The 72,089-nt window shown below is 45.1% G+C and overlaps 2 protein-coding genes across 2 annotated transcripts; one reads left to right on the top strand and one right to left on the bottom strand.

Annotated features, from left to right (window-relative positions):
- Positions 1-41,563: 41,563 nt before the first annotated feature.
- Positions 41,564-49,808, top strand: LOC123128866 (chaperone protein DnaJ). The gene is made up of 11 exons (XM_044548975.1): positions 41,564-41,967; positions 43,312-43,380; positions 44,671-44,763; positions 44,933-45,063; positions 45,730-45,925; positions 46,633-46,808; positions 47,399-47,528; positions 48,489-48,649; positions 48,754-48,833; positions 49,003-49,102; positions 49,405-49,808. The coding sequence occupies exons 1-11, from the start codon at positions 41,683-41,685 to the stop codon at positions 49,448-49,450; spliced, it is 1,467 nt and encodes a 488-aa protein (XP_044404910.1). The 5' UTR covers positions 41,564-41,682; the 3' UTR covers positions 49,451-49,808.
- Positions 49,809-49,864: 56 nt separating this feature from the next.
- LOC123128867 (uncharacterized) lies at positions 49,865-50,768 on the bottom strand. Its single transcript, XM_044548976.1, has 2 exons — positions 50,439-50,768; positions 49,865-50,257 (listed from the first exon to the last, which is right to left on the bottom strand). Exons 1-2 carry the CDS (start codon positions 50,631-50,633, stop codon positions 50,066-50,068), a joined length of 387 nt encoding a protein of 128 aa, XP_044404911.1. The 5' UTR covers positions 50,634-50,768; the 3' UTR covers positions 49,865-50,065.
- Positions 50,769-72,089: the final 21,321 nt, after the last annotated feature.

Below are 72,089 nucleotides of genomic sequence, written 5' to 3'. Positions count from 1 at the left end.
TATGAAAATTAATAAAACAAGTTTATTTTTAATAAGAAAATTCAGGTATATGAGATTATTTGAACTAGTTGAATTAATATAACTAGTTTATTTTTAGTAAATGCTTAGTTGAACTAGTTGAATTAGTACAACTAGTTTATTTTTAGTAAGAAAATTTAGGTATATGAGATTTGATGATCTAATTAAAATATTACTATATATAGCTAGTTTATATATTTTAGTAAGAAAATTAATAGAACTAGTTTATTTTTAGTAAATTCTTAGTTGAACTAGTTGAATTAATAGAACTAGTTTATTTTTAGTAAGAAAATTTAGATATGTGAGATTTGATTATCTAATTAAAATATTACTATATAGAACTAGCTACTTTATTTTAGTAAGAAAATTAATAGAACAAGTTTATTTTTATTAAATGCTTAGTTGAATTAGTTGAATTAATAGAACTAGTTGAACTAATAGAAGTAGTTGAATTAGTTGAATTAATAGAACTAATAAGTGTTTAATGTTTCACCTATATGAACATAGGAAATGTCGTCTGACGACGAAAAAAATTTCATTAAGTACGAATATTGTGAAGACCAGCACGGCCTGTGCGACAGAGATTTCCTTGTTGATGATAGTCGCTTCAGCATCAAGCTGGATGAGACCTTCGAAGTGGATACAGTAAGTCACAACGACAAGTATTTTTTCGTAATTAAGCATGACTTATATATGCTTCATTTGCTTCAACTTATAATTTTGAATTTTCACTATTCTACTAGCGCATCCCCTGCCATGCAAGAATTTTTGTCTTGGATAAGATAGGTTTCAGTGCTATGGAAACTATGGAGGCAAAGAGAGTTTACCTGAAGACCGAGCATGGTTATACTTTCAACGTCAAATTATACAATGCAGAAACGTACACCTATTTTGAATGCAAAATTTGGCAAGCACTATGCAAGGCTTATGCATTTGAGCCTGATATGGTTATCACCTTTGATATTCGTCCGTAAGATGATATTGAAGGTAATAGAGACATCTGGGTCGATGTGCAGACGCCTCCAGTTCTACCATTATGTGAGTTTCTCAACCATATTTATGTCTTTGATATTGTTTATTCAAAAATAGTTGACAACTAATTTCTATTGACAGCTTATTTCCATTCAAGCAAACATGTCCGGCGCTTGGTAGACATGACATACTACTATCCCGGAGTTGAACTAAACTGCGAGAAGATAAGTCATTATGTTTCATGGCTTGAGGATCTTCATACTGTTAAGACAAATTTTCTTCCTGCACTTAGAAATGTTAGTACTTCAAAATGTGCAACCAATAGTGATCGTATTGAACTACGGTCACATCTATTTACGAAAGATGGTAAGATTTTTACTATTTGTCCTGAGTGCATCTTTTGCATTCATTATTTTTTGCTAAACTTTCATTGCTAAGTATATTAATTACCATACGATGTTCTTCAACAGGGACTCCCGATGACAGTTGTGCCTTAGTGGATCGAGACTAAAGGTCACATGTCAATGGTTAGCTTACGGCGAAGATATCCTACATTGCACATGAGTGCATTCAAGATTTCTAAAAGCGATGAATGCTTAATAGTGAAAGATTGGAGGAAAATTGTTAACGATCCCAGAGAAGTACTAGGGGGTAGCAATGAGAAGCGCATCCCACGATTAGGAGACAGGTTCATCTGCATGCTTCAGTATGATGAATCAGGAGAGCTATACATGTTCTATACTATTTTACCTGAGAGAGAGCAGCAGGAGTGATTTAGCTAGTTCATGCTAGCTCTTAGTACTTTTGTCCTCTCATGTCCGTGTTCTTCGTCCTGAACTTAATCTCAAAGGGTGATTTGCTTTTGTGGTGTTATGAACGCTTATAATATGATGACCATGTTGAACTCAATGATATCTTTGCTTCTGGTACAAGTGAATGTTTTTTCTTTAAGCTAGTGTTGGTGCTGATTAGATAGCGGTAATGACTATGATGATTAAATAGTGGTAATGACGACTATGCTGATTTTTAGCTAGCTAGTTTACTGTTGTTGATGATATGATGCAAGAGTTTTTATATTAATATGATCATGATGATGATGATGATGAGTTATTATATCATTTATGAAAGAAACCGCAGATTAGTTTCAGCTAGATGGATCCTAGCTAAGTGATCAAGTATATCATATTATACTTGATCGCTAGGTGATCAAGTATAATATGGATATGGCATATACTTGATCACTTAGCTCGGATCCACATGCATCCAGTCGAAACTAATCTGCGGTACTTTCACCTAATGATTTAACAACTAAAATAATCACTAAATTAAATTGAAAACACAAAATTAAAGGAAAAATAAAAAATAATACCAAAACACCCCCAAACATTTAGTACCGGTTGGTGTTACCAACCGGTACTAATGTGCTGCACGCACCCGGGCCTGGCTCGTGCCACGTGGTGGCACTTTAGCGCCGGTTCGTGATGAACCGGTACTAAAGGGGGGATCTTTAGTCCCCCAATCTTTAGTGCCGGTTGTTGAACCGGCACTAAAGGCCCTTACGAACCGGCGCTAAAGCCCGGTTCTGCACTAGTGCCCAAAGCCTCACTTTTCGCCGGATTTAGAGAAAATTGACGCCGGCAGTCCCACCCCAAACCCAACCCCCTGGGGAGCAGCTTGGCGTGCCGGCAATGCCTTTTTCTTGCGGTTGGCCCACCGTCGGCCTCCCACAACCTCTCTCCTCTCTTTTCCTCTCTCCTATCCCCTGCCCCTCTCTCTCGAGCGCGGAGCGGCACTGGAGGAGTCCGGCGTCCAGCTCGGGCACGCGTGGTCGGCGTCCGGCATGCTCGAGGCGAAGGCCAGCCCCGAACCCTCTCCAGCGCCTCGTAGACATTCGGGGAGGCGGCCGGCAAGCCAACGGCAGGGCGAGCTCGGTGAGGACGAGCGGGGCCGCGTCCGAGGCGACGCGGCACGAGGCCGGGTAGCGGGAGGTGCGCGGGACCCGGCGATGAAGGACCGGGGCGCAGCCGGCCCGGGATGAGGCGGGTGCGTCGGCGGAGCCTCCTGCCGACCACGGAGCAGCAGCTGGCTCTGGAGCAGGGCCGGACGCAGGCGCAAGTGGAGCGAGACTGCGTGGCTGGGCACCGGGGGCTCAGGCGAAGGCCGGGCCAGTGCGAAGACGGCCGAGGCGCGGGCGGAGCCGGCCGGCGCAAGAGCGGAGGCCGAGCGGGGCGGCACAGACCTTCGCGGAGTCAGGGTTGATGCGGGCGCAGGACAAAGCGACCGCAGCGAAGCGGGCGCGCCGACGTCGAGGATGCAGGGCGCGCGATGGAGGAGTGAAGCGAGCGATCGGAGCATGCTCGAGGTGACCGGCCGACACAGACGACCGCCGTCTGGCTACCGGATGGCAGCGTTCGCGTGGACGCCTGATAATCCCCAAGTGCAAGGAATCATCGTAGCACTTTCCAAAGGTGGAAGTAATAAGTATGGAGTGTCGAACCCACAAGGAGCTAAAGGTAAGATCAATATTCTCTCAAGCCCTATCTGCCACTGATACGACTCTACGTACACCGAACGTTTGCTTCCAACTAGCAACGAGAAATAAAACTATGTTCTGGGTATGAAGAGGATAACTTTGTATGATATCGGAGAGCTAAATATAAAAGTAGGTGTTGTTATCATAAAGTTAGAATATATTACTAAATATTATAAATAGCGAGTGTGGAATAATGGTGGATCCGTGTGCGGAATTGTCCTAGGCAATTGTTAACAAGACCGGTGATCACTATTGCAGTTTCACATGAGGGAGAGGCATAAGCTAACATACTTTCTCTACTTGGATCATATGCACTTATGATTAGAACTCTAGCAAGCATCCGCAACTACTAAAGATCATTAAGGTAAAACCCAACCATAGCATTAAAGCATCAAGTCCTCTTTATTCCCAAACGCAACAATCCCTCTTACTCGGGTTTATGCTTCTATCAGTCAAGCAACCCACTATAAGCGAATCATGAACGTATTGCAACACCCTACAGCGGGAATCCCCCACGCTTGCGCAACACGGAAGGCACCATACGACAGCACCAAAGTAAAACATACAACTCATACCAATCTAGATCATGAATCAACCCAAAGACAAAAGATATCTACTCAAAACATCATAGGATGGCAACACATCATTGGATCATAATATGTGGCATAAAGCACCATGTTCAAGTAGGGATTACAGCGGGGTGCGGGAGAGTGGACCACGTAAAATAGATGAGGATGGTGATGATGATGGTGATGTTGATGAAGACGATCACCGCGGCGATGATTCCCCTCTCGATGGCACTCCGGTGCCACCAAGAGAGAGAAGGAGAGATTCTCCCCCTTGTGCTTCCTCCTCCATGGCCTCCACCCTCTGGTCCTTGGCCTTCATGGTGATGATGGCCCCTCCGGGATACTCCTCCATGGCCACCGGTGATGATGGCCCCCTCCGGCAGGGTGCCAGAGAGGGCCTAGATTGATTTCTCGTGGCTACAGAGGCTTGCGGCGGCGGAACTCCTGATCTTGGTTAATTTTCTGAGGTTTCTGTATTTATAGGAATTTTTGGCGTCGGTCTCACGTCAAGGAGGTGCCCGAGCTGTCCACGAGGCAGGCCCACTCGCCCTGGGGGGGTGGGCGCTCCCCCACCCTCGTGGGCAGCTCGGGACTCTTCTGGCCCAACTCCGATACTCCGTGGTCTTCTTTTGGTCCATAAAAAATCATCAAAAATTGGCTCATCAATTGGACTCCATTTGGTATTCCTTTTCTGCAAAACTCAAAAACAAGGAGAAAACAGAAACTGACACTGGGCTCTAGGTTAATAGGTTGGTCCCAAAAATCATATAAAATATCATATATATGAAGGAAATATGCCCTAGAGGCAATAATAAAGTTATTATTTATTTCCTTATATCATGATAAATGTTTATTATTCATGCTAGAATTGTATTAATCGGAAACATAATACATGTGTGAATACATAGACAAACAGAGTGTCACTAGTATGCCTCTACTAGACTAGCTCGTTAATCAAAGATGGTTATGTTTCCTAACCATGGACAAAGAGTTATTATTTGATTAACGGAATCACATCATTAGGTGAATGATCTGATTGACATGACCCATTCCATTAGCTTAGCACCCGATCGTTTAGTATGTTGCTATTGCTTTCTTCATGACTTATACATGTTCCTATGACTATGAGATTATGCAACTCCCGTTTACCGGAGGAACACTTTGTGTGCTACCAAACGTCACAACGTAACTGGGTGATTATAAAGGTGCTCTACAGGTGTCTCCAAAGGTACATGTTGGGTTGGCGTATTTCGAGATTAGGATTTGTCACTCCGATTGTCGAAGAGGTATCTCTGGGCCCTCTCGGTAATGCACATCACATAAGCCTTGCAAGCATTGCAACTAATGAGTTAGTTGTGAGATGATGTATTACGGAACGAGTAAAGAGACTTGCTGGTAACGAGATTGAACTAGGTATTGAGATACCGACGATCGAATCTCGGGCAAGTAACATACCGATGACAAAGGGAACAACGTATGATGTTATGCGGTCTGACCGATAAAAGATCTTCGTAGAATATGTAGGAGCCAATATGAGCATCCAGGTTCCGCTATTGGTTATTGACCGGAGACATGTCTCGGTCATGTCTACATTGTTCTCGAACCCGTAGGGTCCGCACGCTTAAGGTTTCGATGATAGTTATATTATGAGTTTATGCATTTTGATGTACCGAAATTTGTTCGGAGTCCCAGATGTGATCACGGACATGACGAGGAGTCTCGAAATGGTCGAGACATAAAGATTGATATATTGTAAGCCTATATTTGGATATCGGAAGTGTTCCGGGTGAAATCGGGATTTTACCGGAGTACCGGGAGGTTACCGGAACCCCCCGGAGGTATATGGGCCTTAGTGGAAGAGAGGAGAGGTGGCCAGGGCTGGGCCGCGCGCCCCTCTCCCCTTAGTACGAATAGGACAAGGAGAGGGGGCCGGCGCCCCCCTTCCTTCTCTCTCTCCTCTTTCCCCTCCTCCCGAATCCTATTCCAACTAGGAAAGGGGGGAATCCTACTCCCGGAGGGAGTAGGACTCCTCCTGGCGCGCCCTCTCCTGCACGGCCGCACCCCCCCTTTGATCCTTTATATACGGAGGCAGGGAGCACCCCTAGAGACACAAGTTGATCCACGTGATCATATTCTTAGCCGTGTGCGGTGCCCCCTTCCAACATAGTCCTCGATAATATTGTAGCGGTGCTTAGGCGAAGCCCTGCGACGGTAGTACATCAAGATCATCACCATGCCATCGTGCTGACGGAACTCTTCCCTGACACTTTGCTGGACCGGAGTCCGGGGATCGTCATCGAGCTGAACGTGTGCTAGAACTCGGAGGTGCTGTAGTTTCGGTGCTTGATCGGTCTTGCCGTGAAGACGTACGACTACATCAACCACGTTGTGCTAACGCTTCCGTTGTCGATCTACAAGGGTACGTAGATTACACTCTCCCCTCTCGTTGCTATGCATCACCATGATCTTGCGTGTGCGTAGGAATTTTTTTGAAATTACTACATTACCCAACAGTGGCATCCGAGCCTTGGTTTTATGTGTTGATGTTATTTGCACGAGTAGAACACAAGTGAGTTGTGGGCGATATAAGTCATACTGCTTACCAGCATGTCATACTTTGGTTCGGCGGTATTGTTGGACGAAGCGGCCCAGACCGACATTACGCGTACGCTTACGCGAGACCGGTTCTCCCGACGTGCTTTGCACAAAGGTGGCTAGCGTGTGACAGTTTCTCCAACTTTAGTTGAACTGAGTGTGGCTACGCCCGGTCCTTGCGAAGGTTAAAACAGCACCAACTTGACAAACTATCGTTGTGGTTTTGATGCGTAGGTAAGATTGGTTCTTGCTTAAGCCCGTAGCAGCCACGTAAAACTTGCAACAACAAAGTAGAGGACGTCTAACTTGTTTTTGCAGGGCATGTTGTGATGTGATATGGTCAAGACATGATGCTAAATTTTATTGTATGAGATGATCATGTTTTGTAACCGAGTTATCGGCAACTGGCAGGAGCCATATGGTTGTCGCTTTATTGTATGCAATGCAATCGCGCTGTAATGCTTTACTTTATCACTAAGCGGTAGCGATAGTCGTGGAAGCATAAGATTGGCGAGACGACAACGATGCTACGATGGAGATCAAGGTGTCGCGCCGGTGACGATGGTGATCATGACGGTGCTTCGAAGATGGAGATCACAAGCACAAGATGATGATGGCCATATCATATCACTTATATTGATTGCATGTGATGTTTATCTTTTATGCATCTTATCTTGCTTTGATTGACGGTAGCATTATAAGATGATCTCTCACTAATTATCAAGAAGTGTTCTCCCTGAGTATGCACCGTTGCGAAAGTTCTTCGTGCTGAGACACCACGTGATGATCGGGTGTGATAGGCTCTACGTTCAAATACAACGGGTGCAAAACAGTTGCACACGCGGAATACTCAGGTTATACTTGACGAGCCAAGCATATACAGATATGGCCTCGGAACACGGAGACCGAAAGGTCGAGCGTGAATCATATAGTAGATATGATCAACATAGTGATGTTCACCAATGAAGCTACTCCATCTCACGTGATGATCGGACATGGTTTAGATGATTTGGATCACGTAATCACTTAGAGGATTAGAGGGATGTCTATCTAAGTGGGAGTTCTTTAAGTAATATGATTAATTGAACCTAAATTTATCATGAACTTAGTACCTGATAGTATCTTGCTTATTCATGTTTGATTGTAGATAGATGGCCCGTGCTGTTGTTCCGTTGAATTTTAATGCGTTCCTTGAGAAAGCAAAGTTGAAAGATGATGGTAGCAATTACACGGACTGGGTCCGTAACTTGAGGATTATCCTCATTGCTGCACAGAAGAATTACGTCCTGGAAGCACCGCTGGGTGCCAGGCCTGCTGCTGGAGCAACACCAGATGTTATGAACGTCTGGCAGAGCAAAGCTGATGACTACTCAATAGTTCAGTGTGCCATGTTTTACGGCTTAGAATCGGGACTTCAACGACGTTTTGAACGTCATGGAGCATATGAGATGTTCCAGGAGTTGAAGTTAATATTTCAAGCAAATGCCCGGATTGAGAGATATGAAGTCTCCAATAAATTCTATAGCTGCAAGATGGAGGAGAACAGTTCTGTTAGTGAGCATATACTCAAAATGTCTGGGTATAATAATCACTTGATTCAATTGGGAGTTAATCTTCCAGATGATTGCGTCATTGACAGAATTCTCCAATCACTGCCACCAAGCTACAAGAGCTTCGTGATGAACTATAATATGCAAGGGATGAATAAGACTATTCCCGAGCTCTTCGCAATGCTGAAAGCTGCGGAGGTAGAAATCAAGAAGGAGCATCAAGTGTTGATGGTCAACAAGACCACTAGTTTCAAGAAAAAGGGCAAAGGGAAGAAGAAGGGGAACTTCAAAAAGAACAGCAAGCAAGTTGCTGCTCAAGAGAAGAAACCCAAACCTGGACCTAAGCCTGAAACTGAGTGCTTCTACTGCAAGCAGACTGGTCACTGGAAGCGGAACTGCCTCAAGTATTTGGCGGATAAGAAGGATGGCAAGGTGAACAAAGGTATATGTGATATACATGTTATTGATGTGTACCTTACTAATGCTCGCAGTAGCACCTGGGTATTTGATACTGGTTCTGTTGCTAATATTTGCAACTCGAAACAGGGACTACGGATTAAGCGAAGATTGGCTAAGGACGAGGTGACGATGCGCGTGGGAAATGGTTCCAAAGTCGATGTGATCGCAGTCGGCACGCTACCTCTACATCTACCTTCGGGATTAATATTAGACCTAAATAATTGTTATTTGGTGCCAGCGTTAAGCATGAACATTATATCTGGATCTTGTTTGATGCGAGACGGTTATTCATTTAAATCAGAGAATAATGGTTGTTCTATTTACATGAGTAATATCTTTTATGGTCATGCACCCTTAAAGAGTGGTCTATTCTTATTAAATCTCGATAGTAGTGACACACATATTCATAGTGTTGAAACCAAAAGATGCAGAGTTGATAATGATAGTGCAACTTATTTGTGGCACTGCCGTTTAGGTCATATCGGTATAAAGCGCATGAAGAAACTCCATACTGATGGGCTTTTGGAACCACTTGATTATGAATCACTTGGTACTTGCGAACCGTGCCTTATGGGTAAGATGACAAAAACACCGTTCTCCGGTACTATGGAGAGAGCAACAGATTTGTTAGAAATCATACATACAGATGTATGTGGTCCGATGAATACTGAGGCTCGTGGCGGATATCGTTATTTTCTCACCTTCACAGATGACTTAAGCAGATATGGGTATATCTACTTAATGAAACACAAGTCTGAAACGTTTGAAAATTTCAAAGAATTTCAGAGTGAAGTTGAAAATCATCGTAACAAGAAAATAAAATTCCTACGATCTGATCGTGGAGGAGAATATTTGAGTTACGAGTTTGGTGTACATTTGAAACAATGTGGAATAGTTTCGCAACTCACGCCACCCGGAACACCACAGCGTAATGGTGTGTCCAAACGTCGTAATCGTACTTTACTAGATATGGTACGATCTATGATGTCTCTTACTGATTTACCGCTATCGTTTTGGGGATACGCTCTAGAGACGGACGCATTCACGTTAAATAGGGCACCATCAAAATCCGTTGAGACGACGCCTTATGAACTGTGGTTTGGCAAGAAACCAAAGTTGTCGTTTCTGAAAGTTTGGGGCTGCGTTGCTTATGTGAAAAAGTTTCAACCTGATAAGCTCAAACCCAAATCGGAAAAATTGTGTCTTCATAGGGTATCCAAAGGAAACTATTGGATACACCTTCTATCACAGATCCGAAGGCAAGACTTTTGTTGCTAAATTCGGAAACTTTCTGGAGAAGGAGTTTCTCTCGAAAGAAGTGAGTGGGAGGAAAGTAGAACTTGACGAGGTAACTGTACCTACTCCCTTATTGGAAAGTAGCACACCACAGAAACCTGTTTCTGTGACACCTACACCAATTAGTGAGGAAGCTAATGATGATGATCATGAAACTTCAGAACAAGATACTATTGAACCTCGTAGATCAACCAGAGTAAGATCCGCACCAGAGTGGTACGGTAACCCTGTTCTGGAAGTCATGCTACTAGATCATGATGAACCTACGAACTATGAAGAAGCGATGGTGAGCCCAGATTCCGCAAAATGGCTTGAAGCCATGAAATCTGAGATGGGATCCATGTATGAGAACAAAGTATGGACTTTGGTTGACTTGCCCAATGATCGGCAAGCAATTGAGAATAAATGGATCTTCAAGAAGAAGACGGACGCTGACGGTAATATTACTGTCTACAAAGCTCGACTTGTCGCAAAAGGTTTTCGGCAAGTTCAAGGGATTGACTACGATGAGACCTTCTCACCCGTAGCGATGCTTAAGTCTGTCCGAATCATGTTAGCAATTGCCGCATTTTATGATTATGAAATTTGGCAGATGGATGTCAAAACTGCATTCCTGAATGGATTTCTGGAAGAAGAGTTGTATATGATGCAACCAGAAGGTTTTGTCGATCCAAAGGGAGCTAACAAAGTGTGCAAGCTCCAGCGATCCATTTATGGACTGGTGCAAGCCTCTCGGAGTTGGAATAAATGCTTTGATAGTGTGATCAAAGCATTTGGTTTTATACAGACTTTTGGAGAAGCCTGTATTTACAAGAAAGTGAGTGGGAGCTCTGTAGCATTTCTGATATTATATGTGGATGACATATTACTAATTGGAAATGATATAGAATTTCTGGATAGCATAAAGGGATACTTGAATAAGAGTTTTTCAATGAAAGACCTCGGTGAAGCTGCTTACATATTAGGCATTAAGATCTATAGAGATAGATCAAGACGCTTAATTGGACTTTCACAAAGCACATACCTTGACAAAGTTTTGAAGAAGTTCAAAATGGATCAAGCAAAGAAAGGGTTCTTGCCTGTGTTACAAGGTGTGAAGTTGAGTCAGACTCAATGCCCGACCACTGCAGAAGATAGAGAGAAAATGAAAGATGTTCCCTATGCTTCAGCCATAGGCTCTATCATGTATGCAATGCTGTGTACCAGACCTGATGTGTGCCTTGCTATAAGTCTAGCAGGGAGGTACCAAAGTAATCCAGGAGTGGATCACTGGACAGCGGTCAAGAACATCCTGAAATACCTGAAAAGGACTAAGGATATGTTTCTCGTTTATGGAGGTGACAAAGAGCTAATCGTAAGTGGTTACGTCGATGCGAGCTTTGACACTGATCCGGACGATTCTAAATCGCAAACCGGATACGTATTTACATTAAACGGTGGAGCTGTCAGTTGGTGCAGTTCTAAACAAAGCGTCGTGGCGGGATCTACGTGTGAAGCGGAATACATAGCTGCTTCGGAAGCAGCAAATGAAGGAGTCTGGATGAAGGAGTTCATATCCGATCTAGGTGTCATACCTAGTGCATCGGGTCCAATGAAAATCTTTTGTGACAATACTGGTGCAATTGCCTTGGCAAAGGAATCCAGATTTCACAAGAGAACCAAGCACATCAAGAGACGCTTCAATTCCATCCGGGATCTAGTCCAGGTGGGAGACATAGAGATTTGCAAGATACATACGGATCTGAATGTAGCAGATCCGTTGACTAAGCCTCTTCCACGAGCAAAACATGATCAGCACCAAGGCTCCATGGGTGTTAGAATCATTACTGTATAATCTAGATTATTGACTCTAGTGCAAGTGGGAGACTGAAGGAAATATGCCCTAGAGGCAATAATAAAGTTATTATTTATTTCCTTATATCATGATAAATGTTTATTATTCATGCTAGAATTGTATTAACCGGAAACATAATACATGTGTGAATACATAGACAAACAGAGTGTCACTAGTATGCCTCTACTAGACTAGCTCGTTAATCAAAGATGGTTATGTTTCCTAACCATGGACAAAGAGTTGTTATTTGATTAACGGGATCACATCATTAGGTGAATGATCTGATTGACATGACCCATTCCATTAGCTTAGCACCCGATCGTTTAGTATGTTGCTATTGCTTTCTTCATGACTTATACATGTTCCTATGACTATGAGATTATGCAACTCCCGTTTACCGGAGGAACACTTTGTGTGCTACCAAACGTCACAACGTAACTGGGTGATTATAAAGGTGCTCTACAGGTGTCTCCAAAGGTACATGTTGGGTTGGCGTATTTCGAGATTAGGATTTGTCACTCCGATTGTCGGAGAGGTATCTCTGGGCCCTCTCGGTAATGCACATCACATAAGCCTTGCAAGCATTGCAACTAATGAGTTAGTTGTGAGATGATGTATTACGGAACGAGTAAAGAGACTTGCCGGTAACGAGATTGAACTAGGTATTGAGATACCGACGATCGAATCTCGGGCAAGTAACATACCGATGACAAAGGGAACAACGTATGTTGTTATGCGGTCTGACCGATAAAAGATCTTCGTAGAATATGTAGGAGCCAATATGAGCATCCAGGTTCCGCTATTGGTTATTGACCGGAGACATGTCTCGGTCATGTCTACATTGTTCTCGAACCCGTAGGGTCCGCACGCTTAAGGTTTCGATGATAGTTATATTATGAGTTCATGCATTTTGATGTACCGAAGTTTGTTCGGAGTCCCGGATGTGATCACGGACATGACGAGGAGTCTCGAAATGGTCAAGACATAAATATTGATATATTTGAAGCCTATATTTGGATATCGGAAGTGTTCCGGGTGAAATCGGGATTTTACCGGAGTACCGGGAGGTTACCGGAACCCCCCGGGAGGTATATGGGCCTTAGTGGGCCTTAGTGGAAGAGAGGAGAGGTGGCCAGGGCTGGGACGCGTGCCCCTCCCCCCTAGTCTGAATAGGACAAGGAAAGGGGGCCGGCGCCCCCCTTCCTTCTCTCTCTCCTCTTTCCCCTCCTCCCGAATCCTATTCCAACTAGGAAAGGGGGGAATCCTACTCCCGGAGGGAGTAGGACTCCTCCTGGCGTGCCCTCTCCTGGCCGGCCGCACCCCCCTTTGATCCTTTATATACGGAGGCAGGGAGCACCCCTAGAGACACAAGTTGATCCATGTGATCATATTCTTAGCCGTGTGTGGTGCCCCCTTCCACCATAGTCCTCGATAATATTGTAGCGGTGCTTAGGCGAAGCCCTGCGACGGTAGTACATCAAGATCTTCACCATGCCGTCGTGCTGACGGAACTCTTCCCCGACACTTTGCTGGATCGGAGTCCGGGGATCATCATCGAGCTGAACGTGTGCTAGAACTCGGAGGTGCCGTAGTTTCGGTGCTTGATCGGTCGGGCCGTGAAGACGTACGACTACATCAACCACGTTGTGCTAACGCTTCCGTTGTCGATCTACAAGGGTACGTAGATTACGCTCTCCCCTCTCGTTGCTATGCATCACCATGATCTTGCGTGTGCGTAGGAATTTTTTTGAAATTACTATGTTACCCAACAATATATGCATATAAAACATCCTAGAAGGATAGTATAATAGCATGAATACTTCATAAATTATAGATACGTCGGAGACGTATCAGCATCCCCAAGCTTAATTCCTGGTCGTCCTCGAGAAGGTAAATGATAAAAGAAATAATTTATGAAGTGTGAATGCTGGCAAGTGCATAAGTTTGATCAATGATAATTCCAATCACTTTTTCTAGCATCATTACATGTCATAATAGTAGCTCATCTCATAAAACTTCTCGTGATAAAGTAACAAGCTAATCACATGTTAAAGTACAGATCATAAACTTTCTTGAAAACTAACAAACAATATTCTCAGTCATCAAACAATTGCAATTCATCTTATTTTCAGGAAGAGTCTATGTCAGAGCTTTGATTTAGCAAACTCCACATACTCAACTATCATTTATTTTTTCACAATTGCTAACACTCACGCAATACTTGTGGTTATGGAGTTTCAATCGGACACAGATAAAGATAGGGGCTTATAGTTTCGCCTCCCAACCTTTTACCTCAAGGGTAATGTCAACAATAATAGCTCATGCTAACTTATATATATATCAGGATCTTTCCAACACCCTGTGCTTGCCAAAGGATACAACAACAACAACAACAACAACAACAACAAAGCCTTTAGTCCCAAACAAGTTGGGGTAGGCTAGAGGTGAAACCCATAAGATCTCGCAACCAACTCATGGCTCTGGCACATGGATAGCAAGCTTCCACGCACCCCTGTCCATAGCTAGCTCTTTGGTGATACTCCAATCCTTCAGGTCTCTCTTAACGGACTCCTCCCATGTCAAATTCGGTCTACCCCGCCCTCTCTTGACATTCTCCGCACGCTTTAGCCGTCCACTATGCACCTCTGGAGGCCTGCGCTGAATATGCACAAACCATCTCAGACGATGTTGGACAAGCTTCTCTTGAATTGGTGCTACCCCAACTCTATCTTGTATATCATCATTCCGGACTCGATCCTTCCTCATGTGGCCACACATCCATCTCAACATACGCATCTCCGCCACACCTAACTGTTGAACATGTCGCCTTTTAGTCGGCCAACACTCAGCGCCATACAACATTGCGGGTCGAACCGCCGTCCTGTAGAACTTGCCTTTTAGCTTTTGTGGCACTCTCTTGTCACAGAGAATGCCAGAAGCTTGGCGCCACTTCATCCATCCGGCTTTGATTCGATGGTTCACATCTTCATCAATATAAAATGTAAAAAAGGAAAGGTGAAAATCACCATGACTCTTGCATAAGGTAAAAGATAATAATAAAAGATAGGCCCTTTGCAGAGGGAAGCAGAGATTGCCATGCGCTTTCAGGGTTGGATGCACAAAATCTTAATGTGAAAGAATGTCACTTTATATTGCCCCTTGTGATATGAACCTTTATTATGCAGTCCGTCACTTTTATTTCTTCCACATCAAAAGATCGTATAAAGCTTATTTCCTCCACACCAATCAATCATACATATTTAGAGAACAATTTTTATTTTTTGCACCGATGACAACTTACTTGAAGGATCTTACTCAATCCATAGGTAGATATGGTGGACTCTCATGGCAAAACTGGTTTAAGGGTTTTGGGAAGCACTAGTAGTATCTCTACTTGGTGCAAAGAATTTGGCTAGCATGAGGGGGAAAGGCAAGCTCAACATGTTGGATGATCCATGACAATATACTCTATTTCAGATATAAGAAAACATAACTGATAACCCACAAGTATAGGGGATCGCAACAGTTTTGGAGGGTAGAGTATTCAACCCAAATTTATCGATTCGACACAAGGGGAGCCAAAGAATATTCTCAAGTATTAGCAGCCGAGTTGTCAATTCAACCACACCTGCAAACTTAGTATCTGCAGCAAAGTGTTTAGTAGCACAGTAATATGATAGTGGTGGTAACGGTAGCAAAAGAGTAGTGCAAGCAATGGTAAATATTTTGGGTATTTTGTAGTGATTGTGACAATAGCAACGGGAAAGTAAATAAGCGTAAACCAGTATATGGAAAGCTCGTAGGCATCGGATCAGTGATGGATAATTATGCCGGATGCGGTTCATCATGTAACAGTCATACATAGGGTGACACAGAACTAGCTCCAATTCATCAATGTAATGTAGGCATGTATTCCGAATATAGTCATACGTGCTTATGGAAAAGAACTTGCATGACATCTTTTGTCCTACCCTCCCGTGGCAGTAGGGTCCTAATGGAAACTAAGGGATATCAAGGCCTCCTTTTAATAGAGAACCAGAACAAAGCATTAGCACATAGTGAATACATGAACTCCTCAAACTATGGTCATCACCGGGAGTGGTCCCGATATTGTCACTTCGGGGTTGCCGGATCATAACACATAGTAGGTGACTATAGACTTGCAAGATAGGATCAAGAACTCACATATATTCATGAAAACATAATAGGTTCAGATCTGAAATCATGGCACTCGGGCCCTAGTGACAAGCATTAAGCATAGCAAAGTCATAGCAACATCAATCTCAGAACATAGTGGATACTAGGGATCAAACCCTAACAAAACTAACTCGATTACATGATAAATCTCATCCAACCCATCACCGTCCAGCAAGCCTACGATGGAATTACTCACGCACGGCGGTGAGCATCATGAAATTGGTGATGGAGGATGGTTGATGATGATGACAGCGACGAATCCCCCTCTCCAGAGCCCCGAACAGGCTCCAGATCAGCCCTCCCGAGAGGTTTTAGGGCTTGGCGGCGGCTCCGTATCGTAAAACGCGATGATTTCTTCTCCTCTATTTTTTTCTCCTCGAAAGCAAATATATAGAGTTGGAGTTGGCGCCGGAAAGTCTCCAAGGGGCCCACGAGGTAGGGGGGCGCGCCCCCCACCCTCGTGGACAGGGTGTGGGCCCCCTGGACTTCATCTTTGGCGAGGATTTTTTATTATTTATTGTAAGGTATTCCGTGGAGTTTCAGGTCATTCCAAGAACTTTTGTTTTCTGCACATAAAACAACATCATGGCAATTCTGCTGAAAACAACGTTAGTCCGGGTTAGTTCCATTCAAATCATACAAGTTAGAGTCCAAAACAAGAGCAAAAGTGTTTGGAAAAGTAGATACGACGGAGACGTATCAACTCCCCCAAGCTTAAACCCTTGCTTGTCCTCAAGCAATTCAGTTGACAAACTGAAAGAAATAAAGAAAAACTTTTACAAACTCTGTTTGCTCTTGTTGTTGTAAATGTGTCAAGCCAGCATTCAAGTTTTCAGCAAAGATTATAACTAACCACATTTGTAATAATTCTCAGGTCTCATAATTACTCATATCAATAGCATGATCAACTAGCGAGCCATAATAATAAATCTCGGATGACAAGACTTTCTCAAAACAATCATAATATGATATAACAAAATGGTATCTCGCTAGCCCTTTCTGAGACCGCAAAACATAAATGCAGAGCACCTTTAAAGATCAAGGACTGACTAGACATTGTAATTCAACGTAAAAGAGATCCAATCATAGTCACACCCAATATAAATTAATAGTGATGAATGCAAATGACAGTTGTGCTCTCCAGCTAGTGCTTTTTAATAAGAGGGTGATGACTCAACATAAAAGTAAATGGATAGGCCCTTCGCAGAGGGAAGCAGGGATTTGTAGAGGTGCCAGAGCTCGGTTTTGAAATAGAGATAGATAATATTTTGAGCGGTATACTTTCATTGTCAACATAACAACTAAGAGATGGCGATATCTTCCATGTCACACACATTATAGGCGGTTCCCAAACAGAATGGTAAAGTCTATACTCCCCTCCACCAACAAGCATCAATCCATGGCTTGCTCGAAACAACGAGTGCCTCCAACATACATCAGGTCCTAGGGGGAGTTTTGTTTTGCAATTAGTTTTGATTTAGTTTACATAAAGCATGGGACTGGGCATCCCGGTGACCAGTCATTTTCTCGTGAGTGAGGAGCCGAGTCCACTCCTCTTGAGAATAACCCGCCTAACATGGAAGATAAGGGCAGCCTTGGTTGATACATGAGCTATTCGAGCATACAAAACAGAATGTTTATTTGAAGGTTTAGAGTTTGGCACATACAAATTTACTTGGAACGGCAGGTAGATACCGCATATAGGAAGGTATAGTGGACTCATTTGGAATAACTTTGGGGTTTAAGGGATTGGATGCACAAGCAGTATTCCCGCTTAGTGCAGGTGAAGGCTAGCAAAAGACTGGGAAGCGACCAACTAGAGAGCGACAACAGCCATGTACATGCATTAAAATTAATAAACATTGGATGCAAGCATGAGTAGGATATAATCCACCATGAACATAAATATCGTGAAGGCTATATTGATTTGTTTCAACTACATGCGTGAACATGTGCCAAGTCAAGTCACTCAAATCATTCAAAGGAGGATACCACCCCATCATACCACATTATAACCATCTTAATAGCATGTTGGCACGCAAGATAAACCATTATAACTCATAGCTAATCAAGCATTGCCCAAGCAACTATGATCTCTAATTGTCATTGCAAACATGTTTATTCATAACAAGCTAAATCAAGAACGATGAACTCATCATATTTACAAAAAACAAAAGAGGTCGAGTTCATACCAGCTTTTCTCATCTCAGTCAGTCCATCATATATCATCATAATTGCCTTTCACTTGCACGACCGAACAGTGTGAATAATAATAAGAGTGCACGTGCATTGGACTAAGCTGGAATCTGCGAGCATTCAATAAACAGGAGAAGACAAAGCAATATGGGCTCTTGGTTAAATCAACAATAATGCATATAAGAGCCACTTCAACAATTTAATCATGGTCTTCTCCTATCGACCCCCAAAGAAAAGAAAAGAAAAGAAATAAAAACTATTTACACGGGAAAGCTCCCAACAAGCAGAAGAAGAACGAGAAATATTTTTGGGTTTTCATTTTAATTATTACTACAGCAGAAAAGTAAACTACTACTAATTTTTTTTGTTTTTCTTAAGGTTTAACAAACACACAAGAAGAAAGCAGGAAAAAGATAATAAACTAGCATGGATATTACAGTGAAAGAGTATGAGCACCGACATCTAGCAATGAGTGTGTGTGAACATAAATGTAATGTCGGCGAGAAATACGTACTCCCCCAAGCTTAGGATTTTGGCCTAAGTTGGTCTATTGCCAGGGATAGCCTGGCGGATACCCGTAGGTGTAGCTGGGGTCGTACTACGATGAAGAATAGCTAGGATCATACTGTGATGTAGCGACTATCGCCTCCTGAGCTGCAGCGTGGAGTCGAGTTGCCTCTGCTCTCCTCTCGTACTCATCTGCCTCCTCTCTGGTAATAGTATACCTTCCGTTTGCCTGGTAATCAAAGAAGGCAGGAGCGGGGAGAGTAATACGGACAACAGGCCATTTATCAAAGATTAGTCGATATAAGAGAGGTGATTCAGGCCTCTCGACAAACTGGTGCGAAGCCATAGAGTTATAATCTAAATATGCAGGAGGCAACTCCGTATCACCCTCACGAATGTCTATCTCAAGAAAATTAGCTAAGCGGGTTGCATAAATTCCTCCAAAGAAATCTCCATTATATCTATTATGATGCAACCTACGAGCTACAATGACTCCCATATGATAAGATTGGTCTCCTAACACAGTATTCCTGAGAATGCTAAGGTCAGGGACACACATGTGACATGCTTCATCCTTAGCATTTATGCATCTACCTATGAAGAGAGCAAAATAATGTATAGCAGGAAAGTGAATGCTCCCTATGGTAGCTTGCGTTATATCTCTAGATTCCCCTATAGTTATACTAGCAAGAAAGTTTCTAAATTCAGATTTAGGGGGATCCCTAATACTACCCCATTGTGGAAGTTTGCAAGCAAAAGTGAAATCCTCTAAGTCCATGGTATAATATTTGTCATAAAGATCAAACATGACTGAAGGAGAATTACGCGAAGATGAATACTCAAACCTCCTCACAAATGAGCTTGTGAGATCATGATATTGGGGGCATTTGTCTGCCTCAAAGTCCTCAAGACCGGCATTACGCAAGTATGCTTTAAATTCTTCTTTAATTCCCGCACGATCCATAAAATTTTATGACGGCCATTCGCAAGGCCGCACTAGAGCGTCTCTTGGTGGTTCCTCGTCGGCATCACGCATAGCAAGCCTGGGTCCTTGCTTCTTAGATGAACCACCTTGGAACATCTTCCTAAGCATATTGTTTTTCTCTGAACAATTTCTAAAAAAATTAGTAACTTCAAACAAAAGTGAACCAACTTCAATAAAACTGATAGCAACTACTCCTACAAGTGCCTAGAACCTATATCAAGCATTAGAACTACTTGGAACCATATAAATTTGACATGCAAGCTCAAGAACATGGTCACCTATGCAGCATAAATTTGCAAAGAATAAAGCACTAGAACAAAAACTAATTGGACCAATTGAGGAGTCACATACCAAGGAACAATCTCCCCAAGCAGTTTCGCGAGAAGTGCTTTGAGCAATGAGATCGAAAATCATAGCAAAGGTGGCTGGAACTCGTGCTTGAGTTGATTTTTCGGGTTTGTGTGAGGAAGAAGAAGAGGATGGGTGCAGGAATAAGTGGAGGAGGGCCACCATGGGCACATGAGGCAGGGGGCGCGCCCAGGGGGGTAGAGCGCGCCCTCCACCCTCGTGACCAGGTGGCAACTCCCCCCGCGGTGATTTTTGCACTAAAAATCGTCAAATATTCCCGAAAAAATCATATTAAATTGGCATGGCATTCTGAGGACTTTTATTTTCGGGATATTTTTATATTGCACGGATAAATCCGGAGACAGGCAGAAAAATACAATTTTTACTTTATTTCAACTAATTAACAGAAAGTATAAAGAGGGTACATAAGGTTGTGCTTCTAGTTTCATCCGTCTCATGCTCATCAAAAGGAATCCACTAACAAGGTTGATCAAGTCTTGTTAACAAACTCATTCCGATAATCATGGAACCGGAGAAATTTCGAATAACACTAAGTTACCTCAACGGGGATATGCACATCCCCTATAATAAGTATATCATATTTCTTCTTGACAGTAGGAAGAGGACATTCAAAACCTCCAAATATAATCGATGGAATTTTTCTAATAGAGTTGATACTATGGACTTGAGGTTGTTTCCTCGGAAAGTGTACCGTATGCTCATTAGCATTAACATGAAAAGTGACATTGCCTTTGTTGCAATCAATAACAGCCCCTGCAATATTAAGAAAAGGTCTTCCAAAAATAATAGACATACTATCATCCTCCGGAATATCAAGAATAACAAAGTCCGTTAAGATAGTAACGTTTGCAACCACAACAGGCACATCCTCACAAATACCGACATGTATAGCAGTTGATTTATCAGCCATTTGCAAAGATATTTCAGTAGGTGTCAACTTATTCAAGTCAAGTCGACGATATAAAGAGAGAGGCATAACACTAACACCGGCTCCAAGATCACATAAAGCAGTTTTAACATAATTTCTTTTAATGGAGCATGGTATAGTAGGTACTCCTGGATCTCCAAGTTTCTTTGGTATTCCACCCTTAAAAGTATAATTAGCCAGCATGGTGGAAATTTCAGCTTCCGGTATCTTTCTTTTATTAGTAATGATATCCTTCATATATTTAGCATAAGGATTAGTTTTGAGCACATCAGTCAATCGCATAGGCAAAAAGATAGGTCTAATCATTTCAGCAAAGCGCTCAAAATCCTCATCATCCTTTTTCTTGGATGGTTTGGGAGGAAAAGGCATGGGTCTCTCAACCCATGGTTCTCTTTCTTTACCATGTTTCCTAGCAACAAAGTCTCTCTTATAATAACGTTGATTCTTTGATTGTGGGTTATCAAGATCAACAGCACGTTCAACTTCTACATCATTATCATTACTAGGTTGAGCATCATCATGAACATCATCATTAATATTTTCACTAGGTTCATGTTCATTACCAGATTGTGTTTCAGCATCAGACATAGAGATATCATTTGGATTATCAGGTGGTTCAGCAATAGGTACACTAGAAGTTTGCACAGTTCTATCATTTTTCTTTTTCTTCCTTTTAGAAGAAGTAGGTGCATCAATATTATTTCTCTGAGAATCTTGCTCAATTCTCTTAGGGTGGCCTTCAGGATACAAAGGTTCCTGAGTCATTCTACCAGTTCTAGTAGCCACTCTAACAGCATACTCATTTTTCTTACTATTCATTTCATCAAGCAATTCTTTTTGAGCTTTTAGTACCTGTTCCATTTGAGTGGTAACCATAGAAGCATGTTTGCTAACAAGTTTAAGTTCACCTCTAATATTAGCCATATAATTACCCAAGCGTTTAATCATATAAGCATCTTGTTTTAATTGTCTAGCAAAATAAGCATTGAAGTCTTCTTGCTTAAACATAAAGTTATCAAACTCATCCAAGCACTGACTAGCAATCTTAGTAGGAGGGATTTCAGCTTTATCATATCTATAGAGAGAATTTACCTTTACTACCTGTGTCGGGTTATCGGGATCAGGAGGTTCTTCAATAAATAAAGGATTGAGATCATATGTTTCCTCAACAAGCGGTAAATTAAGACCATGTATTTCTTCAATAGGAGGTAAATTCTTAACATCTTCAACTTTAATACCTTTTTCTTTCATAGATTTCTTTGCCTCTTGCATATCTTCGGGACTGAGAAATAGAACACCTCTCTTCTTTGGAGTTGGTTTAGGAATAGGCTCAGTAATTGGTGCAGGAGCTGGCTCAGGGGCTGGCTCAGGAGGTGCCCAATTATTTTCATTTGTCAACATATTATTCAATAAAATTTCAGCTTCATCCGGTGTTCTTTCCCTGAAAAGAGAACTAGCACAACTATCTAGGTAATCTCTGGAAGCATCGGTTAGTCCATTATAAAAGATATCAAGTATTTCATTTTTCTTAAGAGGATGATCAGGCAAAGCATTAAGTAACTTGAGAAGCCTCCCCCAAGCTTGTGGGAGACTCTCTTCTTTAATTTGCACACAGTTGTATATTTCCTTCAAAGCAGCTTGTTTCTTATGAGCAGGGAAATATTTAGCAGAGAAGTAATAAATCATATCCTGGGGACTACGCACACAACCAGGATCAAGAGAATTAAACCATATCTTAGCATCACCCTTAATTGAGAACGGAAATATTTTAAGGATATAAAAGTAACGGGATCTCTCATCATTAGGAAACAGGGTGGCTATATCATTTAATTTAGTAAGATGTGAGTTTTAGATTCATAACCATGAAAAGGATCAGATTCAACCAAAGTAATTATATCAGGATCAACAGAGAATTCATAATCCTTATCGGGAACACAAATAGGTGAAGTAGCGAAAGCAGGGTCAGGTTTCATTTTATCTTTAAGAGATTGTTTGTTCCATTTAGCTAATAACTCTTGAGCTTGTATCTATCTTTGCAAGCTAAAATAGCGGCAGAAGATTCCATATCAAAAACATAACCCTCAGGAATAACAGGAATATCTTCATCATCACTTTCATCATTATAATCAGATTCAATAATTTCTTTCTCTCTAGCCCTAGCAATTTGTTCATCAAGAAATTCACTAAGGTGCACAGTAGTATCAGGCATAGAAGCAGTTTCATCATAAGTATCATGCATAGCAGAAGTTGCATCATCAATAACATGCGACATATCAGAAAGAATAGCAGAAGCAGGTTTAGGTGTCGCAAGCTTACTCATAACATAAGGTGAATCAAGTGCAGAGCTAGATGGCAGTTCCTTACCTCCCCTCGTAGTTGAGGGATACATTGTTGTCTTAGCATCTTTCAAGTTCTTCATAGTGTCGAGCAGATATAAATCCCAAGTGACTCAAAGAATAGAGCTATGCTCCCTGGCAACGGCGCCAGAAAAAGGTCTTGATAACCCACAAGTATAGGGGACCGCAATAGTTTTCGAGGGTAGAGTATTCAACCCAAATTTATTGATTCGACACAAGGGGAGCCAAAGAATATTCTCAAGTATTAGTAGCTGAGTTGTCAATTCAACCACACCTGGAAACTTAGTATCTGCAGCAAAGTGTTTAGTAGCACAGTAATATGATAGTGGTGGTAACAGTAGCAAAAGAGTAGTGCAAGCAATAGTAAATATTTTTGGTATTTTGTAGCACTAGTAGAAAACAGGGCTTGCATAGGAGGTGAGCTAGAGCACCACAAAGCCCTCTCCCCCTCGGGCAGAAAAAATAGAGCAGTGTGCTCTGCTCTTGCACGAGGGGGTATATATAGGCACCTCATTGGTCCCGGTTGGTGACATGAGCCGGGACTAAAGGGGAGCCTTTGGTCCCGGTTCAAGCCACCAACCGGGACCAATGGTGGTGGGCCAGGAGCGAGGCCCATTGGTCCCGGTTCATCCCACCAACCGGGACCAAAAGGTCCAGATGAACCGGGACCAATGGCCCACGTGGCCCGGCCGGTCCCCTGGGCTCACGAACCGGGACCAATGAGCCTCGCTCCGTTTGGTGGGATGAACCGGGACCAATGGGCCTCGCTCCTGGCCCACCACCATTGGTCCCGGTTGGTGGCTTGAACCGGGACCAAAGGCTCCCCTTTAGTCCCGGCTCATGTCACCAACCGGGACCAATGAGGTGCCTATATATACCCCCTCGCGCAAGAGCAGAGCACACTGCTCTGTTTTTTCTGGCCGAGGGGGAGAGGGCTTTGTGGTGCTCTAGCTCACCTCCTATGCACATGAGGTGTTCGATGGAATGCCTCAGCCACACTACTTAAGCTTTCTCCTCTCGAAGCTCGACCTCCAAGCTCATTGGTCCCGGTTCGTGAGCCCAGGGGGCCGGCCAGTCCACGTGGGCCATTGGTCCCGGTTCATCTGGACCTTTTGGTCCCGGTTGGTGGGATGAACCGGGACCAATGGGCCTCGCTCCTGGCCCACCACCATTGGTCCCGGTTGGTGGCTTGAACCGGGACCAAAGGCTCTCCTTTAGTCCCGGCTCATGTCACCAACCGGGACCAATGAGGTGCCTATATATACCCCCTCGCGCAAGAGCAGAGCACACTGCTCTGTTTTTTCTGGCCGAGGGGGAGAGGGCTTTGTGGTGCTCTAGCTCACCTCCTATGCACATGAGGTGTTCGATGGAATGCCCGAGCCACACTACTTAAGCTTCCTTCTCTCGAAGCTCGACCTCCAAGCTCCATTTTCCTCGAGATTTGTCTAGATTTAGCGGTTCGTCACGCCCCGTCCCCGTCTTCACCGTCGTCGATCACCCGCGCCGATCTCATCACCGACACCACCGTGGTGAGCCTCTTATTCTTATCTTCTTTCTGAAAGGAAAAACATTCTTACTTGTATGTTTAGATAGATACTTGTATCATTTTCTTACATTTATTATTGCATCTTATATAGTGCGATGGTTTTGGTATCCACCCCCGTCGGCCCTCGTCCTGTCTATGATTTGGATGTGGTATGTATATTATCTTTATAACTATTGGTTCATTTATTGTTTATGAAAATTATGCCGACCAACATGACATAGATTTTATTTATCTAGGATGTATGTGAATCGGAAATGCCAACCGACCCTATTGTCGAGAGGTTAAATTTAGTTGAAGAAGAAAACAATTTGTTGAAGGAAAAAATAAAAAAAATTGAGGAGGAGAAGATGATATTGGAGTTGCATGTTGCAGATGTCGTCGATGATCACAAGATCAAGATGGATGCAATGCGCTTGAATATTAGAAAGATTAGAAAATATGCCATTCATACCGAGGCTTGGTATCATTATGCCGTTGGATCAATTGTTACCTTGGTTGCGATTATGATCGCATTTGTTTTCGCATTGAAATGTTTTACATAGTTTCAATGTATGGTTTAATTAATTAGATGCTCTGGAGAGCTATATGTTGTTAGATGAGAACTATGTATGCACTTTGGTTTTAATGTGATGATGAACTTCTATTAATTTGGACACTTAATTATATATAATGCATGCAAATGAACCGGCAATGGATGTACCGTGACAGACACACCCGCGAGTACATTAAGGGCGTGCATGAGTTTCTCGATGCGGCTGAGGCAAACAAGCAGAATGGTTTTATGTGTTGTCCATGCACTGAATGATACCATCCCAACTTTCAACTTTTTCAGAGTTCATTTGAAATGCTTTCATGTCTTATGGTTCGGCCCTCGTAATACCATGACCATTAATCCCTGGCCCATGCCAACTTTCAAACCGGGACTAAAGGGTTGGTCCTCTTTGCGGGCCGAGTTTAGTCCCACCTCGCCAACCGAAGGGGGCTCACACCGGTTTATAAGCCCTTCCCTCTCTGCCTTGTTGAGCTCCTCTCAAAGTGAAAATAGATGCCCTAATAGAGAAAGTTTATAATTTTGCTAACCTAAAAGCAAACAGAATTAAAAATTACAGCAAAAAACAAAAGAAAATAAATAATGCAAAAAACAAATCAAAAAAACAGGAAAAAACTATTTTTATAGTAAAGTTAATCACAAAATAAAATTTGAAAACTAATGGCATTAACAAAAAGTTTATAATTTTTCTAAAACTAAAAGCATAAAGAATTAAAAAATAAAGCAAAAAACAAAAGAAAATAAATAAAGCAACAAAAAAACAAAAAAATGCCACCTACTGGGCCACCACGGCCTGAATACGACTAGAAACCCTACCATGGGCCAGGATTCAGGCCCGCAGCAGGCCCAGTAGGCCCACATGCATTGCAGTGACAGATTAGGCCCGAAAGCCTATAGTTGAGAGGAGCTCGGGAGGGTGGGCGCAGCAGCGCTTATAAACCACTCCCGAGCCCTCTCAACTAGCGAGGTGGGACTAAACTTTTGGGCGCGGGGCAGCACAAGGCCATTGGTCCCGGTTGGTGCCACCAACCGGGACCAAAAGCCACCGCTTCCCGCCCTTTGGGCTGCTGAAAATTGGCATTTGGTCCCGGTTGGTGGCACCAACCGGGACTAAAGGTGGCATTAGTCCTGGTTGGTTTCACGAACCGGGACCAATGCTCTGGCTATATAAGCCAACACTTGTGAAATTCTCGATTCAGTTCGATCGATCTCCTCATCCTCTCCTCCGACGACGACGCCAGGCTGCTCCTCGTCCTCGTCGCCGCCGAGCCCTCCAGACCACGTCGTCACCTCCCTGAGCCCGCGCCGTCCTTGTCGCCGGCATCCCTGAGCCCGCCGCCCTCGTCCCCGTCGCCGCGTGCCTCCCCAAGCCCGCCTCCTTGTCCCCGTCACCGCGTGCCGCCCCGAGGCTGCCGTACCCGTCACCGCGTGCCGCCCCGAGCCCCCCGTCCTCGTCGCCGGACTCCAGCCGTCGCCGCCCCCCTCAAAGTGAGCCCCCCTCTCGAGTGCCACTCTTGTGCTCGAGCGCCCCTTGCTCCGCCCCTGCTCCATGGTCGCCGCCGGCCCCGATGCATTGAAGAGCAGAAGGAGAGGAGAAGTAGAGGAGAGGAGAAGTGGAGCAGCAGCAACGCGCTGTCCACTTTTCTGAATTTTTTGGAATTTCTGAATTTTTTTGTCCATATAGAAGGTGTTTGATGAAATGCTAGATGGCTTTGGGCATTTTTGGAATTTAAAAAAAATTGTGGTGAGGTACTGATGCAAGACAAAGGCGATGACAAAATTTCAGAATTTTTGGAGAGGTTTAGAATAGGTTTTCAACAAGTTATTTTAATCCGATTCAAATTTCATTTGAATGAAATTTGAAAATTTTGAACTATGGATCAGAAGGGTTTTGGTGAAACGGATTGTGGGTACTGTCATGAAGTTGGAGTAATTTTTCTGGTTGTAAAAGAGTTAGGAAAATTTAGAATATGCTAAATATGTCAAAAATGTTTTTTCATATGATGTTTTTTTCATATATGTATTCATTTTTTTATTTAGGTTGTTAATTAGTAGATATCGATTTTAGGTTAGTGTAGAGGAAAAAGTAAAATAAGGAAAAGGAAGAAAAGAGGAAGAAGGAAGAAGAAGAAAAGGAAGGAGTGGAAAAAGGAAAATAAGAAGAGGAAGACTTCTTTTTTTTTCTTCGATCTTCTCCTCTATTCCCTTCTTCTTCTCCTCTATTTTATTCTTCGATCTTTTTTCCTCTTCTTACATGAGGGTGGGGGGGGGTCGATATACCCCCTCTCTGATAACTTCGACATGAGGGGGGGGTCACCAAGGGTTCGAGGGGCGAGGGTCGGAAACTATAGGGTAGAGGTTCAAGGGTCACCGAGGGTTCAAGGGGTGAGGGTCGGGAACTAGGGTAGAGGTTCGAGGGTCACCGAGGGTTCGAGGGACGAGGGTCGGGAACTAGGGTGGAGGTTCGAGGGTCACCGAGGGTTCGAGGGTCGTCGAGGAGTCGAGATGTTGCGTAGTGTCAAAGTATTAAAGATCCATGGCTTCATCATTAGACAGAAGTAACCGGGGCATGATGGTACGAAGTTGTGCAAAATTGTTTTGGAACGGAGTTCCGGATAGAATAATTCACCTTTTTGTACGAATTTCAGCAAAGGCCTTCCAAATAGGGATATTCGGAAGGCTCTTGCTGAACTTTGTACGAAAAAGCGAATTATTCTATCCGGGACTCCGTTCCAAAACAACTTTGTAGACTTCATACCATCATGCGCCTGTTACTTTCCTAGTGTCAAAGTATTGAAGAAATCCATGGCTTCATCATTAGACGGAAGTAACCAGGGCATGACGAAGTCCTCCAAAGTTATTTTGGAATGGTGTCCCGGATAGGATAATTTGCCTTTTTGTATGAATTTCAGCAAAGGCCTTCCAAATAACGATATTTGGAAGGTGTTGCTGAACTTTGTACCAAAAAGCGAATTATCTTATCTGGGACTCCGTTCCAAAATAACTTTGGAGAGCTTCGTACCATCATGCACATGTTACTTTCGCCTAATGATGAAGACATGGTTTTGTTGAATCCTTTGAAACTAGGCAACCTTCCGACCCCTCGACGATCCTCTCGAACATGAGAGGAAGAACAGGATAAAAAAAGAAGAGGAAGAAGAAAAAAAGAGGAGAAGAAAGAATAGAGGAGTTCTTCTCCTCTATTCTTTCTTCTCCTCTTTTTTTTTCTTCTTCTTCCTCTTTTTTTATCGGGAACGAGGGTCGTCGAGGGACATATAGATGTAGTGTCGTCGTTGTCGATATATACCCCCTCCTGATAGCTTCAACATGTGGGGGGGTCGAGGCCACTAATTAATATATATGATTCCTTACTATGATTAGGTAGCTAGTTCTACGTTTGGCACTAATATATCCATCTGTCATGTTTGAATAATAATTGTCATGTTGTAAATATTTGTAGAAACTATGGACACCGCCTGAGACGAAGCAAAAGAAGCGTTGTTGAGGGACATAATCGCAGAAGGAAGTGATGCCGTCTCGTTGTTTCTCAACGACACCGATGGTCTGGAAGGAGAGGGTGAAGAAGCTGGCTACGGTGACCTAATGCCAGTGCAAGAAGAAGAACATGAGGACGACTCCGGTGACCCAATGCCGGTGCAAGAAGGAGACCGTGATGACGGCTCCGGTGACCGAACCGAGTCCGGCAGGTATATATATTAGTTAAGCCTGTGCTGACTAGCTGATTGATGCATTCATTGTTTTGGTATGTACACATATTAATTAAGTCTTTGTTCTTTTTTCTAGCCCTTCGGATCGAGCACAACTTCGGTAAAGAGACGAGGCCCGAAGAAAAAGTTGAGCTCGGATGAAAAGTTTGAGATCATAGCAATCACGCCCGACGGCCAACCGATTGAACCCCTCCGGACAAAGAACGCATTTGTTGCTTAGTGCGGGGTTCTGGTTAGGGACAAGATCCCGATAAGCATCCAGCAATGGTTTAAGCCGGCTACAGAAGACCCTGAGGTGTCTTATGTCAATGATATGCAGAAAAATGATCTTTGGACTGAGCTGAAGTCAAATTTCACCCTACCGCCAGAGGATAATCCAGAGAACCCAGTTAAAGAGAGATTAATCAAGTCTTTTGCTCTTAAGAGGATGGTAGAACTATTCAGGAGGTGGAAGAAAGAGCTGAATAAGTTTGTCGAAAATAATGAGACACCAGAATTCAAGGGCAGATATGAAAAGATCAGAGATCACTGGCCCGCATTTGTGGCCCACAAGACATCGGAAAAGAGTAAGAAGATGTCGGCGACAAACAAGCAAAATGCTGCGAAGAAGATGCTTCACCATCGCACGGGGTCAGGTGGCTACCTCGTAGCCCGGCCTAAGTGGGCCAAGACTGAGAATGATCTAGTTGATAAAGGGATCGAACCAGAGACAATTAGCTGGCCAGACCATTGCCGGACTTGGTTCTTCGGGGCTGGCGGAACCTTGGACCCTGTAACAGGGAAGTGCATTTGGACGAACGATCAAATGGACATACCAGTCAGGAAGCTTAAGCAGTATATCGAAGCAGCGCAGCAAGGGAAGTTCTTTCCAGACAGAGAGAACGACGAGCTCACAATGGCCCTCGGGAATCCTGAGCACCCTGGACGGACACGAGGCACGCCAGGCTCCATTCCGTGGAAGGTTGGGTTTCCGGACGCAGGCGGTTACAAATCCCATGAGAGGAGGAAAAAAGTGCAGCAGACCCAAATGCAGGCGCTGCAAGCAAGGGTAGACGCGATAGAGGAACGAGAAGCAAATCGCAGCAAACGTACTGCCGAAGCCTCCCCCGAAGCTACCCCGGCATCTCAGCGCAGAAGCAGCGTGGCTTCCACCGAGCTGCTTCAGCCGGAGCATGCCTTGATGGCTCCTGCCAGCTATCCCGTGGATGCTATCACGGAGTCTCAAAATTTCCACCTTATGACGCAATGGATGAATTTGAAGGTCAAGGTGGCTGTTGGCTCTGTTTATCCTACTGAACCCGACGCAACTTTTCACTGTCGGGCGATTCCAGAAGGATATGCTAGGGTGATGGTGGATGAAATAACGGAGGGATTTGAGGACCTCCAGCTTGACCACCCTACGGGTGAAGGGGAGACTCGGCTGGGGTCTGCTCTGAAGACTCCATGCCTATGGCGGAAGGAGCTCATCAACCTTCCGAACTGGACGCCTCCGCCTCCTCCTCCTCCTCCGGCGAGTCAGGGCACTCCGCCTCCTCCTCCGGCGAGTGACGATCAGGGCCCTCGGCCGGCTCCTTCTCTGGTGCGTGGCGGCACTCCGCCTCCTTCTCCGCCTGCGCCGACGCGCCCGAGCAGCCAGCCTCCTCCTTCTCCGCCTCGTCCGCAAGGGCGGAAGAGACCTGCCACCGCTCCAGCTGCTTCGGCGCGTCGTAGTCCTTCTCCTCCGCCTCGTAAGCAAGTAAAGAAGACAACCGCTCCGTCTGCTCGGTCGGCGTCTAGCAGTACAACCAGAGGCGGGAGGACATACAGATTCGGTCCTTCTCTGAAGACTCCACAGAAGTTACCATATGAGAGGACCCCGGAGGAGAATGCCAAGATCGCGCGAACCGAAGTGGATGACTGGTTTCAAGGGTTGAGAGCAAAGAGACATCCACCTCCGGAGGAGAAGGTAGATCCGGTGAAAGTGAAGCGTACTCTGGCTGCCCTGGCAAAACCACCCAAGTCTCCGCCGAAAGGCAACTATGAGCGCATTATTGCAAAGACATGGGCCAAAGCGGAGCGGTCGGGAAGTACAGTCAGTGATCAAAGGCTGAAAGAACGACGAGCAGCTGGGAAACAAATTGCCCAGCTCAGCGAACAAGCAAAGCAATCGTGCCCCCCCCCTCAAGGTGCCTAGCGACATCGTCGATCCGAGGATGGTGCCCGGTTATGGCAATGTTGACGATTACCTGCCCGACGATGTACATTATGATCCCATGGAGGTGCAGATACACAGATACGAGTACGGGAAGCCTCTCGTCAAAGATGAAAAATCTTTAACAACGATGATGTGAAGATTACATGATTGGTACTTGAAAATCTGCAGAGAGTCTGGGGGAGGAGTACTTTGTATGCGAGAGTTAAACCGGAGCATGACCTCGTTGGAATTGAACTGTTGCCTATTCCATTTGAGGAGTTCTATCAGTTTTTCAATCAATTGGCCCTCGATAAAACAACGATCACCTGCTACTGTCTGTAAGTACTACTACTTCTGTCATTAAGTCTCTCTATATAGCTCATCTCTTTCATTGCATGTATTTATAATTATCCTCACTATATTATGCAGAATGAAGATCGCCGAATTGAAGAAAAGACAAATCGGTGATATTGGGTTCGTTAACACATATCTCATAGATGCAACTGAGGTTCAACATCGTCCCGGAGATACCGAGGCCAACTTGCTACGATCATTCAAAAAAATGAAAACAAAGATATAATACTCTTTCCTTACAACTTCAAGTGAGTGTTACTGTCTTGTGCATATTCGGTTTCCCTTATATATTAGTCCAGGTTATAGTAATGTAATTGATGAGTTATGCATGCGTGTGCAGTTTCCACTATATTCTCCTAGAGATTAGGCTTGAGCAGGGAGTAGTAACCGTCTTGGACTCTAAACGAAAAGATCCCCAGGAGTATGCGGACATGACTGAAATCCTCAAGAAGTAAGTTAAATCGATCATTATCCACCATATCAGCAACTTTGTTCATTTCCTGATATCAAGTAATTGTTTTCTTTGTCCGGCAGGGTTTGGAGAAAATTCACCAGAAAAGTTCCGGGACTGCCGAAGGAGCTGGAATTTAGACACCCGAAAGTAAGTACTATAGTAGCATGTTCCGCGCATCTCCTAGTGATTCAAGCGCTAGTTTCATCAATACCATTTAGCATTCTTGCTTATCAGTTTGATTGACCTCTATTTCTTGTAAAGTGGTTGTGGCAGGAAAAAGGGAATGATTTATGTGGATACTACGTCTGCGAGTCCATCCGCCACACGACATGTGAGCGGGGCGGGTACTCTGACGAACAATATGAAGTACGTAAATAACAACATTCAGAATTTTATTTTATTACCATCATTTGTATTGAGTTTCATTCATTCATATATATATATATGTATTGACCCCCTTCTTCAAAATAGATGTTTCGGAAGCGGGATGAACTCCTAGCACCAGCTCGCATGCTAGCAATTCAAGAGGAATTGGCGGCATTCTTTCTTGACCAAGTGATTGCTGAAGACGGAGAATACTATGTGGACCATGAGTCCGTATGATTATATTTGTAAGAGATAATTATTGTATATATGTAGCCGGTAGTGTCGGATAGATATACGAGAACTTGTTGTTCGACCAATCTCTCGGAGAAGGAGAGGTGGTCGATATCACTTCTCTCTGTATGCATATATGTTCATGACGATCTTCTGTTTCTTTCGTTTGCTTACTAGCTAACTAGCGTGTCTAGTCCTCTCTATACGTATGTATAGTACGTAGCGTCGACCAAGCACGGACATAAGAGAGGACACTTCTCTCTATTAATTATAGCTAGCTAACACAATATATGAAACACCTAAATTAACCCCCCAAAACCCCCAACCCCCCCCCTCTTTCAAAAAAAACAAAAACCCCAGCCACAGAAATGCTGACGCGTGGATGCCTATTGGTCCCGGTTGGTGCCACCAACCGCGACCAAAGGGTCTCCTGCCTGGGCTCTGCGCACTGCCCACGTGGAGGCCCATCAGTCCCGGTTCTGGATTGAACCGGGACTAAAGGTACAGGGCATTAGTACCGACACTTTAGTCCCGGTTCAGGAACCGAGACTAAAGGCCCTTACGAACCGGGACTATAGGCCCTTTTTCTACCAGTGTAGTGATTGTGACAATAGCAACGGGAAAGTAAATAAGCGTAAACCAGTATATGGAAAGCTCGTAGGCATCGGATCAGTGATGGATAATTATGCCGGATGCGGTTCATCATGTAACAGTCATACATAGGGTGACACAGAACTAGCTCCAATTCATCAATGTATGTAGGCATGTATTCCAAATATAGTCATACATGCTTATGGAAAAGAACTTGCATGACATCTTTTGTCGTACCCTCCCGTGGCAGCGGGGTCCTAATGGAAACTAAGGGATATTAAGGCCTCCTTTTAATAGAGAACCGGAACAAAGCATTAGCACATAGTGAATACATGAACTCCTCAAACTATGGTCATCACCGAGAGTGGTCCCGATTATTGTCACTTCGGGGTTGCCGGATCATAACACATAGTAGGTGACTATAGACTTGCAAGATAGGATCAAGAACTCACATATATTCATGAAAACATAATAGGTTCATATCTGAAATCATGGCACTCGGGCCCTAGTGACAAGCATTAAGCATAGAAAAGTCATAGCAACATCAATATCAGAACATAGTAGATACTAGGAATCAAACCCTAACAAAACTAACTCGATTACATGATAAATCTCATCCAACCCATCACCGTCTAGCAAGCCTACGATGGAATTACTCACGCACGGCGATGAGCATCATGAAATTGGTGATGGAGGATGGTTGATGATGACGACGGCGGCGAATCCCCCTCTCCGGAGCCCCGAACGGACTCCAGACCAGCCCTCCCGAGAGGTTTTAGGGCCTGGTGGCGGCTCTGTATCATAAAACGCGATGATTTCTTCTCCTCTATTTTTTTCTCCCCGAAAGCAAATATATAGAGTTGGAGTTGGCGTCGAAAAGTCTCCAGGGGGCCCACGAGGTAGGGGGCGCGCCCTAGGGGGGGCCACCCTCATGGACAGGGTGTGGCCCCCCTGGACTTCATCTTTGGCGAGGATTTTTTATTATTTATTGTAAGGTATTCCATGGAGTTTCAGGTCATTCCGAGAAATTTTGTTTTCTATACATAAAACAACATCATGGCAATTCTGCTGAAAACAGCGTCAGTCCGGGTTAGTTCCATTCAAATCATACAAGTTAGAATCCAAAACAAGAGCAAAAGTGTTTGGAAAAGTAGATACGATGGAGACGTATCAATAACCCATTGCGTTGTCTTCCTTGTCCAACATCAACTCTTTAGCATGTCATATTTTAATGAGTGCTCCCAATCATAAAAGATGTCCAAGATAGTATATTTATATATGAAACCTCTCTTCCTTTAATATTCTTTCATGAATTGTTCAAGTGACTAATTCTACGTTTGCTAACTTTAATTTCAATAAGTTTTACTACCTATACTTATTATGTGTGAAGTCATTACTCCCCATGTTATAAGCATATGAAACATATATAAATTCAGGTTTATGACATTCAATTTATTCAACCATTTACTCATAGGATATACATGAAGCACATGAGCAAATGACAACTTATTTCAAAAGATATGAGTGAAGAACACTAAATAATCAAATAATTAACTAGCCATGAGAGGATTCTTTTTCATTCAATATTTCAGATCCAATGATTTTATTCAAACAGCAAGTAAAATTGAAAATACGCTCCAAGCAAAACACATATCATGCGATGAATAAAAATATAGCTCCGAGTAAGGTATACCGATAGTTTTGAAGATGAAAGAGGGGATGTCTTTCGGGCATCCCCAAGCTTAGGCACTTGAGTCTTCCTTGAATATTACCTTGGGGTGCCTTGGGCATCCCCAAGCTTAGGGTCTTTCCACTCCTTATTCTCCTCATATCGATATCTCACCCAAAACTTGAAAACTTCAATCACACAAAACTTAACCAAACTTCGTGAGATAGGTTAGTATGATAAAGAGTAAATCATTCACTTTGGTACTGTCAAAGACAAGGTTCATGATTGTTCTCACATAATTCCTACTGTACCTTATCATTTCTACAATTTATATTGAGAAATATAAGCCATAGAAACTAGAAAACAAGCAAACTATGCAATGAAAACAGAATCTGTCAGAAACAGAACAGTCTGTAATGATCTGAACAATAACCATACTTCTGCTACTCCAAAAATTATGAAATAAATTGGTGGACGTGAGGAATTTGTCTATTAATCTTCTGCAAAACGAATAAACTCAAAAGCACTCTTCTATAAAAAATGACAGCTAATCTCGTGAGCGCAAAGTTTCTGTTTTTTACAGCAAGATCACATTAACTTTCACCCAAGTCTTGCCAATAGTCTTACTTGGCACTTTATTGAAAAAAAGCTATAAAACATGATTACTACAGTAGCTTAATCATGTAAACACACAAAAAACAGTAAGGGTAAATATTGGGTTGTCTCCCAACAAACGCTTTTCTTTAATGCCTTTTAGCTAGGCATGATGATGTCAATGATGCTCACATAAAAGATAGGAATTAAAACACAAAGAGAGCATCTTAAAGAATATGACTAGCACATTTAAATATAACCCACTTACTATGCCTAGGGATTTTGTGAGCACACAACTTATGGGAACAAGAATCAACTAGCATAGGAAGGCAAAACAAGTATAACTTCAAGACTTTAAGCACACAGAGAGGAAACTTGATATTATTGCAACTCCTATAAGCATGTATTTCTCTCTCATAATAATTTTCAGTAGCATCATAGATAGAAACTTTGTTCTCATACTCAATTGGAACCTCTTCCGAAATAGTGGAATCATTACTAACTAAAGTTGACACTCTTCCAAATCCACTTTCATAGATATAACACTAAGATTCAACATCCTCCAAAATAGTGGGATCACTAATTCCTAAAGTTGACACTCTTCCAAACCCACTTTAAATGATAGTATTATTCATACTCCAAAAGATATAAGTGAAGTTCATGGAGAATTCTACAATTAATATAGACTAACCAATATCCAAGCTCAAAATGTATAAGTGAAGCACACGAAGCATTCTATAAAACCATACTCAAAAGATTTAAGTGAAGCACAAAGAGCAATTCTATAAGATCATTCTTAAAAGATATAAGTGAAGCACATGAAGTATTCTATAAATCAATGAAGGGCTATCTCATGCTAGCATGGTTCTTAAAGGAAAAACAAAAACACAAAGGACACAAATCATGTGAACAAAATAAAAAACCGAGGTATACAGATATTTGTTGAAGAAAAAAGATGGGATGCCAACCGGGACATCCCCAAGCTTAGATGCTTGAGTATACTTGATATATTTACTTGGGGTGCCTTGTGCATCCCCAAGCTTGAACTCTTGCCTCTCTTTATTCTTCTCATATTGATAGCTCCTCGACCTTCGGACACTTCATCCACACAAAACTTTAATAAAACTTGTGAGATCCGTTAGTGTAATAAAGCAAATCACTACTTTTAGGTACTGTAATGAACTCATTCTTGATTTATATTGGTGTTAAACCTACTGTATTCCAACTTCTCTATGGTTCATACCCCCCGATACTAGCCATAGGTTCATCGAAATAAGCAAACAACACACGCAAAACAGAATATGTTAAAAACAGAACAGTCTGTAGTAATCTGGAAGTTTGGTAAAATTCTGCAACTCCTAAAATTATGAAATAAATATGACAATTTGAAAAATTTGTACAGAAGTAATGTGCAAAAAGTTTCAGACCCATTTGACTTTCCAGTTAAAAATGTAAAATCACGCACTACAACTAAAGTTTCTGTTTTTGTTCTGCATATAGTAAACAAGCAGTCTAATCATCCTAAAACCAAAGCTTGACACATTATTTTTATAATACAATGGACATATACAAGGGGATAATTATTTACAAAGAAACTTTCATGAAAAATTCTACATTGTTTCCGTGAGCATGAGCACAAGTGCTCAAGGTCGACCCTCACTTCTTCAATGCATAACTTTCCGATCATTTCTCCTTTTGAAAAACTTTTTAGGCATGAAAGGCAAGTAATTTTTTTTGTATTTTCATTCTTTTAAGTTTTTTTGTATGTTTCACCCACAACTAAACAAAAACAAAAAGGGAAAAACAAAATCTACTTAGTGAAGAAAGCAAACAAGCACACTCGAGAATATCAACCCGACGCTATTGCTCCCCGACAACGGCGCCAGAAAAGAGCTTGATAATCCCCAAGTGCAAGGAATCATCGTAGCACTTTTCAAAGGTGGAAGTGATAAGTATGGAGTGTCGAACCCACAAGGAGCTAAAGGTAAGATCAATATTCTCTCAAGCCCTATCTGCCACTGATACGACTCTACGTACACTGAACGTTTGCTTCCAACTAGCAACGAGAAATAAAACTATGTTGTGGGAATGAAGAGGATAACTTTTATGATATCGGAGAGCTAAAATATAAAAGTAGGTGCTGTTATCATAAAGTTAGAATATATTACTAAATATTATAAATAGTGAGTGTGGAATAATGGTGGATCGGTGTGCGGAATTGTCCCACGCAATTGTTAACAAGACCGGTGATCACTATTGCAGTTTCACATGAGGGAGAGGCATAAGCTAACATACTTTCTCTACTTGGATCATATGCACTTATGATTAGAACTCTAGCAAGCATCCGCAACTACTAAAGATCATTAAGGTAAAACCCAACCATAGCATTAAAGCATCAAGTCCTCTTTATTCCCATACGCAATAATCCCTCTTACTCGGGTTTATGCTTCTGTCACTCAAGCAACCCACTATAAGCGAATCATGAACGTACTGCAACACCCTACAGCGGGAATCCCTCACGCTTGCGCAACACGGAAGGCACCATAGGACAGCATCAAAGTAAAACATACAACTCATACCAATCTAGATCATGAATCAACCAAAAGACAAAAGATATCTACTAAAAACATCATAGGATGGCAACACATCATTGGATCATAATATGTGGCATAAAGCACCATGTTCAAGTATGGATTACAGCGGGGTGCGGGAGAGTGGACCGCGTAAAATAGATGAGGATGGTGATGATGATGATGATGTTGATGAAGACGATCACCGCGGCGATGATTCCCCTCTCGATGGCACTCTGGTGCCACCAAGAGAGAGAAGGAGAGGTTCTCCCCCTTGTGCTTCCTCCTCCATGGCTTCCACCCTCTGGTCCTTGGCCTTCATGGTGATGATGGCCCCTTCGGGATACTCCTCCATGGCCACCGGTGATGATGGCCCCCTCCGGCAGGGTGCTAGAGAGGGCCTAGATTGATTTCTCGTGGCTACAGAGGCTTGCAGCGGCAGAACTCCCGATCTAGGTTAATTTTCCGAGGTTTCTGTATTTATAGGAATTTTTGGCGTCGGTCTCACGTCAAGGAGGTGCCCGAGCTAGCCACGAGGCAGGCCCACGTGGCCTGGGGGGGGGGGGGGGGGCGCCCCCCACCCTCGTGGGCAGCTCGGGACTCTTCCGACCCAACTCCGATACTCTGTGGTCTTCTTTTGGTCCATAAAAAATCATCAAAAATTGGCTCATCAATTGGACTCCGTTTGGTATTCCTTTTCTGCGAAACTCAAAAACAAGGAGAAAACAGAAACTGGCACTGGGCTCTAGGTTAATAGGTTAGTCCCAAAAATCATATAAAATATCATATAAATGCATATAAAACATCCTAGAAGGATAGTACAATAGAATGAATACTTCATAAATTATAGATATGTTGGAGACGTATCAACACCGTCGGTGTGGCTGGCCGCTTGTGCTCAAACGAACCAAGCAAGCTAGCTAGCAAGCGCACACAGCCGAATCGATTGGCTCTGCTCTGCTAGCTAGCTAGCTGGGCATGAGTACTTGTACGCACAGGGACGGAGGTGGCCAGCGAACCCTCGTGCAAAGGAGCGAGCTCGGCGGCGAGGCCGGGCCGGCCGTGGCCTGGGGCGGGCGCGGCCTGGGCACGGCTTGGGGGTGGACACGGCTGGAAACATTTTCACACCAAGGCCAAAATTTTCGCCGGCAGCCCCCCAAGCGGCGAAAAATGCCTCCTTGGGGGCTCAACAGCGGGAGATTTTTCAAAAAGGGAAATATATTAATATCAAGAAGATATCAATTACACCCAGCCTCTGCACCTACAAGAAGTCGCAAGACCTCCAGGATGCACACAGCCAAAGGAGAAAACAAAAAAGAAAGGAAAAAACAAAGATCCCACCATAGCTATCAACTCCTCTCAGCAGTAGCACACGAACCACCACCAAAAACAACACCCAGAAATCATAAGAGGTCTTCAAAAGCAACCCCTTCATGAAGAGAACGGTGCACAAGCGCCGTCGTTGCCCGATTCAAAATCTTAGGTTTTCACCCTGGAGAAAGTACGAGCTCTCAAAACAATTCCTTCAGCAAGGCAATTGCAGCACACAAGCAATAAAGGTCAGGCCTTAGGCTTTCACCCTAAAAGTCATGACTCGACACCCGATGAGCACCACCAAAACGGCTGGAGATGCTCTTAGTGTTCAAACTCTTTCCACACTCAACATACACTATTACATGCGACATGCCAAAATTTGGCATTGCTTCGGGTATGTCTGCTATATTTAAGCCTTTAAGTGGATTTACCACCATCAAATACCTAGAAATCTATTTGATATCCTAAAAATAGCTAATTTACACTAAAAAGGGCCAAACTCTTACGTGAAACTTTAAATGATGTAAATTTAATATACAGAAATAATTGGCTCCATAAGACTAAACAAAAAACACTAAAAGCATTGCATTAAAAAAATGGTAGAAAAAAATACCAGTGGCAGGCACAAAATATGCATCCGCCAGTGGTTGAAAAAGTTACCAGTGACAAGCAGAAAAATATACTAGTAGCGGGCGCAAAACTGCGCCCACCATTGCTACTTGCGTTAGCAGTGCGTGGGCGCGTATTAATGTCCGTCACTGATTTTTCTTGGACAGATTTGCCACGAGATCAAATAATCTAGTGAGCGACACGTATTGTTGCCTGCCACTGGTACATTTGTCTCACGACAAATCTGGATAGCTGTTACCAGTGGTACCCGTCACTGATAAGCCTATAGCAGTGGCGAGCGAGTTTTTGCGCCTGTCGCTGCTAATTTTTGTCAGATTGGCAAACGCTAGGTTGCGCCGCCACTAATGTGAGTTCACCTATAAGCCTTTTCTCAATGTGAATAATCCTCTCAATCAAATAAGCCCTAAGGGCTCATTTTATTCACATGAATCCCACAACTCATATATAGGAAAAACATAGGATTATTGTCAGGATTTTCAATTCGTTTGATAGCATCACGGGAAAGCAAATAATTATTTTCAAGATGTTAGAGTGGATGTTAAAATTTCTATGAAATATATAGTACAAAGAAATCTTTAGGAAAAATCCCTACATGATTCAATCCTACAAATCAAATGATTGACATAGGAATATTTTTTCTAATAATTTCCTTGTTGAGAAAAAATCCTATCAAAATTCAAATGAATCAAAGTGTCCCAAGTACACATGCCTCCGTTAAGAAGTGGATTTTTATATGAGTTTTGCTATCTGTCGTGTCACACTACTCAATTTTGCAACTAGAAGGTTCAATTATTCAAAAATGCCATCATTTTGTTCGGTCTATGCTAAATAAATGCCACTCGGCACCGTTGTCGTCCGGTCAAAGGCCATTGACAAGGGTAAAATGACCAAAATACTCTGGACCTCACTTATCAATATTTCCTCTACAACTTGCTATAACCTATGGGTCATAGTTCAGAAAGAATGAAATTAGAAGGTAAAATAGCTTCACGTGCAGTGCTCGAATCCTCGCGTGTCGTTATTTTTTCTTCTAATTTAATTATTCATGTGTTGACAATTAGGACCCATAGATTATAGGAAAGCCCTAGCAAGTGGGGTCCTAGGATATTTTGATCACTTCACCCTGATCAATGGCCTTCAACCGGATGACAACATTTTTTTTGAGTTTGTTGATTGTTTTTGAGATAGCTCCCCACTTATTTCAAGTGGTAACCGGACGACAACATTGACGAGTGGTATTTTTGAGCACACGCTTAATAAAATGATTACAGTTCATGTAGTTGAAGTTTGTAATAATAAAATTGAGTAGTGTGACACAACCATGGCAAAATTGATAATAAAAAACAAAAAGTACCAATGATCAATGTATTCCAGCGGACACTGACAGTGTGGGCCCACCCTACTCGTCCGTCGTCCCCTTCCCCTCCCATCCCAACTGCAGCTCACGCGACACGAGACGCGGACCAACGCCCAGCACACGACACGCCCCCCGCCCCGCCGCGGACCAGCAGCGGCTCCCAGAGAAACCCGCCGGAGCGCGCGGCTTAATGGCGCTCGCGCTCTCCACGCTCCCCTTCGCCCCCTCCACCCCGGCGCCCGCCTCGTTCCGCCCCCGCGGGGCCCACCTCGCCCCCTCCCCCGCCGGTAGGAGCGGCGGCCTCGGCGTCGGGCTCTCCCTCGCGTGCGCGGCGCCGCGGAAGAACCGCGGGCGGAGGCGGCGCGGCGGGGGCCTGGTGGTGTTCGCGGCGGCCGACTACTACGCGACGCTCGGCGTGCAGCGCTCCGCGACCATCAAGGACATCAAGGCCGCCTACCGGAAGCTCGCGCGCCAGGTGTTCGACGCTTGTCCCCCTCCCACTTAAGCCACATCCCTACTCGTTTTATGGGGTTCTATCTATTTAAAAGTAGTGCCATCAGCCTGTCACACTGTCTATTTAAAAGTAGTTCCTTGAATCACACATGACGCATTGTTTTGTTTGGATAAAGTGTGGATAGACGCACCCTAGCGAACTGTATATAACCCTAGCAGTGTTATCTTGCTACTTGCTACAATGGACCAACTTCTCACCCCCTCCTGTAAATTGTGACCCATATTAGTGTTGGTGAATTGGATGATATGGTGAATAGTTCGAGTCTCATTTTTGTTATACTATCATATCAGTAGCCTCTAGAACTTTGTAGCCGCAACTCACAATGTAACTTAGTCCAATCTCTTTGCTGGCTCAATTTGATTTTGCTCTAGGTCTTTGCGTTTTGGAGTGTTGAATGTTTCGCAATAACCACTCCCTACTTTCTATTTTTGTGCATCTTCGATATTGCACAGGTTCGCTTTTATACATGAAAATCCCTTATTAGTACAGATAATAACACCACTAGGTCTGACAGCTGCTTTGTAATTTTTTAGATGAGAGGTAATTTTTTTTAGAGGTTGAGTCCTGACGCCATTTAGAGGAATTTTGTGTGATATCTTCACAGTTACATCCACATGACCACATCATGGTGTTTCATTAACTTTCTATCATTATAATTTTTCTCACCGCTCCAGCAATGTTGACAGACACTGCAACGTTTAACACTGGAAAGTCTGACTCTCCTACCCAATGGCATCAGCGTGCCATGTAGAAATCACCGGCACCATTGCTAGTTGCTGCCACGCTAGGAGCCTGAATCACGTATTGATGCTTTTAGGGCAAGGCCTAACATCCAATCCAACATTTTTGTCTTCAACCACATGCCATTTACAATAGCTATTTTTGGGGCCGTTGGAGTTGGCTTTGGCCATAGGAGGGGGATCAGATGACATTGCTCGTGAGTTGAGAATAAAGGTAGACCCCCAAAGGTCCTTCTGCTTCACATGAATCTGGCTGAGCAAGGGTGCTGGAATCTGGAATACCATTGGAAGTCTACAAAAGTCTGATTTTGGACTAGGACATGATCTTGTATTGGGATTATAACAGCCCTAAAGCACCCTCCTTGATAGGTTTGAAAAATCTTCATTCATACCTTTTTTTTAGAACATAGACACGGTTGACTTTCATGATTTAAAATTTGGTGTGACATTTATCACGTTCACCAACTGACATGGTTTTGCTCTATTTCTAGGTTTCTCACGCATGATGTATACATTAGATTCAACTTCCATTAAAAACTACTCTTACTTTGTCTTTACCTTGTAGTATCATCCTGATGTTAATAAAGAACCTGGAGCAACCGACAAGTTCAAAGAGATAAGCTCAGCCTATGAGGTATGCACTACATGGTCCCATAAATATTTTGGCTCCATGTGTTTGTATGCTGTTCTGACTCCTGACTATTCTGAGGATATGTTATGTATGGCCCATTGTGAAAATGTACATAAAACATCCCTCCTAACAGGCCCTCAATGTCTTGATTCATAACTAGCTTTCTTTGTTAAGAGTTCAATTATGAATTATCACCTTACCAAGTGGCAAGTGATGGCTTTTAGCTTTTCTCTGCAACCCAGAAATCAAATATATTTAGGAACAGAGGCACTCACAGAGCAATTTGCACAAAACCTAAAGCACTATTCTAAGTAATGGAGTAGTGGGTGGTTGCAAATCAACCCCCTCATCTAAACTTGCACTTCCACTTTTAGGATAGAGAATATAAAAGCACACATATTCAAAATATTTTGAACTTATGTTTTCGATAATAGTTTGCCATTGTCAGCAAAGTCATTTTATCTACCTTAGAAACATGCTGAGTTTTTATTGTTTACTCAGTCGTCTGTCGCCACTCTATCCATACGCGGTCTCAAATAAAAGATAAAGATTGGTCAGGTAAATTAGTGGAGTAGCTTCTTGAGTTTACCCTTATTGATTCATGTTAAAATGAAAGTATTTCATCCAACTATGAGGTCCTGTGTGCAAAGACTTTACGGAACTTTGTCAATGTCTACTTTGGAGGTACTTGCCGCCCTGGTAAGATTATAGGATATTGACTGCCATAAGAAGATAGGATTCAAAGATCCTACAACGTGATCTTGAGAACCTTGGTTAGGAACATGAATTATTTCCCTGAAGGCCTGAACTACCATAGTGAGTTGGGCGCTTAGGCAAGGTTAATTTGTCCAGATTAGGCTATATGACTTGGAAGCTAATTTTTTTTAACAAGTTAGCATACTCTGAACCAAGGTTTATGTGGGTATAGTTCTTTGGCTCACCTAGACTAGCAGTATTGGTTTATGTGGGAAATGTCTTATCTGTTATATTTCTTCTCAGTCTTAAGCTATGCCCCCCCCAAACTTACTAATATATATTGCTTCAAGGCACTGAAACTACGGAATGTCTATGTCTCCACTCACACATTTTAGTAATTTGTGTGTATTGTACAAAGTACTGTGTGCTACAATTCAACCTACTTAGGAATCAATTTGGATGACATTGCCTATCTGAGTAATGAGTTAATTTGTCTTGCTCCACTGTTTACTAGATTTCATCAATGATTAATGCCGTTTTCATTCCCTTTTTGTCTTCTATTCCATGTTTTGGGGTACTGAATCTCATTATCATCAGGTTCTGTCAGATGATAAGAAGAGGGCATTGTATGACCAATATGGTGAAGCCGGGGTTAAGAGCGCGGTTGGGGGCAACGCTGGAGCTTATACAGTACTGCTTTTCAACTCTTTGCTCTAGCATTTACATCACAGTATCTTTAAATTTGATTATATTTCTGTTACTAGAGTTCATTGGCTTGTAAGAATACTAGACTTAAGTAACTACTGCATGCCTTTTCTGCTTAAACAAGGTTTGAATTCTTTCCCATTTCTCTGTGCAGTCGAATCCATTTGATCTGTTTGAGACATTCTTCGGAGCAAGCATGGGTGGTGGTGGTGGCTTTTCTGGTATGGACCAGAGCGCATTTAGGACACGCAGAAGGAGCACTGCTGCTCAGGGTGAAGACATCAGGTTTGTTGTAAGAAGTGTTGAAGTGAAATAATATTCAGACCCCAGCTGTTTATCTAGTTAAAAAGACTCGCTAGATCTATTAAGACAATATAAGTTAATGAACAATAATTATCATGTTTACTAATCTGCACGAATTTGGTCACAACTGCATACTTTTTAGGTCCGGCATTATTTGCGTTAAAGTAATACTTAAGCATTTATGCTGTGCTGTGGTACTGCATGGAATAAGCGGTTGCCTGTAGACCAATGTATCATTGTTTTTAAGGCGTCCTGCCTTGGACGCTTAGGCGATAAGGCGCCCTGGTAGTGCCTTACAAATATGCCCGCCTTAGGCGCTTAGTCGTCGCCTAGGCGGTAGAGCGGGTGGTGCTCGCCTTACCGCCTTAAAAACAATGCAATGTATAGTATCACTATTATGAAATTATAGTATCACTATTATGAAATTATAGTATCTTTGTTGTCTTATGTTTGTTACGCAACAAATATTGTGGTTGGTGATGCTGGCACATTGCTTGTGGCTGGGGATAGTTTGAGGAAAGAAACCAATATTACTGTTCCACCAGATTCTTCTACAAAGTTGTTATGTAGCTGCAATTTATGACATTTCGTATATATAAAGAATAAATCTAGTGTGAATTCTAGACTTACATAGATTTATTCCACCAGATATGATGTGATTCTAGGGTTCTCAGAGGCAATATTTGGAACAGAAAAAGATATCATATTATCCCATTTGGAGACTTGTGATGCTTGTAGCGGTTCTGGTTCAAAGGTTGGCTCAAAGGCAAAAATATGCTCCACATGTGGTGGGCGAGGGCAAGTAATGCGAACGGAGCAGACACCATTTGGTCTCTTTTCCCAGGTAACCATGGAGCATAAATGTTAAAATCCTTTGTATCATTATTCCAGATCTTAACCATGACTGCATACTGGCAACTGTGTGACAGCTTCATATAACAATAAATAGCTTTGGCCCTATATTTCATTGCAAGGTAGTGTTACAACAAAACAAAATTTAGACAAAGCAAAGTGAGGTCAAAAGCAAAGAATTGAAAATGAGATTTCATGAAACTAAGGAAAATATACTTGCACTATACACTGGGGTACAAACAAGTTCTCTTTTGTTCTAAGTGAATAAGAAGGGCTGGAAAATTACAGAAATGGAACCTCACGATTTAGAGTAGCAAGCAAGAAAAGGTGAGCAAGAACAGGGGGCTGAAACATATTTACTTCGGAATGCACCTATGAGCTTAGCACCGACGCAAGTTGTGTTCACTCCTGAATTGTTTTGGGTAGAGTTCCTTTTTATTTCAAAAATGAATAATTCTTTTTCAAGAGCGCCTCTAAACCAATTTCAATGGGTTGAATCGAAACAGCCAGAAGATGACATTTTGCACTAATTTAGCATCATGTGGAACATGACAGATCTCATCATTTATCTTGTCATCCTTGTTTGATGCTAGTTGGTGCTGAGTTATACTGATTCTCTCTTCGACTCTAGTTTAATTTGATTATTTACTGCAATTTGCGATTATTACATAAGAGCTTTTCTTTTTTCTTATTTTGTAGGTTTCTATTTGCCCCACTTGTGTAGGAGAGGGTGAGGTCATTTCAGAGTATTGCAGGAAATGCTCTGGAGAGGGGCGTGTTCGTGTCAGAAAAGAGATCAAAGTAAAAATCCCTCCAGGAGTTAGTAAAGGTAGCACTCTTCGTGTACGTGGTGAAGGTGATGCAGGACCGAAAGGGTAAGCAAAGCAAGATCAAACATAAAGTTTATACTTCGTTCCTCAAACATTTTGAAACAATCGCAAAGTGATCATTGCGGTCTTGGAAATTATGTGGATCTTTTCTATAGTATTGCTGATCGCTTTGCTTAAGTTTACTTGTAGCCTATCTTGCATGTGTTTGGAATTAACTATCATTAAAACACGGTAATTGGGCCATGGAGTATCGCCAATGGCATTCACATAAGATGCACACGTCATTCTTGAATTGCTTTGTTGTCTTTCTGCTAGGCGAGTGGAAGTTTGTGGCCACCAGCCAGCAGCAGATTTTTTTTCTTGAGATCTCGGACTGTGCATGTGTGTTGTGCAGACACTATTTCAATATTATTTCGTATTTGTAGAGGTGTATTGCAAGAATTTATGATTTATAACACCTACAGTTAAGAATAACTTTCAGGAAATGTTCAGATTTATTTGTTTGTTATGTGCCTTGCTTTAGCTTTCATGCAATTGTTGTAGTTCCCCATTTTCTGTTTTTTAGTTTTTATATCTTCATTGCGTGGATATCCAAATAAATCCGTGCTGAAATCCTTTTTTCTTGTGGGAAACAGAGGGCCTCCTGGAGATCTTTTTGTCTGCCTTGATGTAGAGGAGCCATCCGATATTAAAAGGGATGGTATCAACTTGTATTCAACTGTGTCGATAAGCTACATTGAAGCTATTTTGGGTACAGTTCAAAAGGTAAATCTTTCTCTTTAGGAGTTTCCTTCTCTTCATGATCATCAATTATGATATTTTCTTTCAGAAATATTTCATTGCCTTTCTTCAGTAAGCACATATTCGGTTGAATGTATGAAGTTCTCACTTTACCTTTTAACTGGTGATTAGAACCAACCCAGCAAGCAAAAATGAGATCTAAACCTTACTAAAGTAAAATAGCTTTATTGCAGTTTTGATGCAACCACCAAATTTCTAGTGGAGGTGTATGTGTTGATCACAACCCAAGTACGTGGGAGTTCATTCCCATGTTGCTGTTGCATGTATTTGGCGTATTTCCCTTGGAAACCAAAAAAATTAGTTGACAGCCACCTGACTCACAGTAATCATCAAACAGAAGAACTGATAGTGTTTTAATATTAATGCTAAGCTTAACTATGTCTTGGACTGTTCAGCTCTTATTTTAATGCTATTTTTTCCTGTAAGATAATTAACTCAAATCACTCAAACTTTAAATCATTGTAAATGAAATGAAAGCAAGGTTTTTCACTCTATTAGTGTGTCATTAACTCATTATACCGACCTAAGCTAAATCCAAAACCAGAGGAGGTGATACTTTGATCTTGACTCGGCGCCAAATTTTTTTTTGCGAATCTGATGCCACATTTTTTTGAGCAAATTTGATGCCACGTTTGCCTGGAAGCAAGTCTGTACTGGCCATGGTTTTGGTTTGTTAACCAAGTTGGCTTGAGCCAGGGCCAATGCTAGAGCTGCTGTTATGCGAGGCCTAGTCAATTCTGTTTTCCTTCAACTGATTTAAGTCTTTGTGCCTTCCTTAAACCATGTATGGTTCAGAGCAAAGTGACATGTTGGTGGATGTTTGTTTCAAGTATGATGGCAATATTGTAATGGTTCTTTATCGTTAAAAAACAAATACAGTATGGTGTTGTGTAGTCATTCCTTTTGAAATTTTGTTGCAAGCAGGTCAGAACTGTTGAGGGAACTAGTGAACTTCGAATACCTCCAGGCACCCAACCTGGTGATGTATTGGTCCTAGCGAAGCAAGGTGTTCCATCATTGAATAGGCCATCTATACGCGGTGATCATCTATTCACTGTTAAGGTCTCTATACCCAAACGTATAAGGTGAAAATACACTTCCCCTCTTGAGCCTTTTTATGAAGTATACACTAGTACTCTAGAGCTACATAAGCACTCGATCCTTATTTCTCTGAACTACTGCTATACAGTGGGCGCGAAAAGGAGTTGCTTGAGGAACTTGCATCGTTGAAAAATGGTGGTTTTGCCCGTGCACCGGTGAAGCCAAAACGTAAGCATGCAATATATATGCATAGATTTGATCCTTCCTCTTGTCAGCGGAAAGTTCATTTTAATTTGGATCGTTACCAGCGGAACATTGCTGTGTCCCATCGTTGCTGCTTGATAAGGGAATAAGGAACTTTTGTAGGAGAAATTAAACTCACATGTCTGTGTTGCAGCTGTACATAAAGAGAATGGAAGCCGCGCTGCTCCAGAAGTATCAGATCAACCTGATGATGGGGAGGGTGACTGGTTGAAGAAACTTTCTGATTTTGCTGGGTAAAAATGCTGCACTTGATTTCGTTATACTGCAATGCTGATGGGTGTTTGGTCTTGTTTACATGTCATCAATGCCAGAGGGCCTTATATCCTTCAGTATATTCTCACTGATCATATGTTGTTACATGTTGTCTGAAAAGATTTGTCGATGTAGAAATTCATGTCCAGTTCTTTTTTATTGTACTGAACCTATTAATGATTATACTGATTTTTTATTGGCTCGGTTCTGCAATCAATTGCATTTACGTTATCTCGTGTATTATGTCCTCATGTTGACCAAGTTGATTGTTGAATTCTTTCAGATCCATTGTCAACGGGGCATCCAAGTGGCTGAAGGACAACCTGTAGCCTGTAAATATTTATTGCATGATGCATTCTATTCAACACCAGTCATGGTGTTAACCAATCTGCAATTCTTCAATTAATCGGGATTCGACGAGCTGTTGCATGCATGTGTTCTGTTGAAGAGGCTCATCTTTTACGGTCTGTGGGCTGTGAAGTGGCAACGCAGAGGTTTAGTGTCAACTAATTTTATTGACGCCGTTTTTATTTTTTGAGAGGGATACCCTTGTAAAGCATGAATTTTGCTGTAGTCGCACTTGTATTTCCTAGAGCATGTAACAGTCGTCACGGCCGCAGATATTGAAATCGATGAAGCTACATTCTATGTAAATACATATATATATATATATATATTTTTCCGGTAGATCATCTCACAGTACAACATCAGGCTGTGCAAGTGAATATTCTTGTTGCTTCAAATTAAGAATAAACGGGCACCCGTCTCCTCATTCCTCAAGTGCAATTTTTTTGCAATAGAACACAAGATTTGCGGACATAACACAAATTTTTTTTTTTTTTTGCATATTCTGTTCTTGTTCGTCTTGCTAGGCGTCTCGAATTGCAAAATGGAACCGAAAAAAGACACATGATGTCATCTGAACTTTGAAGGGTGTACAAGGCCTAGTCCTGTGTGGAAGTGGAGCTGAGCTTGAGCAAGATGAGGACGGCGGCCGCCATGGGCAGGGAGACCATGAGCAGCGCCTCGACGATGTTGGGCCGCGTGATATCGGGGAGCAGCACGCTGCCGTACTTCACGGCCGCCGCGCCGCCGATGGACCCGAGCCCCAGCGTCAGCAGGTAGCCGGAGTCATCCTGGTTGAACAACACATGTGAACCAAAGGGAAATCGGTTCAGAAACCAAGCAAATTTCAGTTATAGATTATGTGAATGTAGTGCTACCAGTGTTCCAGGGCGGAATGACTGCCGAACCTGAAGATAAAGATTCTGAGCAGAACACATTTGTTACGGCAGTGTGGGGAGGAGGAGCACTGACCTGCGGGATTGGACCCTTGCTGTCCGGCTCAGCCTCGGCGCCGTTGGTGTCGCGGGACACGCGAGCGCGACCGCCGGCGCGTCTCCTCGCCGAGCGCCGGCAGCTCACGCGGGAGCCGCGCCCCGGCGGCGGGGCTGCGCCGGGGCCGGAGACGGTGGCCCGGGATGGCGCGGCCACCGCGCACGCACCCGCCATGGACACGAGTAGGGCGCGGCAGGAAGCAGAGACGGGAAGGCCTTCCGCGTAGCGCAGCGCCTACGTTCGTTATCCACAGCCGAGACACAGCTTCAGCTGGCAGTTTTTTTTTCCTTTTCTTTCCTTTTCCGTGAGATTGAGCATGCAGTTTTCGTACAAGTACCCGGAAAACTAGGGGGGGTTGATCTTCTGCCCCACGCTTGTTGGAACTTTGGGCATGTTTGCTTCATGCCATAGTGCCCTGCCAATTTTTGCCGAGGGGTCTGTCGTGGTTCTAAATCTGACAGTAGAATAGGGGTAGTATAACGGAGCATGATCTATCGAGATGCATATGGGTGACACGGTGGTTTTAGCGAGTTCGGGCCTCTCACGGTGGAGATAACAAACCTACGTCTCGTGCTCCGGAGAGGCTTTGTTTTATCTGAGTATATATCCGGAGATTACAATGTATGTGAGAGAGAGGAACGGATCCCCATGCCTGAGCTAAGTCCTGAGACTAATGGTGAAGAAAGAGAGAGGTGGAAGCCGCCCCCTTTAGTCTAGTGGTGGGGGTGGCTTATATAGAGTGCGCCACCCCCTCACCTCCTATGTTACAAAGTGGGGTATGAATGCTATAATGACAGCCCACTATTAAGCCTTCACTATTAGAAAGATGCCGACTGCTTTGCTGCCTGCTGGTCTTCGTATATCCGAGTGAGTCATACGGTCGAGTGGTGAACTATCATCCGAGTGGATAGTATGTTGCTTGGTCGAGTGGATAGTATGCTACTTGTCCGAGTGGACAGTGTGTCTGTATGAAATTGACCTGGACCCACATGTTGTATGGACCCCACGCTTCATGATATTTCGACCCTTCGTGGGCCTACCTGTTATGTATATCCCCAACATTAGCCCCCGAATCGATTGCGATTTTGCAGAACGAGTTGGTGTAAGACACAGTTTGGTCCGAGTGATTACAGAAATACTCGGTACATGTCGTCGCGCTTTCAGACAACCAAGGTTTGAACAAAATCTCAATGGATTCCGGTACCATGCTTCCCGACTGATCGAGGTATGTGTCTGTGAGGAGCAACTTGGTGACATTCGTTCATCTCTCGGGAGAGGTTTATCTCGTGATCTGAGTATGGGTGTGTCATTAAATCTGTGCGACCAGATTGACACATGGACTGTTCTCTTAGAGAGATGCCATTCTTATCCCGGAGGAACGTCAATACGAGTCGGTTTTAGATCCACACTTGTGAGTTTCACACTTTGAGTCCTAGAAGAAGGCTCAAAACAGGTCCACGGAGGAGCGTTAAACTCGCCTTATAGAATATTTTTTGGAGTGATTTGGAGCTGGGCCTGCATCGAGTAACTGATTACTCGGAATTTCTTCACGCCTGGAACGTGTCTTTTTTGTTGTTTGGCCGTCACTCGGGTTGGGCGGACCGTTCCGAGTGGATACCATTCCAGTGGGGGCACGCTGAGTGCACCCACTGGGTGTAGTCCCCGAGACTGCTGTCGACTGCGGGCAGTCGGCGGGAGTCTTAGAGCCTGTCTTTTTGTTGTTGTTTGGCCGTCACTCGGGTTGGGCGGACCGTTCCGAGTGGATATCATTCCAGTGGGGGCACGCTGAGTGCACCCACTGGGTGTAGTCCCCGAGACTGCTGTCGACTGCGGGCAGTCGGCGGGAGTCTTAGAGCCTGTCTTTTTGTTGTTGTTTGGCCGTCACTCGGGTTGGGCGGACCGTTCCGAGTGGATACCATTCCAGTGGGGGCACGCTGAGTGCACCCACTGGGTGTAGTCCCCGAGACTGCTGTCGACTGCGGGCAGTCGGCGGGAGTATGAGAGAACTAAAACTCTTCTTAGCTGGTACTGATCGAACTTGTTCTTCTCTGACTCGGAGGTCGAGTAATACTGGAGATGGGTTTGCATCGAGCAAAATGTTTCTTTCTGAGTCCTCTTCCAGTGGGGGCACGCTGAGTGCACCCACTGGGTGTAGTCCCCGAGCCTCTGTCGGACTAGATGAGTCTGGCAGAGGGTTTAAGTCTCTCGGTAAACCTCCATGCAGTTGGCATGGCAAATATCTTTGTCTGGAATTGAATCAATCGGATGGATGCGTAACGAGGTGGTTGTACGAACGATGAGTAAGGTCGCCTGTACGATTCAGCGATGGCGCTTCATTTTTACCCTTTTGCATGAAAAGGGGTATTTATCCAAGTGGACATGCTTCACTTATAGATCTTCGGCGAACCGAGCATGTATGGTCAGAAGAATATCTTGATGTGATCAACAGGTTGACCAAATGGGCGTAACCCCTGAGGGTGACATGGCCAACTGCCGCGCGTAGCCCCCGAGTGATGCTCGAAGGAGGTAAGCTTGCTACAGAGTGTGATATGAGGTTTGACCATATGAGTAACTTAGCCGTTCCCGTGCTGGGGGTGTAGAGGTAAAGACATGTCCAACTGATGGTGATGCGCGGGGCGGCCGAGGGGCGAGGACGTGTATAACCGAGTGGCGACGCGCGGGGCGGCCGAGTGGTGAAGACGTGCAAAACCGAGTGGCGCCGCGCGGGGCGGGCGAGTGGTGAAGACGTGCAGAACCAAGTGGCGATGCGCGGGGCGGCCGAGTGGTGAAGACGCACACAACCGAGTGGAGACGCGCGGGGCAGACAAGTGATGAAGACGTGCGCAACCGAGTGGCGACGCGCGGGGCGGCCGAGTGGTGAAGACGTGCAAAACCGAGTGGCGCCGCGCGGGGCGGCCGAGTGGTGAAGACGCGCACAACCGAGTGGCGACGCGCGGGGCGGCCGAGTGGTGAAGATGCGCACAACCGAGTGGCGACGCGCGGGGCGGCCGAGTGAAGGACTAAGTGTCCAGCTGAGTGGCAAAAATGGTCCTTGAAGGAGTTAGCCAGATGCTTTTGAAGCTGATGTAGCGACAAGGTCGGTGTAGTGTGGCTGTGGCGCAACAAGACCGGTGCGACAACTGAATTTGAGTAGGAACGAAGATGGCACGCAGAGTGTCTGGGTGATTATGAAATTTGTCAAAGTGACGGATCGAATGTACTTGTTGAAGTGAAGGGTCTGATTGGTGATGAAGTACTCGACCACTTAGGAGAGTGTCATTCCAAATGAGATGCAGCCCCCGAGTGCGGCGTAGCCCCCGAGCATACTACAGGCTTCGACAACGGACATGTCGGAATATGAGAAATATAGTTTTGAATGGATGATTTGTAATTCATCGAGTCGGATTTGGGTAAAGATGAGGAGAAGCTTCCGAGTGATGCTCGGAAGAAGCAAACTCGCAAAAGAGTGAAGTGTGAAGTTTAATTATGAAAGGGACTTATCTGTCTCATGCCCGACGAGGTCTATATCATTGATACGATGAAGAGAATTCCATAGAGGGGTTGGCCGGACGTGTTTGAAATCAACAGGGCGACAAAGTCAGTGTTGTGGTGCGCTAGGACCAGTATGGAGACCGAGTCCGAGCAGCGATGAAGTTGGCGCGTAGGGCCGTCGAGTGATCGCGGTAACTTGTGTAAAAAATGGCACAAGTCAACACAATAATTTCTTGAGGAAATTTGATGTGTGCTGAAATGATTTGTGTGAATAACACCCATAGACACCCGCTGGGAGTGCAAGGGGCTTGCTGGTTGACCAGCAAAAGTTTAAAAGAGCGAAGGATTCGTTCGCACTTGTCGAAGCGAGAAATCCTACTGAACTTGTTGGAATACCGGCTAAAATAAAACGGAAGTGTAGTGTTTTGACTGAGTTGCAGCCCCGGAGGACCGATGCAAACTCGAAATGAAGAACGACACATGGTGTTCGTGAATGATATATGCGAAAAAAGGAAGTTGGACTTCGAAGTCACATAACCAGTACTAAGCAAGTATGTGAAAATAAGCAGTCGAGCGTAGAGGTACACTCGGTGGTGTGGCCTCCGAGTGAACCTGATGTGTGAATTATGGAATACTCGGGAAGACGAAAATAACAGAATGTAAAATGACTTAGCTGTCTGAAGGCGCGCAGGGCGGTCGAGTGGTGATGAGGTGACCAACCGATTGGCGACGCGCGGGGCGGCCGAGTGCTGATGAGGTGATCAACCGATGGCGACGCGCGGGGCGGCCGAGTGGTTATGAGGTGACCAACCTGTGGCGACGCGCGGGGCGGCCGAGTGGTGATGAGGTGACCAACCGAGTGGCGACGCGCGGAGCGGCCGAGTGGTGATGAGGTGACCAACCGAGTGGCGACGCGCGGGGCGGCCGAGTGGTGATGAGGTGACCAACCGAGTGGCGACGCGCGGGGCGGCCGAGTGGTGATGAGGTGACCAACCGAGTGGCGACGCGCGGGGCGGCCGAGTGGTGATGAGGTGACCAACCGAGTGGCGACGCGCGGGGCGGCCGAGTGGTGATGAGGTGACCAACCGAGTGGCGACGCGCGGAGCGGCCGAGTGGTGATGAGGTGACCAACCGAGTGGCGACGCGCGAGCGGCCGAGTGGTGATGAGGTGACCAACCGAGTGGCGACGCGCGGGGCGGCCGAGTGGTGATGAGGTGACCAACCGAGTGGCGACGCGCGGGGCGGCCGAGTGGTGATGAGGTGACCAACCGAGTGGCGACGCGCGGGGCGGCCGAGTGGTGATGAGGTGACCAACCGAGTGGCGACGCGCGGGGCGGCCGAGTGGTGATGAGGTGACCAACCGAGTGGCGACGCGCGGGGCGGCCGAGTGGTGATGAGGTGACCAACCGAGTGGCGACGCGCGGGGCGGCCGAGTGGTGATGAGGTGACCAACCGAGTGGCGACGCGCGCCGAGTGGTGATGAGGTGACCAACCGAGTGGCGACGCGCGGAGCGGCCGAGTGGTGATGAGGTGACCAAACCGAGTGGCGACGCGCGGAGCCGGCCGAGTGGTGATGAGGTGACCAACCGAGTGGCGACGCGTGGTGCGGCCGAGTGGTGATGAGGTGACCAACCGAGTGGCGACGCGCGGGGCGGCCGAGTGGTGATGAGGTGACCAACCGAGTGGCGACGCGCGGGGCGGCCGAGTGGTGATGAGGTGACCAACCGAGTGGCGCCGCGCGGGGCGGCCGAGTGGTGATGAGGTGACCAACCGAGTGGCGACGCGCGGAGCGGCCGAGTGGTGATGAGGTGACCAACCGAGTGGCGACGCGCGGAGCGGCCGAGTGGTGATGAGGTGACCAACGAGTGGCGACGCGCGGGGCGGCCGAGTGGTGATGAGGTGACCAACCGAGTTGGCGACGCGCGGGGCGGCCGAGTGGTGATGAGGTGACCAACCGAGTGGCGACGCGCGGAGCGGCCGAGTGGTGATGAGGTGACCAACCGAGTGGCGACGCGCGGAGCGGCCGAGTGGTGATGAGGTGACCAACCGAGTGGCGACGCGCGGAGCGGCCGAGTGGTGATGAGGTGACCAACCGAGTGGCGACGCGCGGAGCGGCCGAGTGGTGATGAGGTGACCAACCTGGTGGCGACGCGCGGGGCAGCCGAGTGGTGATGAGGTGACCAACCGAAGTGGCGACGCGCAGAAGGCGGCCGAGTGGTGATGAGGTGACCAACCTGGTGGCGACGCGCGGGGCGGCCGAGTGGTGATGAGGTGACCAACCGAGTGGCGACGCGCAGAGCGGCCGAGTGGTGATGAGGTGACAACCTGGTGGCGACGCGCGGGGCGGCCGAGTGGTGATGAGGTGACCAACCGAGTGGCGACGCGCGGAGCGGCCGAGTGGTGATGAGGTGACCAACCTGGTGGCGATGCGCGGGGCGGCCGGAGTGGTGATGAGGTGACCAACCGAGTTGGCGACGCGCGGAGCGGCCCGAGTGGTGATGAGGTGACCAACCGAGTGAAGTAGACCCGTCCCGCGGAGTAGTAATGCGCTGGGTGGTCGAGTGAAGTAGACCCGTCCCGCGGAGTGGAGATGCGTGGGGCGTCCGAGTGAAGTAGACCCGTCCCGCGGAGTGGCGACGCGCAAGGCGTTCTAGTGATGTAGACGCGTCCCACGGAGTGATGATGCACGGGGCGGCCGTCAGATAGGTTGATGAAGTCGCGAACATCCGAGTGGCAATGATGCGCGGGTGTTTGAGTGCTAGCAGACTGCCCGAGTGGACCGTTGTTCCAGTGAGCTTTAGTCTCACTCCGAGTAAAACCGCCGTGTACTGGAACTGGTCTGTGTAGTACTGTCGAGCAGCTGAAGCCAGAAGGAGTCGCTGCCGCGCGCCCGTTCAGTCGATGCCGGAAGGAGGTGCTCCTGGGGCCGTCGTCGAGCCGCAGGTGCCCGCGCGATGTGCCAGCTAACCGATGCCGGAGGGAGGGACCACCGAGTGCCTAAGCTGTCCGGGAGTGCAATGCATCTGAGTGGATTCTCCCGAGTAACCGGGTCGTTCTCCCGAGTCTATCTGTGTTCAGTCCCGATGATGGAGGGATGAGTCGCTTGACGCCGGAAGGAAGAGCTACTCTGCACCAGAGGGAGGAGACGATCGGGGCCGGGTAAGGAGCTGCTCGGCGTCAGCTGTGTGTTATTTGTTTCCGTTCGAAAGATCCCTCGTATGACCCTGCGAGTTTGCAAATAAAGCCACGGTTAATATGCTGTGTGGTTATACCTGCATGCATGCACCTATTAATTGGTGCAGAAATAGCGGAAGTAAAGCGCTCTTTGGCCGCCGTAATCAGGTAACCGAGGCTGGAAATCCTCACTAACTGGCCGCTTAATGAGGCGGTCAATTAACTCCTCGGAAGGGTTATGAGGTCCACGTCCTGAACCTGTACGCGCATGCAGGAGGCTTTAATTAGTGGCAGTTAAGCAAGAGTTAAGGCCGTTCATGCATGTAAGGAAGTTTCCCTCTCCCATGGCCGTTTATCCCTTGCATGCAGGAAATAAATGGAAAGGAATTAAGGTTAGAAGGAAAGTGAAAGATGGGGCACAGAACTCCCTGGTCAACCACGGCAGCAGCGGTTTTTGGCCGCGATGGATCCGAGTGCGGGGCGGCGTCTTCCTGCGAGGCCGCGCGTGGGCGGAGCTGATCGGAGACGTGGACGGCTCCGGCGTTGGTGCCGCGTGCCGCCCGTGCATCCAGCGCGGAGGTCGCCGCGCGGCGGTTCACGAGGGACGCCCCCGCAACGTGCCGTGTCAGGGTATCGCGGAGAGGCGGCTTCAACGCCAGGCCTGCGCACGCGTCATGGTGACCACAGCTGAGCGCCCGTGTTGTCAGATGGACTGTCGAGCGCCGTGTTGATGCCCTTTTCCCTTCCTCGTCTCTTCTCTGATTTATTCATGCATGGGTGTGTCTGATCCTACAGGAGGAAAAGACAAACTCATTGTTAGACAATGTATTGTAAAGAGACTAGATCGAATGGATACTTCCCTGGTCCTTTTGTTTGTACGAATGGTGCGATGAGTAGAGCTCTAGCGGCCAATTTCTCTGGCGATGGTAGTTGATTTGCTGTTGAAGATTGGAGAAAAAACCATTTGCATCATGGTTCGATAGACGCCATGCCCCACGGTGGGCGCCAACTGTCGTGGTTCTAAGTCTGACAGTAGAATAGGGGTAGTATAACGGAGCATGATCTATCGAGATGCATATGGGTGACACGGTGGTTTTAGCGAGTTCGGGCCTCTCACGGTGGAGATAACAACCCTACGTCTCGTGCTCCGGAGAGGCTTTGTTTTATCTGAGTATATATCCGGAGATTACAATGTATGTGAGAGAGAGGAACGGATCCCCATGCCTGAGCTAAGTCCTGAGACTAATGGTGAAGAAAGAGAGAGGTGGAAGCCGCCCCCTTTAGTCTAGTGGTGGGGGTGGCTTATATAGAGTGCGCCACCCCCTCACCTCCTATGTTACAAAGTGGGGTATGAATGCTATAATGACAGCCCACTATTAAGCCTTCACTATTAGAAAGATGTCGACTGCTTTGCTGCCTGCTGGTCTTCGTATATCCGAGTGAGTCGTACGGTCGAGTGGTGAACTATCATCCGAGTGGATAGTATGTTGCTTGGTCGAGTGGATAGTATGCTACTTGTCCGAGTGGACAGTGTGTCTGTATGAAATTGACCTGGACCCACATATTGTGTGGACCCCACGCTTCATGATATTTCGACCCTTCGTGGGCCTACCTGTTATGTATATCCCCAACAGGGTCCACCTGTCGTGTCGTGGGTATTTAGGCCTCTCTCAATGCTCCACATTGTACAGGTGCTAAGGCTGCCATATAGACAAAAAAGATGATGTGGCAAGGTAATTAAGAAGAGAGAGATGGGTGCGGTGACCGAGGAAGAAACAATGCCAAGCGCGGAAACCTAGGGAAAACACTTAAATGAAAGAAGCCCACCAATGTACGGACAACTTTAGTTGCTAAATCATTAAATGAAGAATGCTTAGCAACAACAAGCTAAGCACCTTTGCATTGGAGACTTTAGTTGCTTAGATTTTTAATGTACTTAGCACCTCATCTTAGCACTAGTGCATTGGAGGAAGTCTTAGGGGCCGCTGTCAGGCCTTGTACAGTGTTGGGTGCTTATGCAACAGTGCTTAGAGAGAGAGAGAGTGCTGTTGCATCACAAGAAAATTTTGTCACACAATGAGAGTCCTTCCAGTAGGTGCTTACTTGCTTCAAATGTGTAGCATCCGTGAGGGAAGGAGGGCAGTTAACTTCCCTAAGCACCGGCTGGCATCGAAGCCAAAGCTTGCTTTCATACCACTTAATAAGCACCTGTGTAAGCATCTGCCCGGAGAAAAATCGTTTTTTTCTCCGAGGCACCTGTGTAAGCGCTTGCGTTGTACATGGCCTTAATGGCTAATCCTAAGGGGTCCACCTGTCGGTGGCCCACGCCGGAGTTTAACGCAGCGGCGCGCGCCGGTGGTCTCCGGCGACCCAAAACACGGCTTGAGCTTTGTGACCATAGTACTCCTTTCGTTTCAAAATATAAGAACGTTTTTGACACTAGTGCGTTAACTTTTTTTTGTAGGGCAAGTATAATTATAATGTTTGCGAAGTCAATCACCATATGTTGATCGGTGGCTCCCTCGGTAATAAATAGCTTGTATGCATGCTGCCATGTTATGCTTTGCCTTTGCTTGTTTCAGAGGTTCCGTACCAGCTCTGCCACTCCCTGTTTATTTGAAAACATCAAAACTGTAGATAGCAACTAGAGTTTCTCATTCTTCTTTTGAAATGGAATAGGGCTTGTCACCTTGCTGGAATATGTAGAGTTTACTTTCTTAAGAGAAATGTCAATGCCTACTTGGCATTGACAGTGTGGCTTTATTCATTAGCATTATGCCAAGTTTTCGCTTCACTGCTCTAGCATAGTTTGTAGACACTAACTGCTACTGTTCGCAATGAGAGTTAAAGAGTAACCAAGTAAAACAGGGTTGAGTAACCGAGTGTCTTTACTTCAGGATCTATGTTTTAACTCTACTAGCAACCAAAGTTCCTTCTCTGATGATTTATTTTTGATTAGGCTAGACTAGAAGGACAATTAGTGGGAGTTAGCAGAGCAAATTAGCAGGTTACCCTTTGGCTCTGTTTCACATGGCACTGGGGTTGTTCTACTGCTTGTAGATTAACATCCAGGTTAACCACTGTTGGCTGGCCACTTCTTTGGTGGCTGGCATTCTTGTTTGGTTAGGCGTTCAATTCTGTTTGCACGGTTGCACCTGCTGCATTCTCATTGATGTTGAGATTATGTTGCTTGTTGTTGAATTCAAATGAAGTAGGCAGAGCCATGAACCACTTTGTTGTCACTTATTTTGTTAGTATTTTTCTTTCTCTTGTCTTATGTTGCTAGAGAAATATAACTTGGTTCTTTGGCTATTGGTTACAAGAGGGAAAGCATATGGGATCTACACGATGTGATGAGGAGATCTATCTGGGTTGGGTTGTCGAGGAAAAGTAGGGAGGGGGAAATCCCCATTTAATAGGTCACCCTCACTGAGTGTTTGCTACAATCTTGTATGTGTAGTCATCCCTCTGTAAAATATAAGAGGGTTTAGATCACTAAAGAGTTGAATGGGTAGAGAGTGCCGTCGAGGTCTACATTATTTCACGCGCAGCAGCCAAACATGATTAAAATTTGAGAACTTTGGCACTCGTAATAAAGAGAAACAAAAACAAGGACGGGAGATTAGCAAAGAGGAGGTGGTCAAACTTTTGCTCCATGACACATACAGATGGATGACACACAACTGGGTGCATGTGGGTATACAGATGGAGAGAGAGCGAACTATCAAGGAGGAGGGTTGTTGGAGAGGGAGAGAACTATCAGATGAGAAGAAGATGAATTCCAAGGATGAGGTGTTTAAATAGGCGGACAATTACCTAGTGCATTGCGTGATGGACCATCTTCCACGAGGGAGAGGATTATTGATTTAGAATATAACACAAAAACATTTATGGAGAGTAAAACACACCATTACTAGAAACACAAAATCTTTTTTTGTTGTTCTATGTGTGTGTGTGGGTGGGTGGGGATGGGGGGGGGGGGGGGGCAGGTGCCCCCCTCCCACTAAGTTTGGCCAATTCTCATATTTTTGATGGAAGATTATCACCTATGCGGACATATCCATCTGAGTTTTGATGGAAGATTATCACCTATGCAGACATATCCATCTGAGTTTTGGTGTGTCGACTAATGCAGCAGGACTCTCCCATGCACCACTCTCACGTCTCACAATTCAATTTTGTTCTTAGTCCATCGGATACGATATTGATTACAATGACTTTTATAGGTATACACATACATGAGCGCACTAATTAAACACCCTTCCTCAATCCTCATACGAATTTTACTCTCTAGTGCTTTGCTCTAACATCCGCTTTGTCCTGCTTCTCAAATAAATAAATCATGTTCATGTCTGACAGGTTTGTCCATGGAAGCGAACTACCCTACAATAGCATCAAACGCGACGATCTTCTCGGTAACATGCTTAATAAAATGCACATCCGTCAACTCGTACGATGTCATGCCAACTAGTTCTCGGTAAAGCGCACGTACATTTTGAGTAATTTTATCTTTTTTTGTATAGAGCTCCTCAGATGTCATTTGACTACCAAAATTTACAAGCCTCTCTAACATTTGTTGATGATTATTCTCACAGAGTTTCAGGTTTTCTCGAAATGTTTTGATATGTTTTTTTGTATGGGTGCACCGTGAGTGTGCCAAGGGTGGGTGTAGAAAAACCACTTTCGGGTAGGTATCATCGACCCTGTGACTCTAGAGGCAATTGCATGCAGGGAAGCTCTAGCCCTAGCAGATGATCTTCTTCTTCTTCAATACTTCATCATTTCTTCAGACTCCAAGCAAGCAGGTGGTGGAAGATATCGCAAGAGGAAATCAGGGTCGCTATATATGGTCCCATGATCACAGAGATAAACCTTCGAGCTGCAACGTTTAACTACAATTTGATTTTTGATTTTTGAAGGCCGTGCCGTTAACGGCAAGCTTATAGTCTAGAAAGGCACTCTCATAATCTTGGTCCGGGACGTCATATGTGGTTGGCTCAACCCCATGCATGCTCTGATTTGTATCCCATCTTATACGTACGGACTATAATCAATAAAGCTAATTTGCTTTTTCCTCAGTAAAATAAAATAAATAAATCAATTTCCATGCATCTCAACTGACGGTACTGCATGAGTGGACTAGCTAATTAAGGAGAGACGAGTGTAGTGTGTTGGGGTGAGCCAAATGGGATGCGCTGGGCCGCGTGTGACCAGCAGCGTTGCGTGTGGTTACTTGTACTTTTTGGTCACCGAGACGAGACCCACGGAGATGAGTATGAACGAATCGAGAAGAATCTGACTTCACTCATCCACTTTCCTCTCTCCCTTCACCTACTGCTCCTTCTTCCTCTCACCCGGATTACCCCTCTGTAGCGAGTGTGATCGGTCGGTCGATCCACCTAGCTAGGGTCATCCATCCAGTGTCACCTTAATTAGGTCAACCGCACTTCACTCCGTCTCCATGGCGTGGCCGTGGCGGGTGCCGCATAAGCTGTGAGGAGGACCGGAGGGAGAGATGTTGACGACGGCTGAGGAGGCGGCCTCCGGCCGCTGCCGTCCTCCGGCCGCTGCCGTCCTCGCTCCCGCGCGCCTCCGCCGTCTGCAAGCGATGGCGCTGCCTCGCCTCCGGTCCAGCCTTCTCCCGCCGCTTCCGCCTCGACCACCGCCGCAGCCCTCCGCTCCTCGGCTTCTTCAACGGCGCTATTCCCGAGCTCTCCTTCAAACCTGCTACTCTGGAGGACGCCCCCGATCGTGTTCCGCCCGGGCGCTTCTTCTTGCGGTCGCAGATTTACCTCGGACTCATGTGCTCGGGTGCCGCCATGGCCTGGTATTAGGCGAGGACTGGTACGACCTCGTGGTGTGGGACCCCGTCACCGGCCAGCAGCACCGCCTAGACTATCCCCGGACCCGGAGTTCGATCCGACCAAATCCTTGGTCAATGGGGCGGTGCTCAGCTCTGCTGCGACTGCGGGAGACGTCCGCTACTTTCAGGTTGTTTTGTTGGTACTCCTTCCATCTAGGTGAGTAGTTGTGCACCATGACCAAGGAGAAGGGGAAAACGAAAGAATTTAATATTTATTTGTAATTAATAGTATTACATGCAATGAACTAACCACTGCATGTCATATTTGGTAGTCTCAAGTCATTAAAATCATGCACACCCCACTTATCTTATTGGTTGATATGTTAAGAAACAAGAAACGAGGTAAAAGTTAATGCACTGCGTTTAAGTGTTTTGGAATTATTTGGTTTTCGTAAAATGACTTACACACCTAGACGGAGGGAGCAGTGCGAGATCACCAAAAAAAGTTGCTCGCCCGTGTTTACTCGTGACACATTGGAGTGTGGGGTGCTCTAATGTCAAAACCAATTCCATCCGGGTTTGCTGTGGGCCCCCTTGACTCCAGGGTTATTCGTGAGCCTGCTGTGCTAGTTGGGGATTCCTTTTACTGGGTACTCGTCGGTACTACTATGTTCAATCTCCTTGAGTTCGATTTGAAGACGGAGAGGCTAGCCCTCATACGGATGCCAGCAGATAAGTCTTATGATGCAGCATTTCCGAATAATAGTCCTCACGGCCGCTTCACGATCATTCAGGCAGAGGCTCATGGGCTGGATTTACTCTCCGTGTCAGGCTTAACCGCCCAATTATGGAAAAGGAAGGCCGATTGTAATGGTGTTGCATCATGGGGTGTGGAAAGAAGTGTTGAACTGGACAAGTGCCTCTCCATTGACATCGATTCAGAGGGTTACTTAATCATACAAGGGTACGCTGAGGCCAATGATTCCTGTAGGAGCCTCTTCACGGTCGACGTCAAGCTTGAGCCATTGCGGTGCAAGAAACTTTTCGACACCAACGAAAAGGAAAGCTACTATCTGTTAGACTTATAATATAAGTCATGTACCCTTTGTATTTTTTCCATTGTATAAGGGATTTCTTGCATATGTTCCACACCTGTACATGTATATATACCGGCCTATGGCCTCATGAGAATACAAATTGCTTATTCCTAACATGGTATTAAAGCTAGGTCATTTTTTTGCACGCTGCAACTCATGCTATTGATCCATCTCTCCTCCCCGATCGAAGGCGCCGGCCTCGATCTCCCGGAGTCTCTCGATCTGATCGATCGAGTCCGGCTTGTCTTACTCCCGCTCGAAGCCAGCGCCCGCCCGCCCTGATCCAGTCGCTCGTTCCGCCAGCGGACGCCCGATCCAGTCGCAGAGATCGAGTCCGGCTTGTCTTGCTCCTGCTCGAAGCCAGCGCCTTCCGCCAGCGGACGCCCGATCCAGTCGCCAGCGCCCGCCCGCCCAGTCGCCAGCGCCCTCCCGATCCCGATCCAGTCGCCAGCGCCCGCCCGCTCGATCCGGTCGCCCAATCCAGTCGCCCGCCCGCCCTGAAGTCGCTACTCCCCGCTCGCATCTGATTCCGCTGCCGGTGGTCTGCTGTTCCCGATTCTGCTGTCGCTGGTGCACTCGTCGGATCTAAAAAAATGTCTGCTGCATCGGGCTATGTTGTTGTCCCTCGCTGTCCGGTGATCTTTGATGGTACTAACTACACCGAGTTCACTGGCTTTATGCGCATTCACATGCGTGGCATCCGTCTCTGGGTGTTCTTTCTGGCGAGGTCTGCTATCAGCCACGTCCAGATCCTCCGGTGGCCCCTACTCCGCCGACTCCATCGGTTCTTTCTATGGATGCTAATCAGGCCGCCAAGGATGCGGCTAAGCTTGCTGATGAGGCTGCTGATCGTGCTTATGATGAGAGGGTTTTGGCTTATGAGGAGGCTCTTCAGACGTATCATGGTGCTTTGTCTGTTTACACCCAGTGGCTTGATGATGATGCTCGTGCTGCAGCTGTTCTCACTGCTAGTGTTCTGCCTCAGTTTGCTTCTGAGTTTCTGGGTCTTCCTACTGTCTTTGAGATGTGGACCCGTCTTCGTCAGCGCTATCAGCCCTCTGGTGATGTCTTATACCTTTCTGTGATCCGTCAGGAGCATGCTCTTCAGCAGGATGACTCTACTGTTGATGACTTCTATGCACAGAGTTCTGCTATCTGGCGCCAGCTTGATTCTCTCAGCAGTGCCGGTTGTCGTACTTGCCCCTGTTGCCAGGCTATCCAGGCCAATTTGGAGTTTCATCGCGTCTACGAGTTCCTTTCTCGGCTCCGTAAGGAGTTTGAGCCCCGGCGTGCTCAGTTGTTTGCTCGTGGCCGTATTTCTCTCATGGAGGCGCTTTCTAAGATTCGTGCTGAGGAGACTCGCTTATGTGGTGCTGGTTTGCTGGAGGTTCCCTCTGTGCTCGCTACTCGGTCTTCTTCCACGCCACCTGCTGCACCGACCCCTTCTTGCTTGAGTGCTCCGCCGCTCTTGCCCACTCCTTCTGGAGGCTTAAGTCGCCCCCGTCCACATTGCGATAACTGCAACAATGATGGTCATATTGAGTCCCAGTGCTACACGAAGAGGAAACACCTGCGCAAGACGCGATCATCATCTTCAGGGACTTCGTCATCTACCTCGACAGCTTCAGCCATTGCTTTGACTGAGCAGGATATTCTGGGACTTAAGCGTCTTCTCGCGGCTTCAGGTTCTTCCTCGACGGGTACTGTTGGTTCTGTGACTGATGCTTCCCGCACTGAGCAACCGCCCTCTACACAGTCAGGTACATCCCCATGGGTTCTGGACTCTGGAGCTTCTTTTCATATGTCTTCTCATTCTTCCACTTTGTCCTCTCTTCGATCGCTGGCTTCTCCTGTTCATGTCTTCACTGCTGATGGTACTCCGCTTTCTGTTGCTAGTAGAGGCAATCTTACCACTCCTTCTTATTCTGTTCCTGATGTTGCTCATGTTCCTCGACTTACCATGAATTTGTTTTCTGCTGATCAACTTACTGATACTGGTTGTCGCGTCATCCTTGACGTTGACTCTTGTTCTGTCCAGGACCGTCGCACGCACACTCTGGTTGGGGCTGGCCCTCGCCGCCGTAATTCTCAGGGTCTTTGGGAGTTGGACTGGCTTCATGTTCCTTCCGCTGCCACCACCATCGCCAGTTCCTCCGCTTCAGTCGCCATCATATTATTTTCATACATGATTTCTCTCGTTACACATTGCTTTATTTCATGACTTCTCGTAGTGAGGTGTTGTCTATTTATAAACGTTTTGCTGCCATGGTTCATACTCAGTTCTCTTCACCCATTCGTGTTTTTCGTGCTGACTCCGCTAGCGAGTATATCTCTAAGATGTTGCGTGGTGTTCTTGCTGAGCAAGGAACTCTCTCTCCATTCTCCTGTCCTGGTGCTCATGCTCAGAATGGTGTGGCTGAGCGAAAGCATCGACATCTTCTTGAGACGGCTCATGCATTGATGATTGCTGCCTCTCTCCCGCCTCATTTTTGGGCTGAGGCCGTCTCCACCTCCACCTATCTTATCAATATACAACCTTCCGCTGCTCTACAGGGTGGTGTTCCTTTCGAGCGTCTTTTTGATCGTTCTCCCGATTATTCGATGCTTCGCTTGTTTGGTTGTGTTTGTTATGTTCTTCTTGCCCCTCGCGAACGCACCAAACTAACCGCTCAGTCTGTTGAGTGTGTCTTCTTAGGCTACAGTGATGAGCATAAGGGCTATCATTGTTGGGATCCTATCGGTCGTCGGATGCGTATCTCTCGTGACGTGACTTTTGATGAGTCTCGTCCCTTCTACCCACGCCCATCTTCCTTGATTTTTTCAGTGGAGGATATCTCTTTCCTCACTTTTCCTGACTCACCTATCACCCCCGTCGCGCATGTGCCTATTCGTTCCACTCCCTCTGCTTCTCCACCTCTAGTCGATTTGCAGCCACCATCTTCTCCGGTCTCCTCGCCTAGCATGTCACCGGATTCTACACCTTCATCTCCGGTGACTTCTTCGTCGCCACCCCCCAATTCTACCTTGACGATTCCTCCTATTGTTCCATCTCTTCCTCAGCATTACACTCGTCGTTCATGACCTGTGGATGCCTTATTGGACGAGTCCTCTTCCTCTCAGCCTCCTTATGGCTTGCGTTCTCGTCCTCGTCCGCCTGTTGATCGCTTTGGATTTCCCACCGCTGGTGCTGCTGTTCTTGAGCCGACTTCTTATCGTCAGGCTGTTGTTCATCCTGAATGGCAGTTTGCGATGGCAGAGGAGATTGCTGCTCTTGAACGCACTGGTACCTGGGATCTTGTTTCTCTTCCTCCCGGAGTCCGTCCCATCACTTGTAAGTGGGTCTACAAGGTTAAGACTCGCTCCGATGGTTCTCTTGAGCGTCACAAAGCTCGTTTTGTGGCTCGTGGTTTTCAGCAGGAGCACGGTCGTGATTATGACGAGACTTTTGCTCCTGTGGCCCATATGACCATTGTTCGTACACTTCTTGCCGTTGCCTCTGCACGCCACTGGTCTATATCTCAGCTTGATGTTAAGAATGCTTTTCTTAATGGTGAGATGCGTGAGGAGGTGTACATGCAGCCACCACCTGGGTATTCTGTTCCTGATGGCATGGTATCTCGTCTTCGTCGCTCTCTCTATGGCCTTAAGCAAGCCCCCCGTGCCTGGTTTGAGCGTTTTGCCTCTGTGGTCACTACTGCTGGTTTTTCAGCAAGTGCTCATGATCTAGCATTGTTTATTCACCTTTCTCCTCGTGGTCGGACTCTTCTTCTTCTCTATGTTGATGACATGATCATCACTGGGGATGACCCCGAGTATATTGCCTTTGTAAAGGCACGTCTTAGTGAGCAGTTTCTTATGTCTGATCTTGGACCTCTTCGCTACTTTCTTGGGATTGAAGTCTCTTCTACCTCTGATGCCTTTTTTATATCCCAGGAAAAGTATATCCAGGATCTTCTTGCTCGTGCTGCTCTTACTGACGAGCGCATTGTTGAGACTCCTATGGAGCTCAATGTTCACCTCCGTGCTACTGATGGTGATCCTCTCCCTGACCCGACGCGTTATCATCATCTCGTTGGCAGTCTTGTCTATCTAGCTGTCACACGTCCGGATATCTCTTATCCGGTTCATATTCTGAGTCAGTTTGTCTCTTCTCCCACATCGGTTCACTATAGTCATCTCCTTCGTGTTCTCCGATATCTTCGGGGCATGATCTCTCACCGTCTATTCTTTCCTAGCTCCAGTTCTTTACAGCTTCAGGCCTATTCGGATGCTACGTGGGCTAGTGATCCTTCCGATCGCCGTTCACTTTCTGCTTACTATGTTTTTCTTGGCGGTTCTCTCATTGCCTGGAAGACGAAGAAACAGATTGCAGTTTCCCGTTCGAGTGCTGAGGCTGAGTTGCGAGCCATGGCTCTTTTGACGGCAGAGGTGACTTGGTTACGGTGGTTACTTCAGGATTTTGGTGTTTCTGTCACTACACCAACTCCGCTCCTATCTGACAGTACATGTGCTATTAGCATTGCGTGCGATCCTGTGAAGCATGAGCTCACCAAGCATATTGGTGTTGATGCTTTCTATGTGCGCGCTGGTGTGCAGGATCAGGTTATTGCTCTTCAGTATGTGCCTTCTGAGTTACAGTTGGCGGATTTCCTGACGAAGGCCCAGACTAGAGCACAACATGGCTTTTATCTCTCCAAACTCAGTGTTGTTCATCCACCATGAGTTTGAGGGGGGGTGTTAGAGTTATAATATAAGTCATGTACCCCTTTGTGTTTTTCCCGTTGTATAAGGGGTTTCCTGCATATGTTCCACACCTGTACATGTATATATACCGGCCTATGGCCTCATGGGAATACAAGTTGCTTATTCCTAACACTATCGACCATTTGAAACTGTCTATGCTGCAGGTAATTAATAGCATGCCTGCACACTGTCGGTATAACAAAACCAGGTTACTCCTTTCATGTTAATTGGTTGGTGGAATGCCTTTCCCATCCTTTCATGTTAAGCTAATAATTTTAAATAGTGTTGCATCAGTTATTCTTTTGCTGCTTCATGATCTCTCCAAACCATACCAATTTTGTTCTGTCCCAATATATGGTTGTGTGGTTGTGTTTATGTAAAATTCTTATGATCTAGAAAAATAGTATTAGTTTTTGATATCCTACTTAGCTCATGCCACCAGTTCTGTTCCTGTGGTTGAAAAAAATTCTTTATATATAATTGAAGTAAATTTCATTGTTGTCTACCCGTTGACATATGCAAGAAATGTATAATGGTAGTGCTAGTGCATATAGATGCAGTGCAATTTTTCTAAATCAATGAGGCGATGTGATGGCATAATTCTGATGTATTGTCCATAAATATGATGCCAAGTTGTTTCTAATATTCTCACATTTTCATTAAGATTACCATTGGACAATGTGGTTCAAGTCAGAGCTAGGATCTGTATGCCTTCTCGCCGTCAATGCGAAATTCCAAAATATTTAAAAACCACTTTATTTTTTGTTGGCAATGAGAGGCAGACTAGTATATAATAATTTAATTTGATTTAACCTGAGAGGCAACCTGTCTGGCAAGTAGCTTCAAGCATCGAATTGCAAAAGAGTACCGCTTGTTTCTTTTCCTTCCGATTTCCATCTTCCCCATTATAGTTGGATTTCATGCATTCTACACATATACAACTATAATCATACAATCAAAGCAAAACAATCTCCGCCGAGTTGGCAGATGCCCACCCATCGGTGATCAGTATGGTCTGCTCATGTCGTGAAATGCCTAGGGATGCCCACTAGCCAGCAATGGCCTGGATTGTGCCACCTCACTGATCCGTGGCACCATGGTGTCCTTGTTCTCTCCACCATGCCTTCTTCAAGACCATACCATCTCTATATACACTAGAGGTACCTATCCACATGTGGGGTGCGCATGCGACTTAGGACTTGGGAACGACGGGCCGGGGGAAGGGGAAGTAGGACGACAGACGGCCGATTCTCAGGCGCTCCACTGACACGTATGTCACTATCTGCTTGCTTAATGGTGCGTACCCAAAGTTTGTATTAGTAACCAATTAATCCGCTGGCGCTCCACTGACACATAACGCTGCATATGCTGTGGCGGAGCTTGATAAAAGAATCTAATCTAAGCTTGCTCAAAAAATATTTTGCAACTTGATTCAAGGCTGGGGGCCAATGCCCCCCCCCCCCCCCCCCAATCCAAAGACTCTTTCACAACTTTGAAGACGACGAAGAAAATCCGTTGAGTTCGGCGGGGGGATGTACTTCCTGGCCGCGGTGGAATTGGACTGCGCCTGGGGACGAGGGCCCTTTTATATGCATCTCAATTTCAACAAGTTCAAGTGGATAACGAGTTTTCACACATGCAAGCAAACTCTCAGATATACACTAACAGTGAGAAAGACCATGCCGTGAGAGTCCTCAAGAGGTTGGGTCTGAAGGTCTGCTTTGACGCAATCTTCTACTTCGAGACTCTGAACAAGTAGTTCCTGACGCAGCCATGGGACAAGGCCGCCACCCCTGAGATCTTTGACATTGGGACATTTGGCCCGATCAGGTGGCAGGGTCGACAAGCTAGCTAGGACCCCCGTCCAATGCAAGCTAAACATCAAGGCCATGAAGACAACCCTAGAAATGTCCAACGTCGACCCCTCCAAGGCGGCGTGTCTGTCATCTTGCAACATTTTGGTCGATTTTCACATCATTCCAACCAACAAGGTGAAGATCTGGGTGGTGACCTCAAAAAAGCATACCCATTTAAACATACTTTGACAAGATTATTACTGAAACAAAAAAACATGCCAATACATCAGAGCTTATATGTGCACACGAATTCATGTTAATTATTCATGAAGTGACTTTACATCACCGATAGGAAGTGCAGCTGGCTGCAACCCACCTCTAGCCAACTTGGTAGTACACTATTCCATAGGTCCAATGAATGCAAAGGTATAAGGGCAGCAAGCAGATAAAAGGATCAAATAAAAACACAAGAGGAAGTAATCACTTGTAATATTAATGGTTCGGTTCATTACATCCCTTTGAGCATGTCGTGGAACCAATATGTATGGTTCTAGCTTTGATCCCATTGAGAAACTACATGTTTACAGATCTCCTTATTTTGACCCCATTATTTTATAGTCCAGTCTTCAATAGTTAAGTTAACAACAACATCAAGGAGGGAGTGTACCTCCCTTTTGCATTTGAATCAGTTGAAACGATTAAACCTCTCCGCAAACAAAATCTGCAAAGCATGTATCAAACATTTTAGAGTAAGACGATAATAAAGGACCTAACTTCACACAATCTGAAAAATGCTCAATTCAATTTTTTTAATAGTTGATAATGTTTTCCATGAGAAGTTGTATGGTGTAGGCCTGACTAAAACTACACACCCTAACTAGTACATAGTAGTAATTGTACCTGTAACCTATACTCTTTCTATTTGTATATGCCTACAAATTTATGCACTTCCGGCAGTAAGTGATATTAACCTGGTAAGTATCCCATTTACCATTTACCAACCCCATTTCTATCATAGCTCTAGAAGCTTTGGACCTGAATACACCTTTGTTTGACCACTATGAGGACTTTCAAACACTTTTTGTTCGCCTAGTCAGCACCTTAATTAGAACACAATCAACATCTTTAACACATCGAGAAATGCATATCCGGATCTTACACTATATAGGTAGTGACTTCGTTATTCTAGTAAATGCATATCCTAGATAGATAGGAAAGCGCCACGCGTTGCCCGCAGAAGCGGTGGGCTAACCAGCATTACTAACCTCTTTAAAAGCAAATAAGGTTAAAGAAGTATACACGTAAATAACTAATCATGCATATACACAAATAGATATGGAATCTAAACATTTTGTTTACGACAGCATGAGCTTCCCATGTAAAGCGGCTTCTAATGTAAGGCAGTTATGTGAGACTCTAGTTTTTCATGTTTGCTAGTTACCTATGGTTTTTAGACAAACAAAAATAAATAGGTGTTCCTTTACGAAAAGGTTGCATACCATAAACTGTGAAATAAGCTGAGTGC

The sequence above is a fragment of the Triticum aestivum genome, chromosome 6A (assembly GCF_018294505.1).
Source record: "Triticum aestivum cultivar Chinese Spring chromosome 6A, IWGSC CS RefSeq v2.1, whole genome shotgun sequence".
Lineage (NCBI taxonomy): Eukaryota > Viridiplantae > Streptophyta > Magnoliopsida > Poales > Poaceae > Triticum > Triticum aestivum.
Note: the sequence above shows the minus strand (reverse complement) of the source record. Positions and strands in the feature narration are given on the sequence as shown.

What these genes read in the sequence shown, in the direction of transcription:
- LOC123128866 (XM_044548975.1), top strand. Translation starts at nt 41,683, where the DNA reads ATGGCGCTCGCGCTCTCCACGCTCCCCTTCGCCCCCTCCACCCCGGCG. An exon ending in CATTTGGTCTCTTTTCCCAG is followed by an intron (nt 45,926 to 46,632) that starts GTAACCATGGAG and finishes CTTATTTTGTAG; the next exon opens with GTTTCTATTTGCCCCACTTG. An exon ending in GGTGATGCAGGACCGAAAGG is followed by an intron (nt 46,809 to 47,398) that starts GTAAGCAAAGCA and finishes TGTGGGAAACAG; the next exon opens with AGGGCCTCCTGGAGATCTTT.
- LOC123128867 (XM_044548976.1), bottom strand. Translation starts at nt 50,633, where the DNA reads ATGGCGGGTGCGTGCGCGGTGGCCGCGCCATCCCGGGCCACCGTCTCC. An exon ending in GCAAGGGTCCAATCCCGCAG is followed by an intron (nt 50,258 to 50,438) that starts GTCAGTGCTCCT and finishes TTGTTCAACCAG; the next exon opens with GATGACTCCGGCTACCTGCT.